At 39.0% G+C, this 72,089-nt stretch overlaps 1 protein-coding gene across 1 annotated transcript; it reads right to left on the bottom strand.

The window, feature by feature from the left end:
• Positions 1–17,474: 17,474 nt before the first annotated feature.
• On the bottom strand, positions 17,475–59,550 carry BCHE (butyrylcholinesterase). The gene is made up of 3 exons (XM_077826601.1): positions 58,028–59,550; positions 26,974–27,140; positions 17,475–17,599 (listed from the first exon to the last, which is right to left on the bottom strand). The coding sequence occupies exons 1-3, from the start codon at positions 59,548–59,550 to the stop codon at positions 17,475–17,477; spliced, it is 1,815 nt and encodes a 604-aa protein (XP_077682727.1).
• Positions 59,551–72,089: the final 12,539 nt, after the last annotated feature.

The raw sequence follows: 72,089 nt of genomic DNA, 5'->3' as shown, positions 1-72,089 counted from the left end.
AGGCTTCTGAATGTAATCTGCAGAGTTCCTTCATTTGCCCCTCCCACCCAACACACAAGTTTCTGTGTAAGTTTGTTTTTTCCCCTTAATACTGGTTATTTCCTATGTTTATCTACATAATGCAGTTTTGTTATTTCTTATAGATACCTGTAATGCAATTACACTGCTCTGCTTTCCAAATATATCCTTTGGCCGCAAAACATAGTGAATCTCTTCAATAGCGATCCTTTCATGATGAAGCAATATGTTAATTGCAGCACAGTACAAAACAAAATTTCAACATATAAATGCTAATGGAAATCCAGGTTTCAACTTTTCTTGGGCACTAGGAAAGACCTGGTGTCCTGCAAGGTATAAACAATTCCAAATCAGTATTAAGTATAGGTAAAATTTTCAAAAGTGACACAGTGACTTAAGAGCCTAAGCCCCATATTCAAAATGGACTTTGGCTTTAAAGAGCTGAAGTCCATTTTAAATTTGGGACTTAAGTGTCCAATTCATTTGCTTTGGAAAATTTCATCCCCTGGCTATAATTCTTGAGAACTCATTATTCCAAAACCATACTGATGACAGAGAACACATAGGTGGTTATGCAAAAAGAAAAGGAGTACTTGTGGCACCTTAGAGACTAACCAATTTATTTGAGCATGAGCTTTCGTGAGCTACGATGAAGTGAGCTGTAGCTCACGAAAGCTCATGCTCAAATAAATTGGTTAGTCTCTAAGGTGCCACAAGTACTCCTTTTCTTTTTGCGAATACAGACTAACACGGCTGTTACTCTGAAATAGGTGGTTATGGTCATTCCATGCCACACTGATGCACATCTAGATGTCCTAAAGAATCTTCACTGACTCTCCTGGTTTCTAACTCTTAGAAGTGTTTTTTCCTCCTTTCTAATATTCTGAGCAGATTTTAGGAATGTCATTAAAACAGAGAATGCTGAAAAATGGGAAATTATTTCAGGTTGGCCCAGTGAGTAGAGCAAGACACAGGAAGGGACTTTCCAAGCTACTTATTTTAAAATGAAAAGGAGTACTTGTGGCACCTTAGAGACTAACAAATTTATTTGAGCATAAGATTTCATAAGCTACAGCTCACTTCATTGGATGCATGCAGTGTTTTCCACTGCATGCCTCTGATGAAGTGAGCTGTAGCTCACAAAAACTTATGCTCAAATACATTTGTTAGTCTCTAGGGTGCCACAAGTACTCCTTTTCTTTTTGCGGATACAGACTAACACGGCTACTACTCTGAAACCTTATTTTAAAATATTCATTCAGAAATATTATTATGGAGAGCTGGATTCAAAAGTCATTTTGGGATTCTCAGTCCATATAGATTACAGAACAGAATTGTGGCTTCATAGGAATTTGTATAGCAAGACATAGGGCCAGCACTATATTCATGATTAGGTGTATTAGACCATTCTGAGAGATGAAGTTGCAGTGGGAAGACCTGGGGGGAAAGATAGCACAGAATTAAGGGATGCATAATAATTTAGCCTAGTTAAAATACTGATTCAGGCCCTGATTCAGCAAAATGCTTAAACTTAAATCCATCCCTGTTCTGCAAAGCTCTTAAGCGCATATCTAAATAAGTCAATTGGCTTTAATGGGATTTAAGCCTATGTTTAAGAGCTTTGCGGAATAGGAATGGTTTGCTGAATCCACACCTTGCTGCCCAAGGGGTCTGTCAGATAATTTAGAATACGCCCTGACAGCATTTCATGGAGCAAGATGGAGAAATGGTCATGCGACTAATTTCATGTACAGTCACGCACACATTCTCAGGAAAATCATCAGTAGAGACAACCTTTACTATTTAATTAGAAGGATTCCAAATGAAGATTTTACACTTCCCAGTCTGTAATTTATGAATGAACGCTAAGCAACTGCAGTGGCCCTTCAAGTCCAAGGAGCTGGTCCATATACATTTCTAGATCACAGTAATTCCTACTGAGTGTAACTTTCTCCCCAAAAGAATACCTCTTTATTTTAATCCTGTATAGTTACAGCTCTCTAATTTGTAATCTTAAACCTAACAATAAGTAAAGAATAAAGAAATTGTTAAAAAAACAGAATTTGTATAGGCTTCCCAGTTCATTTATAGGACTTTATCTAGTGTTAAACAGTGCTCTCTATTAAACAGAAAAGCTAATAAAGGGTTAAAATACCCAGGAATGTTGTCATCCATGCTTAGGCTTATTAAAGCATCACTATTTTTAGTAGAGATCTCACTTTAGTTGATGCTGTTGAGAACTCTTGTCTTGTCTGTGTTGTGCTCATGATTCCTTCATGTAACCATTAATCTTTTCTTAAAGGATATTAATAATATTTTCCTAATGGAGGGATTCATCATCTCTGATTATAAGAACGTGCTAGAAAACAAATGGAATCAATTAGCAGTAAAAAGAGTACTCTGAAGAAATGTTGAACAAGGACTATCCACGATGGATCGGGCATCGTGTCCAAAAGCGACTAATGGCAAACTCTTCACTCACCAACACACAATTTGCAAGTGTTTCTGAAACTCAGGTGGGATTTATCACCAAATTCCAAATAAAAGTATTAGCATAGATAAATTATATGTCTTTAAACAGGTGTAAAATACTTTGGCTGAGTCAGTAGTTACAGTATAACACTATTTACAAATTCTGGGCCAGATTACTATGTGCTGACTAGTACCTTTCTCCAGAAGCAGTGCCAATGAAAATCAATGGGTCAAATCCTTGCCCCATTGAATTAAATGGCAAATTTACCATTAACTTCAATAAAGCCAGAATTCCACGCAATGGGGTGTGGATATATAAGTACCTGTTGTAGGTGCTTGTTTTGTCATACACAAAGAGCAAACAAGTGTTTTCAATAAAGTTGGCTTTATTTCATATTTTAAAAAAACAAGAAAGAATAAAATTAAGTTCTCCTTGGGAGAGCAAAGAGGACTAAAATATTAAAAGGATCCATAAACTTGGGGGGTTTCAACTTTTGAGAGCCTAATATTATATGCCTGATTTTCAGAGGTGCTGGGCACCACAACTCCAGAATGGCCACAAGGATGCTAGTGGCGCTTACCAGCTGCAAAATTCAGTGATAATAAGTTGCGTGGAGTTCAGTTCACAAGGCGGAGGGTCAAAATACCAATAAAAATAATGTGGCGGGGCTAATCTAGTTCCCTTGGTTAATATAAAGTGGCTTGCTTAACTAATATGAGAAGAGACCAGAAAGGAAGGGTATTTACACTATTAAATCATTACCATCCAACCCCTGAGCATTGGTAATAAGAGATGCAATGCTAAATTTTACAGATAGTAATTTTACTTCATACTAAATTGGCGTCTCAGTCTTTATAAAGCCTTCCTGGTATCAAGGATAAAGAGACAGTCAACAAGCATAGCTGTTCTTAGGCACATGCCACATGTGCTGTTATATGAGATGCCCCACACATTCTTCCTCCTTGTCATAAATAAATTCCTTAATTATTGCTATACAGCCAACGAGGTGCCCAACTGCACAGTTAGGGCTTGATCCAAAGCCCACAGAAGTCAAATGAAAGGCTCTCCTTGACTTCAAAATCCTTTGGATTAGGCCCCTAATGGAGAGAATCGAACTTGATTGAAACAAATAATGCTAAGGAAAGCACAGATACTTAAATGATTCTCCTTTCATTTTCCTGGGACCTTAATAAACATCTTGGAATGTTAATTACCAATGGGAGCCATGAGGTCAAAAACTAGACTTTGGAAAAGCAAGAACAATAGGTATACTGTGTTAGCCTGAAGCTTTTATAAGTTTAAACAACTTGAGGGAGGGAGGGAAAGCAACATTTTTAAGAGACGGACTGCAGCTGAAATCCTGTATATGGAAATACAGAGATTGGCAACCACTATGGAAAATTACTTTGTTTTTTTTGTTTGATAAGTAGTGATGGAGCAAAAGGATTTAAAGAAGTACTGCCAATATCTTTAGGTAACATAATCACTGATTAACAGCATAGGAAATAGTGGCAAGGGAAAGCAAAGGAAAGCTACAGTAAGAGAGAGAGAGAGAGGGAAAAAACAACAACTCCTCCTCCTCCTATTCCAGTGCTTGGGGCATACATAATAAGACTGCTGAATGGGAGATACATATTTTCAAAAATTACTGTATTATCGGACTAACAGAGGTATGGCTGAACCATGAAAATGAACACGGGACTAAAATACCAGGTGCAATTTACTGGAGGGAGAGAGGGGGAAAAGGACAAAATGAGGTGGCTATTAGTGAGAGTTGATATTAATCTTCAGAGAGAAATCATATAAATGTTTTGGCTGAGGAAGTTTGGACAGAAATTTAAAGAGCATAAAAATGTTACAATCCTTAGATGTTGCTCTAGATCCGCCAGGGCAGTTGGAAATAGCAGCTTTGGAAATGGGTTCACATTAAGAGAGCCAACACTTGTCACTTGCTGGATTTTAATTATTAAAATATTCATTATGAATACTATTGTGTAAAAATTAAAGAAGGGAACATATTTCTGGAGGCAGTGTAAGTTCTCTTCCTTATACGGCTTGTTGATTAGCCAGTTCAGTCAGAGGGTCTTTTAGATCTCAATTTAGGCAGCAAGCCAAGTAGGATCAAACTGAAACTGGGAAGGAAAATTGGTGGTCACATTATCATTCACTTCAAAATACTTGCTGGTGTTGAGTGCTAGCAAAGCAAGCAACAAAAAGTTTTGCCCTTTAGTATAGCTGATACAGAAGAAAATCTACAGTCTCAGCATTTTTGATCATATTTCTGGATATGTTAGGAAAACCTCAGATCTACAATAAATGTATTGAGCTGCTCTGATATTATTGAATTATAGTGTGCCTCAGAAGCAGCTAAAATATCTGGCTAGGGGACTATAAGTGAAGTTGAGCAGATAAACCCTAATTCTCAAACAGTGAATGAGAAATCCTATAATTCACAAGGAAATACCCTTGGAGCAATGCATGTATTTATTACAGACCACAATTCATTCCTTTACATTTTATTTTACAAAGTCTCCATTACTTGCTTCAGTTACAGTGAAATGGCCCGTTGTATTTCAGAGACCATTCTCTTTCTGGAGGACCTCTCTGTTCACTTTTACATGGCAAGGAATCTTCAGCCAATTGAACAACCCGATTACTGAACAACTGTAAGTGCTTCATAGTGCAGGAAAATGTGAAATATTTAAGAACTAATGTGAAAGTCAGCAACTTAAATGCAGTCAAGTGAGTCTAAAAAGGGAAAGGTGAACATAGGCCAGTACAATTAAGTATGACTGTGCAAAGACTTTATTCAATAAACACAAGTTGCGTTTAAAATATTTTATGTAGTGAAAGAAAGGTAATTCATAAAAGATTTTTCAATTTTTTCTAGAGAACAGCATCTTTTTCACACAGCATGTTTTACTCCTTGCATTCTTCGTAGCTCACAGAAATAGTCTGATAATGGGGATTGGGAGTCAGACAAATGAGAAGCATGGCACATTAAAGGAGCTCAAATGATTCCTGCATGTTGAACACTGCAAGGATTATTTCAATTAACAAGGAAGGTTTACTCAAATATCTTTGCAGTAGAAAAAATGTTGAAGAAAAACATATTCCATAAACAATGGTAGCCATCTGATGGCTGTTCAGTGGGTTTTGGGAAATGAGTGGTTGTCTCATTCTATTTCTGAGTGGACACATCACAAATTTGGCTGGCAATCTCAACTGATGTACTGAATGGATATGTGAGCTGAAGTGTCATGTTATCCTCACAAAAATAGACCTTAACATTTAAGCTATGTAGTGCTTTACGGGTGAGATTTTCAAAAGTGCTAAGGATTGGTGTCACTCTGCTCCCACTCAAGTGAAGGGTGAAATCAGAGATTTTGAAATCCCATGCAAAAAAAATGCCCAAGAAATCTTCACTTATCCTCACTAGACAGTGCAACTGGGACTCAGTTAATTTAAATAGACCAGATTAGACCTCAAGGAGTTCCTAGATCCTACCTTATGCTTAAACCAGTAAATCAGCCCAGACTAAGCTCCAAATCCATGTCAGTCTTCTTGGGCAGACTGGTGGAACAGTATAAGGGTCTTGTATCGATCGCTGTTCTGTATGCTGAGCTGGAAGGATCCACTGCAAAATGGTGTAAATTAGATTAATCTTCAGGTGTAAAAATTCTGGTTAGATAAGAATGGAACTCCACAGTGAAACAGAAGCGCTATATATCTAACTGGCTTTGGCATTATATATGGGTATCATTATAGCAAGCATGGCCAGGTGGCACTGTTCCACACAGTCTTCAAGATTATCTTTCTTAGCATGTGAGCAAATGGGAAAAAATGCTATAATCTTGTTCATTTGGGGATCATGCAATGTTCTTTGTACAGGCAATTTCTGGAGAGAGGGATCTGTGTGAGCAGGAGAGTTTGCTGTGTGCCTTGGTCTCTGATTAAGGTTAATTCTGAAGGCAGTGTTGCTCCCTGGGAACAAAGCATTGGTGTTGGGCTGAGATTCCTGAAAAGAGATTGCCTGAATGCTCTCTGACCTCTTCTGTTCCAAGGCTAGTGTATAAATAAAATTAGTTACACTTAGAAATTAACCCAAACTCCTTGTAACTAATCTCTCCTCTACTGGCAAGCTGACCTGTTACCACTTGGCTGAGAGGTGGTGCTGATATCCGAAGAAAGGGCAACATTATTATTGCTATAGATCTAAGACCCAGCTATATGGTCCCCATTACTATAGTATCTGAGTATCTCACAATCCCTAATGCATTTATAAATTACAGCATTTCTGTGAAGCAGGGAAGTGCTACTATTCCCATGTTGCAGACTGGGAATGGAGACACAGAGAGGATAAATGATTTGCCCAAGTTCATGCAGAAAGTCTATGTCATAGCAGGGAATTGAATATTGGTCTCTTAAATCCCAGGCTACCGCCCCAACCACTGAGCCCTCCCTTTTCTCCATAAGTCCCATAAACACCAGAATTCCATCCTTGTACTTTAACTTCTGTACTGCACAAGTGAATGAGTGATTTTTAATTGCTCAAACTCTTCTACTTTAAAACATGCTTAGAATCCACTTAAACTATTAGACAGTGTCTGAGAGAAGATGGAAACTTCTACTTGTAAAATTTTGTTTTTCATGAGTTACACATGCGCACATATGAAAAAAAAATCATAGAAAATTTTTTATATAAGGAAATCCATTTTGTCCACATTACACAGCTCAAAGCACTTAAATGTATTTTTCTCAGATTCTCCAAAATGAAATAAAGCAAGCATGGAACCCCAACCCCAATAATGAACATCTGGGGAAGTTTCAGAAAGTTATGAAGCGGTGATAATGAAGGTGGGGATTTTCAAAAGAACTTGAGGGCATTAGGCATCCATATTTAATTGAAATTAAAGGAGAGTCAGGTCTTAACTCCACCAAGCCCCTTTGGAACTTCCAACCCAAAGGGTTATAAATGGAAGTCTGATTGTACCTTTAATTGTACAGTTCACCCCAAAGAATACTTACTATGTCAGATACACTGAATAGAAAGATTATAAATATTTTTATGATGGCTGGTCAGAAGAAATGTACATTCTGTAAAATGTATGGAGTTTGGATAATATAATTAATGGGTCAATTTGTATTCCAATGAATTACAAAGAGTATCAAAGGGTAAAAAGATAATTAGCAGATCAAAGGGTAAGAAGCCAAATGTTGAAATAAAGTGGTAGTAATATAGGCAGTTAAGGAGGAGTTATTGACCAATAGTTGTACCACTTTAGGTAATATCTGCTTTGTTAAATCCATTAACTACATTAACAAGGTCCTTAATGCATTTTACAAATCTAAACTTGTGTGTGTCTAGACAGCGGCAAATTCCTTGCAAAGCTATAGCCTCATGGTACACTATTTTTAGGATCTTTTGGATGAGGTGCAAGATAATATGGCCTTTGTTACTGATTATGCTGCATGGACAACTTTTCTTGGAAAAATATAGATAAAAGAGAGTGCAATATTAAATGGCTTGGCACAAAGCATGCTTTTATATTAATATAAATTGCACAGTTTATCTGCAAGAGGAGGTGATGACATCATAATTTAAATGTGTCTGTGCAAATTTACATCCCAGTGTTCTCACTGAATTATGGAAATCTCTCTGTTATTCAAAAGACTCCCAAAGATCTATCAGTGGTGGCTATCTATCATATATTCTGAGGCTGGGGGACACCCATACTCATCAGAGAGAAGGACTGGGTTTAATGGCAGACCACTCTGTCTTGTGGGGAATTATAAGGCACGTAGGAACTGCTAGACTGGATTAGACTCACAGTTCATCTAGCCTAGTTTCCTGCCTCTGACAGTGACCAGCACTAGAAACTTTAGAAAAAGAAACGAAACACCTTCAGTAGACATATGTGGGATTACCTCCTCCCCCACAATAAAGTCATATGGTGAGCTCTAGTAATTGAAGATTGGCTTTAGCCCTGGAGTAGGAGGTTTTATATCCCTTTCAAAACTCTTTTTAGCACTAACTTTTCGGTATCTCCTCACATGTGAGGCCTGCCAAGCCTCAATTGATTCTCATTGCCACCGCCCCCGACACACCCACTCCCCAAGGCTCAGTAAAACCCCAGTAAAGGCTGGATCACTGATTTATTTAATGATATTATAATATTTTCCATATTACTCTCCATCCCATTTCTTATGTAGCTTAACATCTTGTCTGCCTATTTGACCATAGCTGCACATTGAGTCATGGTATTCACTAAACTGTCCACATTGATGCCAGGTCCCTTTCCTGAATTGATACAGTTAAATTAGAAACCTGCAAGATTTATGAATAGTTCATATTTCCCCTCCACCATTCATTATTATGTATTTGTCAACACTGAAGCTTAGTTAGTTTCTGAAGTTTCTTGGACTAGATGAACCTAAATAATTTTGTGTCATCTACAGATGTTGCCACCTCACTATTCATCCCCTTTTCCAGATAATTAACAAATATATTAGAGAACGCCAGTCCCAGCACAGAGCTGTGAGGCATGACATGACATGACATGACACACTTGTGACATGATGAAAATTGATGATTTAGTCCTTCTTTTAGTTCCCTTTCTTATCCCCTTTTTTTTGAAAAAAATCTCCAAGAAGGTTGTGGCTAGTCAAATCTACTCAAAAGTACCACAGTCAGTCATCACTCCTCATCCATAACTTCCAATTCCCTCATAAGTTTAGGTTGATTCAAACCCAGAGAAAAAATCTGTGGCAACAGGCTCTTAAGAGCTTTGAAGAGCTGGGAGGAGAGTATAGCTAGGCAGAACTGAAGATACTTTATAGAATTGGCCAAGGATTCTGAGGGACTAGTTCTCCATATTTCTGTTTCCTTCTCTCATCTTTCTCTCCATACCTTGTCCCATTTCAGATCCTTCCCTCTTCATGGGAAGAATTGGACAGGAATTCAGAAAATGTAAAGCAGATGAATTTAATTTTTAACTTCCAAGGAATTTTCCCCTGAAAGGCAGCATGTGATCCAGTTAGTCCCCAGCTTTGCTCTCCCACTGACCTTGTCACTAAGAGAAAGTATGTTTTCCCATGAGCATAAGTGTGTGCAACAGGGGTTTTTCCGAATATGATATTAAATGTCTCTCACCTGAAGAATTGGGAGAGGAGGCTAGAGTAAAAAGATTTGTAAATATCAGTCAAAGATCTCTTCCTGCAATGGCAAAACTTTCATTAGTTCAATGGCAAAAGATCTGGGCCCCAGAATTTTTTGATTAAGGGAACAGACAACACAAGGTCATTCCCTAAGACAGGCTGACCGTTTCTATTATAAACTTGAATTTGAGCCTGTTGTTTTGGTTTCTAAGAACTCTTGCTGACTCCAAATTTGTGACTTCAGTGGGAGTTCTATCTGAATCAGAAGGAGAAGTTCTTTATTATGATATAATCACAGAAAGAAGAGATGGGGAAAAATAAAACTATTAATCCATCAACTTCTTCCCTCCCTGCAGGTCAGGATAGTTTCCTGAAGTATATTTTCACTTACATTACATTACATTACAGCACTACAGGTGAAATACGGAATGGAATGAATTCCTAGCTAGCAATCTAACCTGTTGAAACAGAAAAAAAAGTAATTTTTCCAGACAAATAAATCCTGCAAATATAAATTTACTTACAAATGAATAAATAAATAAATACATACATACATACATACAATCTTTCCACTATGCCTCATTTCTCCTGATTTCAAACAAATATCTTAACAGTCATGCACATCAGTATTATTTAGTGGCTCTGGGGTAACTCCAGCTAGCTATACCTATAAAATGTGCAGCTCTGTAATTAGTGAGTGGGAGAAAGTTTGAATATTTCAGAAATATTGTTTTGGATGTGTAATTCATACTAGCTCCCCTGTCCTAAATAAAATCGACATGAATTACTTTCTAAACAATTCTTGATGAATGATCAGTCAAATCTCTTGGGGCTGGTTCTGAGTTAACCCCCTTAATTCTCTCCTCACAGATGAGATAATAAAATAAGATCAGTCTAAAGACCTTCACTGAAATATACATATCTATTTTGCAAGAAATGGTGCTATCTAGCCTGTAATAGAGAGAAGATGATGAGGTGCCTGAAGTGATTAGACATGCAGCAAGAGTGAATTTAATTTGGAAGATTAAGAGGTGTGTAGATAACTGCTTTCTGCCTACACATTTTTACCACTGCTCAGTATAACTAAGACTTATAAATACTTTATAAATTAAAGAAATTAACCGCAGCACTCCAAACTGCAAGAACCACCTACACCATTTGTACATTATTCTATTAATAGTGGCTAAAGCATTAGCTGTTGAAGCTCTGGAATAAATTAAAATGGAAGCAGAACTTGAAGAGACAGGAGAATGTGTTCTCTTACTTGTATGTATGTTAATTGGGAGGTACCATACAAGAGATTAGTTGCTATTCAGATCTGAAATGAATATAACATCTGTTAAGGTCCAGGACTCTATCCTGTCTTTCAGTATTGTTAAGGAAAAGGTAATATGTTCAGCACAAGGATTTGACTGGAAAAGTATGACTGACCTCCAGAGGTATGTATTGCTACAATGAAGCCACTGGGTTAGTCATATATTTTGTGATGCTGCTGGGGAGCAGAACAAATATCAAACAACCTTTCTCCCTTTATTGAGATTGGCATAGCAACTACTGTATTACAATTAGACTATATTTTGGGCTCCAGAAGAAACAAAGTGATGCGAAGTATCCTCCTCTCCTGCCCTAATCTACCATCACCCATTTTTTCCTTTCATAATGTTTGTGAGCCTTATTTATAATCACCGGCAACCCAACTAAAACCCTGTTAAAGTGCACACCTGCATTGACTTTAGCATCACATCACTGCATTATAGTCATTAAGTCTATGCATCAAAGGTTTTCTGAATATTGTACATCTAATTTAGTCTATCAGAAACATGTGTAGGCTTGCATACAAAGACAGGGGTAATCAATATTCATGCAGCAAGATTTCAGCAGGGATCAGGAAGGAATTATCTCTCCTTATGAGCATTACTAAATTAGTTAATTACTTTAGGGCATAAGATTTGGTCCTAAATCAACTGAAGTCTGTGTAAATGCTTTTGGACTTTTAACTGGTTGAATGAGTAATTTGCCTGCTTTGTGCATTATATCAGAAAGTTCTGTGACCATATTTAAACCAATAGGATTTGGAAATAGAGTAATAGATGGTATATATGTGCTTTACACATCATGTTTTTAAAAGTAAGTTTTCATCAGACAAATCAATATTTCTTACAAAGGTTAAAATATATTTGTGGGATACAATGTACTAAGGAGATTATTCATAAGGATTGTGCATATGAACAACACACAGTAGTTTAGGAACTTAGCCATTGCCTAATCAAGCCCAGTGTTTTGTCTGTGGCAGTGGCCCTGAGGAAAAAGAAAAACCCTGTAACGTACCCTGCCAATTTTGCAGTGATGTATATACTGAGAAATTTCTTCCAATTCTTGCAGTAATCACCTTGGGTTTTGATTACTCCTTCCTTATTATGCACAACTGCAAAATGTTTTCTTGCTCAGAAAATTACCTGCTCTTTCAAAAAATCCAGCTATCTGATTGGCTGTTATGAGCTCCTATTAAAGGAACACTCTCTACAGTGTCTAAGAGAAAAAGAGTAAACTGGATTGGACTGTGAATGATATGTTTTTTAAAACTGCATCAGCCTTAAAAAAAAGAAATGATTAAATGGAAAAGTAAAATGCACTGTACTAAAATGGAAAGAGATGGAGGGATAAAGTGATTGAGGGATATATATATATATATATAGAGAGAGAGAGAGAGAGAAATATTCTCTAGAGCTTTCCATTGTTTTTATATATAAAATGGAAAGCTCTAGGGAATAAACATAGTCGAATTTAAAAGCTCCTAGAACTAGACTAGAAAAGCATGTGAGAGCTTCTGTCATTTGCTGGGGGAAGAATGAAAGCCCCAAAAGAAATTTTAAGACAAAAAAGAGGGTATAGGTCTATTGGATGGACACAGAACCTCTGAAGTTAACATCTGTTATCTCTACAGGCTGAATCAGTGCAGTGGCTGTCTTAGCTCACCAGGTTGAAGGACCTATGTTATTAGAGTCAAAGGCTATGATAAATTCTTCCCCCTAAGCCTTGCTAGCCATACATGTTAGCTGCTTTCAAATAGTCTCTATAGATCATTGGGATGTGGTATTCAAATGGTGAAAAACTTGTTGCCAAAAGGTTAGAGTAAATGTTTCCTGATTAGTATTTAGCAACAATTACAGAGAACCAGAAAACCACCTAGAAACGTAAGTTACTGAGGAGAGAGAAAAATGCTTGTTAAGGGATTTTCTCTAATGGATTCTTGCTTCCAATCCACCCAGAGTGAATCAACTGGCATGTGGCATGTACTACAGATGGATCAGCAATGGTAAACATATACAGCTGCACATATCTGTTACGCAGGTGCTTGGTTTTGTAATTGCTAGCTAGCCAAGAGCAGACAGATTTGTTGGCAAATCCCCATCGCTGCACAGAGAGTGAGAGAGAAAGACAAGCAAGAAAGTAGTCAGCTGGCACAAACACGTCTCCCCAGTAATCTGCACGCTTGGGCCAGAGCTGCTCCTCTCATTCCTCACCCATATTCTGAATCACTGTCAGATTCCTAACCTATTTCTTTAACTCAGTGGAACAAAGTTATAGCTGAAATTAGCAGAACAGAGATACCATAACGCTTAATGCATCCATATAAGCAAGCTCCTCCACGTCCTCTAATTCTTGCTAACCCTGGAAGATGTCTTGTTTTTTTAACAGTTAATTCACTGGAGGAGCAGGAAGAGCAAGGGGGCTGTGAGGTTTTCAGTGTGGTGGCTGGTACTGATGACACATGCTGTTTTTTAATAGTTGGACATATTGCAAGTGTAACAGCGGTACTATGATGGTTATTATGTCCATCTGAATCAGCTATTGCTGATGTCACAGAACCTGTGTAGAGCCAGTGGAAGTGTGACCCATAACAATGGCTGAGATGAAGACAACTTTCTGATATAAATATTTCCACTTTTAATATTATTTTTCAGACTAAGCTGAATGTTATCTGTCTGTGGCAATGGGCTAGATTGCTTTGATATTAAGTTACACAGTGGAGTTCAGACCCCAGAATATTTGATCAATTAAAAATTACAGCATTATGATGTAGTTTAAAAGATAATACGTCCATTGCATCCTATATAATAGGAATGGTACAGAGGCCTAAACGTATGGAATTCATATTGAGTCTGTACACTGTACAATGTAAAGGCAATGTTTTGGTTACTCCATCAATTTCTCCATAGTTTACATTTAAATTTCATTTTCCAAATATGAATTGACACAGTGTTGTTTTAAGTATCAGAGGGGTAGCTGTCTTAGTGTTGTTTTACTAAGCCTGTTGATAGATAGAAACAATGACCCAAATTCTATCCGTTTATGTGTTTACAGAGCAACAATCACTTTGGTACCTAGGCCTGTGGCAACACCATGATGAAGTTAACCCAATGTCTCTGAGCTAGGTGTCAGCTGACCCCACTCAAGTCAGTGTGATGTTAACTCATAATCACATTAATTTAGATGTCTGATGGCATTAATTTAAATGTCATCACTGTTAATTGCAGGGCTAACCATGTTTTCAGAAACTAAAAACCACTCAGGTATGGTAGTCTTTGGATCCTGAGAGGGTGTGTCAGTAGAGTAGCAGCATATCTTCCCCATCAACCCCTGGTTGCAAGCCCCCTTTGAGCCAATATAAATATCATTAACCATAATACATACACAGTGAGATCTATATTAAGGTATCTGCCCAATAGGCAATGACTGTCTTAAGCAACTACTTTAAAATATCCTTATGCAATTTCTAGTACAATTTTGTTCAACATTTAGCTATAAAACCACCTACAGTGGGTGACTGATTTTTTGCTGTTCCCTTCATTAGTCACTTATGACAGCTTTTATTGTATTTGCATAAGTGTAGGATAGAGACATATGACTAAATGAAATCAGCACAGCATAGGAACGATGTAGTAATGGTATTTTACAAAATCCTTTCCCAGGGCAAGAAAAATGAAAGCATACAATATATTCACACCAACAAAGTTAGCAAGCCAACAAATGAATGGGTTTAAGTTTCATTTTATTCAGTTTTTCTTCCCCTCCCTTTCTCCAACCTCTGTTAGGGTTTCATGTTACAATGTCCGGCTACAAATTGTAAAAAGAGTTTTATTCTTCAGATACACTCATCCAGCCCCACGCTGTACAAACAGATGAAAAATACTACATATCTTTTAAATGCTTAATTTAAAAAAAAATTATGCTTGTTAGCCCTGAATTTTTTTTTTAAAAAAGTGTTGTTGCTCGTCTCATTTTCAGAAACAAACTGAAAAGGTTTGAAATGATGACACCAAGAATTTGGGTTTGATTTTTCAGAAGTACTTAGGGTTGACCTTACTTTGCTTCCTTTGAGATTCACTATTGACACTTTTGACAGCGTTAAGCCCACACTGAGCCCTTTTGAAAATCATACCAATTAAGTCAATAAAAAAGGACTGCCTTCTGAACCAAAAGAACCAGCTGGGTGATGCACAGAGACTCATAACCTTTTGGTAAATTTTTCCAATGGTCTGAATAGCAGGGGATAGGCAGATAGCAGGTGCTAAACATTCAATACTCTGTACATCACCACAATCCTGCATGTTATAATATTATCATCAGTAACAATAGTAATTTATATAGTGCCATAAATGTGTATATACTATAAACATGATACACTATACACAGGGTTTTTGCAAAATCTAGGGCTTGTCTACAGCTGCACCTCTGTAGCTCTTCAATGTAGACACTACCTACTCTATTAGTTAAAATGGTCAGGAAGGCAACCCCAACTTCTGGCTGCTAGAAGCTGGGACTGGATGACAGGCAATGACTCACTCAATAAACTGTCCTCTTTTGCTCACTCCTTCTGAAGAATCTGGCACCAGTCACTGTGGGAAGACAGGATACTGGGCTAGATGGACCATTGGTCTGACCATTCTTATATTCTTACACTAATGCGAGGGGTTCTCCCATTGGTGTAGGTAAGTCACCTTCCCGAGATGTGATAGTTAGGTTGACGGAAGAATTCTTCAGTAGACCTAGCACTGTCTACATCAGCGATTAGCTCGGATTAATTACACCGCTCAAGGGAGTGGATATTTTAAAACCTGGAGTGCAATAGCTGAGTTGACCTAACTTTTTAGCGTAGACCAGGTCCTAGTTAAACATTTGCATTCCTTACTCTATGTATGGTAATTGCCTGGCCAAAAAACTGATGGCCTTTTGATTGTGCAGGTTGTAATCCAGGAAACTGGTCTTCCAAGAAATTGTGATAAAAGTTCTGGTACTGACTTCCAAGAATTTGTATAAGAAATTTATATTCCCTTTTCAAAAGGGTGAACATATTTTATCAGCTAAAGTGCTTGTTGCAAAGGAAGCTGTCAGACCTTTCTCTTGGCGTTTACATCTTTATTTTCATCTGCTTCTCCATCATCTCAGTGTTATCCAGATCTCTTTAGTCAGCCAAAATGGACTATAAATTTCACCAAAGCCTGCTGTCTCAGGAAAATTCTGATAATACTTCCTTCTAGATTGGACCAAGGATAGCATCTTACTGTATTTTGCTTCACATTCAAGCCAGAACCAAGAAGTACAGATTAATGGGGAAATAGTTATCTACATTTTTGTTTTGAAGCCACAAAAAAGATTCCTTTGGAGTTTGTGGAAAACATTAGGGGGGATTTATATGAACCAAATCTGGGGCTCAGTCCTACAAACCTAAGGGCCCACTTCTGCAAAATAGTGTTCTCCTTCAGCTCCCAATAACTTCACTGAGGGACTTGCCTGAATAATGACTACACACTACAGGATAGGGCCCATGATCTACAGATTGTAATTTTTCTACCTAATCAGGAAAACTGAGGTTATATTTCTGGTCTTTGGGAAATTGATTCGACTGACACTATGTCAAATCTAGTCACTTAGGAGTAAATCTGAATCCATCCTTCAATGTGCAGAGAGCTCCTCGCTACAGTGAATCTGGGCTGGTTCCATTGGGTGAAGAAGGACAGAATTATTCAAGGGTTGGGGTGCTCAGTGGGCATTTGCATCACCTATCCAGCTAGGTGCACAGGGTAAAGAGGGAGAGATGAGCAGGGAAAGGCTGGCACTGGCTGTGGATCCATTACTTTGAGCCATTGCTGCCTGATAAGCAGAGGTGCTACACAGCCTTTATCCTTTATCCTTGGCTCCTAGTAGGGAATATTAATGTGTGAGAATACATGAGCTGTGTGGTGATTCCCAGGGACTGGGCCTTAAAGAAGCAATTATTCAAGGTTTAATAACTCTCTTAAAAACCCCTTTGCTTTAACAAGCAGTTAACATTTGTTGTGTCCAGAAAAGTTATCGTTTGTTTATGTCAACTAAATTACAACTGAAGCAAGGTTCATAATGCTGTGACATAATGCTTTAGCATAATGCTGCTAAAGATCTACATCAGCTGTGCTTTCCAGACAATATTATAAAATACTGATATTTCTATTTAAAAAATTACACTTTCTGTAATAGATTACAATGTTTCCTTGAAGTGAGACTTTAAGCCGCTAGTGTTTATGATAACATGTACATCATTAATCTTCATACTTTAATCTCTATAGTCCTATTTGACATACACTGAAGGGTATGAGTGCCTTATATTGTTTATTGAGATACAAGAGAGAATATAAACTAAAAGATCTGGGGAATCAATATTATATTCATGACATTTTATTTAATTTACAAAATATGCTTTATTGCTAAACATGTTAGATAGTTCCTTGTATGTTTGCCTTGATCAATGGTAATATGGACATTCTCAAAAGGGTAAACCTATTAATTAGAGACCTGCACAGCTTTCCTTCTTGCTAGTGTAATCATTAAATTGATTTTTCCAGTCCATCATGTAATTGTTCCAGCGATGGAATCCTGCTTTCCATTCTCGTTCTGCTTCATCAATATTTCCTGTAAAACACATAATGGGTTGTATTAATCTAAATTTGAATCTTTTTTTACATTAATTGAAAAATAATGTTGATTACCAGTGCCATTTTCTCTAAATGGCACAACAGTTTCTCCTCCCTCTCTCTCATCCCTAACTATTGGAAATTTAGTGGCTAATATTTAGCACTGCATCAGAAGGTAGCGACTTAAAATGAAGAACTATCATTCTGGCATAATCTTAGGAGTTATACATTGATGAAGATGAATTTGTTCTCTTTACACTGTATATATGTTTATCAAATAAATGTGTATGGTTTATCTCAGCTTTTAAAAGCAACCTCTGTTTATTTTCATCAAAATAGAATTATTTAATACATAGTTTAGAGTACAGCCCAGAAGCCCCAATAAGGATCATATCTCCACTGTGCTAGGTGCTTGTGATGGAGTATATAAACCCTACAGTAGTATGGAAGGGGTTAAGGAGCTGCTTTGGGCTGGAGTGGCACAGCCCTCCTCACCTGTAAATCATTCCAAGACAGGAGGAGTTGTTAAAGGGAGGGAACTCCACTCAGATGGGGTAACACCCTGGGAAGGAAACAGACTGTTGAATTTCTCCAGCCCCAGGAGAGGTGACAGCCTGCAGAAAGAGGGTGCAGATCACCTGAGCTAAAAGGGAGAGGGGGGGACTGAGACTTGCAGTGGAGACCAGGGAACTCTGAAGTGGACAGTAATTCTCCCAGGGCCCTCTGAAGTAACAACAGCCCATGTCCTGGAGGGAACTGTTGACAGATTTTTTTTTTCCTTTCTTTTGTTTAACCTCATTTGCTATCTGAGGGCTGTTTTGTTGAGTCACCTGAGACCCTGAGAGGGGATGAAACAACCAAGAGGCCTTGGTCGAAGAGATGAGCTGTGGTCAGCTAGAAAGACACACCTTGCAGCACCTGTTGGGGTGGGGGCAATTTAACTCATGTCTGCACTCCCCACATAGCTCCTACAGGGGGCACTCTACCACCAACAGATTTATGGCAGTGCTGTACAAAAACTTATGGAGATATGTGGTGGAATCACGGATCCATTCAAGTTAAGGCTGTGGCAGAGAAGCTAAATGAAATATTTGCACCTGAGCCATTCTTTTTAGGTAACATATCAAAGGAACTGTCCCAGATTGAGGTGTCAGTAGAGGAAGTTTTGGAACAAATTGATAAATTAAACAGTAACAATTCTCCAGGACTGGATGATATTCATCTAAAGGTTCTGAATGAACTCAGATATTAAATTGAAGAACTATGAATTGTGGTATATTACCTATCACTTAAATCAGACTCTGTACCAGATGACTGGAGGATAGTTAATGTAATGCCAATTTTTAAAAAAGGCTCCAAAGGTGATGGCAATTACAGAGAATCATAGAATATCAGAGTTGGAAGGGACCTCAGGAGGTCATCTAGTACAACCTCCTGCTCAAAGCAGGACCAATCCCCAACTAAAGCATCCCAGCCAGGGCTTTGTCAAGCCTGACCTTAAAAACATCTAAAAAAGGAGATTCCACCACCTCCCTAGGTAACCCATTCCAGTGCTTCACCACCCTCTAGTGAAAAAGCTTCCTAATATCCAGCCTAAACCTCCCCCACTGCTATGTACAGGTTGGTAAGCCTAACTTCAGTACCAGGGAAATTGACTGAAGCTATACTAGAGAACAGAATTACCAGATACAGAGATGATCATGATAGGGTAGAGTCAAGATGGCTTTTGTAAAGGGAAATCATGCCTCATCAGTCTGTTAGAATTATTTGAAGGTGTCAACAAGCATGTGGACAAGAATGATCCTTGCAAGTTGATATAGTGTATCTGAACTTTCAGAAAGCCTTTGACATGGTCCCATACCAAAGGACCTTAATCAAAGTAACCAGTCCTGGGATAAGAGGAAAGGTCCTCTCATGGATCTGTAACTAGTTAAAAGTTAGGAAACAAAGGATAGGAACAATTGGTCAGTTTTCACAGTGGAGAGGGGTAAATAGTGGAGTCCCCCAAAGACCTGTGCTGGGATCTGCGCTGTTCAACATATTCATAATTTATCTGGGAAGTTTTCGGGCAATAATAAATTACTTAAGATAAATTCAAAGCTGACTGTGAAGAGTTACAGAGGGATCACACAAAAGTGGGTGACTGGGCAAAAAAATGAATTTTTTTTAAGAAGAAATTTAATGTTAAGAAGTGCAAAGTGATATACATGGGAAAACATAATCCCAACTATACATACCAAATGATAGGATCTAAATTAGCTGCTACCACTCAAAAAGATCTTGGAGTCATTGTCGATAGTTCTCTGAAAATATCTGCTTAATGTTTTAATTAATGTACAGAATGTTAGCAACTATTAGGACAGGGGTACATAATAAGACTGAAAATATCATAATGCTACTACATGATATGCCCATAGGTTGAATACTGAGTGCAGTTCTGGCCTCTCCATCTGAAAAAAAGAGATATATTAAAATGCAAGAGGTACAAACAAGGGAAACAAAAATAATTAGGATCATGGAACAGCTTCCATAAAAGGCAGATTAAAAAGACTGGGAGTGTTCATTTTAGAAATGAGATGACTAAGTGGGGATATGAGAGAGGTCTATAAAATCATGAATGGGGTGGAGAAAGTGAATAGGGAAGAGTTATTTACCCCTTAACACAAGAACCAGAAGTTACTCAATGAAATTAATAATTAGCAGGTTTAAAACAAACATAAGGAAGTACTTCACAGTCAACTGTGGAACACTTTGCAAAGGGATGTTATGAAGGCCAAAAGTATAACTGGGTTGAAAAAAGAATTAGATAAGTTCATGGAGGATTGGTCCATTAATGGCTATTAGCCAAGATGGTCAGGAATACAACCTCATGCTTTGACTGCTAGCAGCTGGGAGTGGATGATAGCAAAGGGATCATTTGATAATTGCCCTGCTGTGTTCATTCTCTTTTAAGCATCTGGCACTGGTTATTGTCAGAAGACAGGTTACAGGACTAGATGGACCAATGGTCTAGCCCAGTATGGCCATTCTTATGTCAGAAGGGATAAAGTTTATTTATTTGCAGGTCAGCTGAATTTTTCCAAGCCTGTTTGGTCTGGAAATCAGGTTGGTAATTTAATGATAAGAGACTTTTAAATAAGATTTTAATTCCTTCCTAGTTTCAATTATAGCAGAAGTAATTCAGTACCTTTGCTTCCGGAACATAGTGAAGGCAAGAAGAATGAAGATGTGCAAAAAATAAAAAAAATAGATGAACCAAACTTTTTGTTTTCAAAGCTCCAAAATAGTTAGGGCTTCACTAGATTTGAGTTTTGGGAAAAGTTCAGGTAATTTCTTATTTTCTCCTGGCCAGTTTTCTCATTATCAAACCCCCCAAAACTTGGGCTTTCCCAATATTGATAACATTAAAAACATTTTTTGGTCAATAAACTATGTAAATATGACTCATAAGACCTATAAGGAGCAGATATACTCAATACTAAATGTTCTACTTTTACAGTCACTTTTTTTTCACCATAAAGTGCTGCTCTCTGCTTATATATATATTTTTTACTTTAAATAAGAAATCAGACTCTTAGATAAAGCCAGATTATTTGCAACTATGTCAAATGGATGGGTAATTTAGCTTTGGACCATTACTAGTACTATTTTGAGAAAAACACCTGGATCTTATTGCTTTTCTTAGGCTTGATTATGATTATCCAGTCTCATTTATCCATGCAAAGTTGCCCAATTATTGATTCAGACAACTGTTACATTTCTTCCTGAATATTTCAGGTACAGAGGCTCAGATATTTGTGAAGTATTAATGACTGGAAAGTATTCATGCCCAAATTTTTTATAAAGTTGAATACATCTCCTGTCCATACATCTCTAATCAGAAATAATTTATCTGGATCATAAATTATGAGACACTTCAGTGCTACCTAACGACATTAATAAAAAGTGAGTGAGCTATAGAAAACGGAGAATGAGAAATTCAAACTAGCCACCATTATGAATCTAAAAAGGAAAGAGAGACACTAAAGCCCTGAAATAAGAACCTGGGTTCCCATTTGTTTGCTCTTTTTCAGTGATAAGATCAAAATTGAAGTCACAAGTCAATGCATCCCATTATCACCAACATCATCAATCTCTTTGAAGCAACCACCTGTGACTTAGATGGGCTGACAGAAAGAAGGCAAAAAGAGATTAGAGAATTCATCTTGACCAATAATTACAATTCAGAGCATGAGGTTACTTGAATTCACTACCATATAACAAAAGTCAACCAATGAAATAATTAATACATTTTAACAGATGCAACAGCATAAATGCAGTTTTATATGGCCAAATCTCCTTATATTTGCAAATCTCGAGAAGTTTTGTAGTTGATTATCCAAAAAAGATTTGCAGGACATGATTATAAATAAAAATTATAAATTATAAAAAATAACAATAAATAATAATAATGAACAATAGATACATAATAATTAATGCTAAAGAGAATCTTTTTTGGATCAGGCCTTTAATGCTCATGAAAGGGGCTGGTTTGACAAAGCAAGAAAGCAAAGTGTTCAAGATACCCACAGATCAAACAGTTGGCAGCACATCCCTTCCCACATGGCTTTGGTGATGTCACAGTACCCTAATTTCAGTGGAGTTACATCAGAGATAAATTTGGCTCCATGCCCTTATTTGCCCCTCTGTTAAATCTGCCAAAAAGGGCACCAGTTGTGAATGTATTTTTGTGTTATGGACACTAGGAGCTGGACAGAGGTCATGTAACAGTTATGATATAGTATAATTTACTAGGAAACATAAGGCAGGAGTAATATTTCCTTCCTACCCAGTTGCTATTAGGTACTGTACCTGCAAATATCTTCCTGACTCTTAGCTCTGATAAATATTAAGAACTGTCCAGGTACAAAGCTCTGGAGGGTTAGGTGTATTTTGAAATCTCTCTTGGATATTCTTTAGTCATCCATACAATTTCAGGAGATCTGTGCAGCTTTAACCAACAAAGCAGATTTTTTTATTTGCTTGTTTGTTTTTAAGGAAATCACCAGATTTTTATTTTCTTCTAACAGTAAGTAGAAATGTTTGGATGATACAATATCGTAATAAGTTTTACCTCCCTTACTAACTAGGGTGCAGGAGGGTGGGGTTAGACAAATAAAATGAATGGGCAGAGGACTTTAGGGGCCATATCCTACCACCCTTATATTAAGTATTGCCTTACTCTGAGACTAGTCCCACTGGCATCAATGGGACTACTCAACATGAGTTATGGTTGCTGAATCTAACCCAAAGTAATATGGAAACTGGTTCTGATATTGAACTTTCTGACTTGTGGCATAAGAACGTCTTCCTTTTGTTTGTTTTAAACTTGATGCCTATTAATTTTGTTTTGTGACCCCTAGTTCTTGTGTTATGAGAAGGCATTTTAATGATCTACATACAGCTGACTATTTGTCTAATGTATAATACTTTTGGATACTATTTTTGTACATGTAAGATGGTCAAGCTTAATTCTTAGTTTTCTTAGGATATTTTTCTTAGCACATTCACAAAATCCATTGATAGGACTATTCTGACATTTTATCTTTGTTTTGTTATTTCATAGGTAATATATAATGACACAATCTCACTATAAATTAAAAATATATATATTTTTAAAAAGACCAGAGGAACTAATGGAGTGGAAACTGAAAGTTGTTCTACCTATAGCCAGCTCAAGGGGAAACAGACACAGTGGTAGTTAGGGCTCTGGATGCATTACAGGTTGTTGGAGTATTGGAAGGAACATTCATTTGGATACACAATATTTTGATCATTAAGATCTTTTAGAACTGGAGGCTGCTAAAGAGTTAACAAACTTCTTTTGAGAAAATGAATCCATGATTCTAGTTCCTATTCCTTACAGTTAAGGACTAATGTCTTCTGGCTCTTAAACCTGATAACCCTTTTAGAATCTGTCATCAGGAGGACTGCTGTGAATTGTGCCAGTGCTAATACCCGCAGACTAATCTTTTTGCCTTTGTGCACGATAAATATTTAAGCCTGTTCCTCCCATGGTGTTGAGCGCCCTGAGTTTTTCTTAAGGCCAGTGAGAGTTGAGGGTTTTCAGTCCCCTGCTGGACACGTCAGCTCCCAGCAGGACTGCGACCTGAGGCAGCAAGAGTTCTGTCTTCTTCAGAATCAAGAGCACGCGCCCGACAATTCCAGGGCCCAATTTACCAGGCTACTTGTATTGTCAGAACAAAAATATATATATTGCCACTAAGGCCCTCAAAGATAGCGTGGTAATCCACCCCAAAGTAAAGACACTAGAAAACCCACAAAACTGTACCAACAGTAAATACTTTAGAAATATTCAGAGACTGGCATTTCCATTTGTGTCTCTTCCTGCTATCTGGATATATGAGATTTGTTTTTCTCTTATTAATTTTCTAAATCTGCAGCCATACTATAAGCTTTGCCAGCTCTGGGCATTTTACTTCTCTAGGAAACTGGAAAAGATCCACCCTTGCAGCCTGGAGTCACTAAACATTTTGCTGTCTCTTATATTTTACTTCTTTAGCCAACTGTCCGTCTTGCCTAGAGTGTGGTCGACCAAGCTTTGCTTACATGTTGAGCAGCACTGGTGCTGGTCATTATGTAGATAGGAGACCTCAAAGTAATAAACAGAATAGCAAAGGAAGATGAGTTAGTGGGTGGCTCAGTACCAAACTGATTCCCCAGCATCATGACAGAGGACACATCATAGCGGGAGGTGCCATTTTTCAGATAAAACTGAGGCTCTGACCACTTGAGGTAATTAAAATATTCAACTGCACTTTTTGCAAGAGTAGACATGTCAGTTTGGGTGTCCTCTTCAGATTCCAGTTAGAAACATTACACTCCTGTCTACCTAAATTCCAGCTGCACTTTCAACTGGATATGATATTTTTCTTCACTTCTGTCCTAATGTTGTGCAGTTTTGCTGTACATTAAAGCAGTTGTGACTTTCCACCTAAGAGGTGGCTGTGTTTCAGTGCTGGGTAAAGTGATCTGCAGATGTATCTCTGTCTATGGTATGTAAAGTGCTTTGAGTCCTTTGGGAACTAAAGAGATTTCAAAAATATTATTTTGTACTCAGTGGTTCATTGAAAGGAACCTTTGCAATGAAAGTGCAGCCTAGGAAGTTTATCAGTGGAAATTAAAATGATTTTTTTCTCACGGCTGGAATAGGTTATGTGTAGGAAACATAAATATACAAAGGTCTAACGTTTCTGTTCTAAAGACTGGCAGTGCCAAAACACCACCACCCACTAGCAACATTCAGTCTCCTTCCTTTACTTTTGTCAAGAGTATGTTATGGAATCTTTCAAAAAATATTTTAAGCATGCATATTAAATTAGGGGTTAAAAGAAATGATTTATGGTAGATCAAGAAACATACTTTCATTTTTCTAGGCAGATTGCGAGAGGTGGTTTGTAATCCTTCCCAGCCCAAGGCCATGCAAGGCAACTCTGCTGGCCTGCCAAGAGATGCTGAAGCATGTGTGTTGATATAAATCGTGTCACAGAACATTTGGTATACACAGTACATTCGTATATCAATAACATCATCCAAACAGATGGAGTATACAATTATCATTTTTATGAGTAATGCCTGATGATCAAAACATGGATTAAACCAACTTTGTGTACATCTGAAATACCCATGTCTCACCTGAAAATGACCCAAATTTGCACACAAAAAAATATACTTGCTATTTTGTAAAATCTCCCACGTAGTCGCCAAATGGCGGGGTGTCGTGATAAGAGACACAGCAAAGTGTCACCCAGTCAGCAAATAATACTTTGAATTGGTTACAAATGCTGCTTCCATTCCCTTTTTTATTTAATAAAATGAGGTCTGATGCTGAGAGCTACTGAGCATCACCTACAACATACTAATGAGCCCAACCTACTTCTATTGAAGTGAATGGGAACACTGCACTCCGATAATGTGGCATAGTTATAAGAACCTAAATAGATCAGAATAGATTAAAGCAAATGGTTTCAATAGACAATTTGAGACCATTCCCATGATCCAGTCCTATCCCTTTAGATTCTGTGATTTCAAGTCCAGTAAACTGCCGTGATATGATCTCAATCGAGTATAAAAATATTGATCTCATCACACTCCCTTTGAAGTAAATGGGAAAAGTAATAATGACTTCAGTAGGAGCACGATCAGAGCTGTAACAGACCAAAGGGCACAGAATGGGAATGAATTAACCGTTTCAGAAAAACAGAACAAAAACAAACTATTGCCGCCACGGACACTTACCCACTTCTAGAGCCAACCTTAAACTGAACCTTATGGAAGGGTGTGAAATTATGATTTAACCTTTCCAAACCCTGATTTGCTTTTCACACACTTCTTTCCTTCTAGGCTTAGATGAGGGTTGGAACTCTGACATTTTTTTTATAAAGACTGTTCCTGAAGAACATCCAGAGGCTCACAACCCTCATCTGTACCATTGTCTCATTAAAATGCAAGCTACCAGAACCCTGACAGGAAAATCAGTTTTCAAGAGATATCTAGCCAGGTATTGAAGTCTGAATGGATTTGGATCACAGAGCAAAGTTTCCAAAATCTTCAGTCTTCATAACTAAACCCAAACTCCAAACCTCCCTGAAACTATAACTCCAAACCTGGTGACAATTATCCATCACTAATAAAAAATTATGAAAAGTGATTTAGAAAAACACTCCTAAAGCACTATGCAGACAATCTTAATTAAAATCCAGTGGTATTTTGCATTGGCTAAACCCTGAGGTCTCTCCGTTCTTTTTACACAGTCTTTATATAACTACTGCATGGTTGTCACCAGAGATTGAGCCCTGGAACTCCAGAAATAAATCACAAGCTTCTACAGCGTGGTCCTAAAGAACCAAATCCCGCAGCTGGCAGCAGCAGCAGTAAACTCACATCCTCTGTGGATTAGGTACTAAGGGTAGAGAAAACCCAGTCTAAGCATCTGAACCCATGGCAGTTCAAATCCCAGACAAGCTCCCATTTTTGGCCATCATGGTCATCACTGAGGACCGAACTTGGTACTTCCAGCATTAACAGCCTGCTGCACTATAGCTTCACCAAAAGCCCCTCACATGGAAGCAGACAGACCTATTCTCTATCAGACACATTTGTGTTTGCATAACACACTGAAGAGTAACAAGGCAAACTCCTGCTGAAGTGAATGAGAGTTTGCTTGAGAAAAGACATCAGGATTTGATTCCATTGAAATAACCTTTTCAAATATAAGCTTGGAGATTCAAATTGAAATACAGTGCTACTATCAGGAAAGTGAGCTTGTATTGAGCAGCATACCCTATGTATGCATATTTACCAAAAGTTTACCTGTTATCTCCAGGACTTTGGGAAAAAATACATTCCAGAATCGACACTGCTGGGCACGTAATTTTGTATATATCTTTGAAGCATCAGTGTTTAATGTTAAGTATTTTTGTTCAGTGGTAGTGAAGATTGGCCATCTGGTTCCATTAATCTGAGTCCCATTTGGAGTTCTAAATGATTAAAGAGAAATATTTCATTTCTCATGGGAAATTACCTGTGCACATCAATAGAATAAAATTATACTATTGACAAGTTATTTTATTTCAGACATCAGCATGTTAGTTTGGAATTACTGGAGCACCTTTTGTACATGATAGAAATAAAGCCACTACCCAAAACAGTAAAACTTTAAATTTTACATATCACTAAGGTTAATTAACAAAGTAAAGCTAAATATATTCAGATTAGTTTTTGTTTTTTTCTTATCCTAATGGAAAAATGAAGTTAATAAAACCAACCTACATAAATTGCATATGTTGAACCCAGAAGGTCTGACAGAAGATACAATCTGTTACAGGTTACCCCAAAACAGTAAATTTAGGAGCTTGCATTACATATATTTTAATATAAATGCTAACATCTAATTCTAATGAGTCCATTGGATTGCATTGTTCAGGTAGATCTGAAAGGTCTACAAGTAAAGGTTTGCATCTATGTAAATGAAGTGACTGGAGTCCACCTTGGTTAAAGCAAGGTCGAAAAGAGGAAGATGATGTCTTTTGTATTAGAAGAAAAGGCCCTTAACTACAATGTGCTAAATACCCCCATTGTGTTATTGAGCACACTGAATCACAACTCATTCTGAACCCAAAGAGAATTAAAAGGTGCTCAGCATCTAGTATAGGGGCGAGCAAATTTTTTGGCCTGAGGGCCACATTGGGTTTCCGAAATTGTATGGAGGGCCGGTTAGGGGTGGTCTTGCCTCCCCAAACAGCCAGGCGTGGCCCGGCCCCCGACCCCTATCTGACCCCCCCTGCTTCTTGCCCCCTGATGGCCCTCCCCAGGACTCTTGCCCCATCCACCCCGTCCGTCCCCTGACTGCCCCCCTCACCCGATCCAACCCCTCCTGTCATTCCTGGCTGCCCCCCCTGGGACCCCTGCCCCATCCACCCCCCCGTCCCCTGACTGCCCCCGGAACCCCTGCCCCTGACTGCCCCCCGCCACCCCATCCAACCCCCCCTTCCTGACTGCCCCCCTGGGATCCCTGCCCCCATTCAACCCTCCTGTTCCCTGCCCTCTGACCGCCTCGACCCCTATCCACACCACCGCCCCCTGACCACCACCCTGAACTCCCTTGTCCTTTATCCAAGACCCCCTGCTCCCTGCCCCCTTACTGTGCTGCCTGGAGCACTGGTGGCTGGCGGCGCTACAGACGAGCCGCCCATAGTACCAGGACAGGCAGCTGTGCCGCGCAGCTGGAGCCAGCCACGCCACCGTGCAGCACAGAGCACCGGGTCAGGCGGCGGCTCTGTAACTGCGCTGCCCGGCAGGAGCTCGCAGCTCTGCCGCCCAGAGCATTGTGCTGGTGGCGCAGTGAGCTGAGGTTGCAGGGGAGGGGAAACAACAGGGGAAGAAGGGCCAGGGGCTAGTCTCCCAAGCCAAGATCTCAGGGGCCGGGCAGGCGAGTCCCGCGGGCTGGATGTGGCCCACGGGCCTTAGTTTGCCCACCTCTGATCTAGTAGGATGCGATTAACTTCCAACCGGAACAGGGCCATGATTATTATTAGTTGTAGTGGTGGTAAATATTATAATAGGACCAAGGGATAAACTGAATTTAAGATGGGGATGTGGTTTAAGGCCATAAAGATTTTTATTAATCTTTTTTCCAGAGAGGGGTGAGCTTTATTGTGTAGAAACAGATAGGACTTGATGAAAAAGAAGTTGGTTTAAGTTGTAGAAGAGAGGAAGTCTTAAAATCATTTATTGGTGCAGGAGGCCTTTGAGATAGAGAATGATTTACATAAAGATGGATGATTTGTGACTATTAAAAGGCATGGCTATGGCAGCTTAGGGCTTGGCTACACTTGCGAGTTAGAATGCATTAAAGGAGCCCCGGGCGCACTAGCTCACTACCCGTCCACACTGGCAAGGCACGTAGAGCGCTCTGACTCCATGGCTACAGCGCTGCTAGTACTCCACCTTGGTGAGTGGAATAACGTTTGCTGAGCCCCTGCTGGAGCGCCGCAGCTCCAGTGTGGACGCCCTGGTCCTATAGTGTGCTCTGATCGGCCTCCAGAAGTGTCCCACAATGCCAGTGCTAGCCACTCGGGTCATCACTTTGAACTCTACTGCCCTGCCCTCAGGTGACCAACCATCAGACCTGCCCTTTAAATTCGCTGGGAATTCTGAAAATCCCCTTCCTGTTTGCTCAGCCAGGCATGGAGTGCTCGCAGCGAATCTTTCCAGGTGACCATGCCTCCACGTGCCAGGCGATCCCCAGTACGGAGCAATGGTGAGGTGCTGGACTTCATCAGTGTTTGCGGGGAGGAAGCTGTCCAGTCCCAGCTGCGCTCCAGCCGTAGGAATTACGATACCTTCGGGCAGATATCAAGGGACATGATGGAAAGGGGCCGTGACTGGGACGCACTGCAGTGGAGGATTAAAGTGAAGGAGCTGCAGAATGCCTACCGCAAAGCCCGCGAGGCAAACAGCCATTCCGGTGCTGCCCCTGAGACCTGCCATTTCTACAAAGAGCTGGACGCGACATTTGGGGCCGACCGCACCTCCACTCCGAGTACCATCATGGACATCTCGGAAGCCAGTGCAACAAGGCGGGAGGAGGAGGAGCAAAATGGGAGCGAGGGTGCTGAGGTGGAGGAAGACACCCTGGAATCCCTAGATGCATGCAGCCAGGAGCTGTTCTCAAGCCCGGAGGAAGGTAGACAGTCGTGGTGGCTGGTGCTTGGGGAAGGACAAACACCAGAGGAGGTTCCCAGTAAGCAGCTTTTATTTTGGGAAGGAAGTTATTTGGTGTGGGCTCTTGGGGTGAGGAGGATTAGGGCTGCATGCATGCCTAGATGTGGAATAGGGCGTTGATGTGCTCTCTCACATCGCGTTAATCAGCCTCAGTGATCTCTTCAAAGGTCTCATCCAGAACATGGGCAATGTGCTTGCACAGGTTTCTCGGGAGAGCTACTGTGGTCCTTGTTCCAGTAGGAATAACTTGTCCACTCCACTGTGCTGTGAGGGGCAGGGGGACCATTGCTGCACATAGGCAAGCTGTATATGGGCCAGGGCGGAATCTGCATTGCAGTAGAAGACCCTCCCTTGCTTCCCAGGTAACCCTCAGCAGCGAGATATCTTCCATGATGAACCGCTGTGGAAAATGTGGGGACAGTGTTCAGTGTAGGGGCCTCCTGCCACTGTTGGCTCTCCCCAAGGCACAGAAACCCAGAGGACAGTACAGCTGTGAAACAGTCAGTCACGCTTGACCCTGTGCTTACTCACCATTTTGGGACTCCCGGGGGTTATGTGTGCTCGCTTTGGGACAGGCAAATTATGCTATTGTGCAGACTGTGTTTGCCCTTAAGTATGTGGGAATTATTGCTCTGTCTGGTGTGAACAATGCTGCCTCTGTTAAGTGTTGCATTTTGCCTTTACAGATGCAACCTTGAGATCTCAGCTGTACGTATTATCACCGGCCAAAAGACTCCAAAGAATCAGAAAGAGGCCACGTAGAAGCAAGGAAGACATGTTGCATGAAGTAATGCAGCATTCAAGTAATGAAAATCAAAAACTGCAGGAGCGGTGGGACCCTGAAAGGAGGATCCACCAGCAGAATGAGGAGCGCTGGCACAAAAGCGTGGTGCTCTGACAGCAAAGCATGGATCAGCTGATAAGCATAATGGAACACCAAGACTTGATCCAGGCGCTCGTAGCCATGCAGGCAGAACACTAATGTGCCCGACCCCCCCGCAGCCCTGGTCCCAAAACTCTTTCCCTTGTGCCCCCATGTCACCTCCAACCCATTTTCCCCAACATCTGGGTTCTTACCACCACCAGCTGCCTCCAACACCTGTAGCTTCACCACCCAGCCCTGAAAACTACGACCCTTACTCTCTGCACTCAACTCCCATCACCATGCAGTATAGCCATCGTGAAGGCTAGGTGGGCTGGTGCCAGAACTGGAATATGTGTGCCATCTATCGCCCCTCCACAGTTAGGGAAACTAATTTGTGCAAAGCCATCAACAATGTCATACATGTTACCCAGAGTCACAGTTCTTCTGAGCAGGATGCGATTAATGGCCCTGCCAACTTGCATCAATTCGATTCCAGTGGTCGACTTCCCCATTCTAAACTGGTTAATGACCGATCGGTAGCTGTCTGGAGTTGCCAGCTTCCAGATTGCAATAGCCACCTGCTTCTCCACCATCGGGCAGCTCTCAATCTCATGTCCTTGCACCGCAGGATGGGGGCGAGCTCCTCATACAGTCCCATGACAGTGGCTTTTCTCATCTGAAAGTTCTGCAGCCACTGCTCGTCATTCCAGACTTGCATGACTATGTGATCCCTCCACTCAGTGCTTGTTTCCTGAGCCCAAAAGCGGTGTTCCGTGGTGGTGAGCATGTCCGTGAATGCCACAAGCAAACTCGTGTCATATGTGTTACTCGAGTCGATATCATTGTTGGAGCCCTCACTGTCACTTTGGATCATAAGGAATAACTTGACTGCCAAACATGACATGCTGGCGAGACTCGTCAGCATACTCAGCAGTTTGGGCTCCATCCCCGCAGACCAAAAGGGAAGACAGAGCGCACAATACAAAAAGCGTTGAAAGATGGCGCCAAATGTGGACGGAAGCACAGGGATCGCTGGGATGTGAACCGATGAATCATGGGGGGTTGGGACAGGACCCAGAATGCTCCGCACTCCCCGCCCCATTCCCACAAGCCACAGTGCCAGAATAAGAAGAGGTGTTCTGTGGGATAGCTGCCCATAATGCACTGCTCCCAACACTGCTGCAAGTGCCGCAAATGTGGCCACGCCAGTGCGCTTGTTTCTGTCAGTGTGGGCAGACTGCAGCGCTTTCCCTACTGTGCTCTCTGAAGGCCAGTTTAACTCAAAGCACTCCACATCTGCAAGTGTAGCCATGCCCTTAGACAGGGTGGAAAAACAGGTAATTAAACATCCTACTTCAGTGCTTCAAGTAGGCAAACACTTTTGCTTTCCTTGCTGGAAACTGCTGCCTAGGAGTCTGGAGTGTCTTCACCTCAGATAGTCAGTACAATGGTGAAGCCCTGGACAGTAGCTTTCCTGCCTGGCTGATGCATTATGTACACAGGACAGTCCCCTGCCGCCACATCAGAAGTCTTTTTCATGGTATGAGGGCAATTCCAACCACATGCAGCTTCCTGAATAGCTGTTGAGGAGGAGGGGTGGCATTCAACATGGAAAAGTAAATAAGAGGAGTACATAGTTCAGGCCATAACTGACCTCTTTCAGAGGACAAAAATAAGTAGAGAATCCCAAAGGGTATGGAATTCAGATGGGTTCTACTTTCCAGTGATGCGGTTGGGGGTGGTTGGAGGATAAGTAATACTCATATTCAGTTATCTAAATATTTATAGAACACCAGGCCTATTCTCTGTATTCTGAATTAATCTAAAAAAAGAAAAGGAGGACTTGTGGCACCTTAGAGACTAACCAATTTATTTGAGCATGAGCTTTCGTGAGCTGTAGCTCACGAAAGCTCATGCTCAAATAAATTGGTTAGTCTCTAAGGTGCCACAAGTCCTCCTTTTCTTTTTGCGAATACAGACTAACACGGCTGTTACTCTGAAACCTGAATTAATCTAGTTATTGACCTATCTCTAGTGTTTTGCTTTATTTTAAAGCATTGGGTACTGGCCACTGGTGGAGACAGGATATTAGACTAAAAGATCCATTAATCTGATCTGGCATGACAATTTCTATGTTCCTAACTTGCTCACTTCTTTACTAATTCTGCTCTTATTAACTTATGGAACCCTTTTAACTGCACATTTATTTGTGGCTTCTGAAGACAGTGACTTAAATAGAGTTGACTTGTACTTCAGTTCAAAATCAGAGAACTAATAGTGCTGTCAGTATTCATTTAATAGCTTTCTGCTATAAAATAAATCATGACATTCCAAATTGTAATTTACAAATAATAAGGAGGTTTATACCTATGAATGCAGATACACTTTACTAAAAGTGATTGAAAACATGATCAGATTAATACAGCATATTGCCATACAAGAACATGCTGATTATAACATTCTCTCTACATTGCTAGAGCACTTACCATCTTAACAAGAAATGTACTGTAACTCCCTTCTTACTGAAAACTTCCAAAGATTAAAAAACAGTTCCCAGATTCAACAATACAAAAAGACCACAGGATTATAATATTTTCAATTTGAAACAATTATTTAGGGTTGTAATCTATCTGCACACATCACACCTATTTTTCATTCCTTCTTGTTAATAATGTTGCCATGATCATTGTTATTCCCAATATAATCTGGAAAATTCCATGGTTTATGGAGTTAATACAGTTTATACAAATTAACTGTATTAAGATAATGCTATGATTGCATGGGCAAGAAATCAAGTGCGAAGCAATGACAAAGATGAGGTTGTATGCACAGCCTGAACTCTGCCCCCTTGTGGAAGCAGAGTTCTATGTAACTGGTGGGAGCCTGGTCCTGCTGAAAATTTTCTGTGTAGGGCTCATCATGATCCATGGAAACCTGACTCCAGTTTCAGTGGCTGCCTATCTCCAAAGTCTCCTTTTCACCATCTCCCCAACACTCCTACTCCCTAGTCAACCCCAATTTCTGATGCCTCTTCCCCAGGAAACTCCACAGTTTGCCCACATACTAAAGAGCAAAGGAAGGGAGAAGCCACTCCTATGCTCAAGGGCGGCAGGTGAACCACTGCCTCAGGGAGGCTAGCCCCCCAGGCCCGCCCCTTCCATGCCCAGAACCCCCCCACTGCAGCCGCTGGCCCCCTCACCAGGCTAGTGCCCTCAGCCCCGGAGCACCTCCAGCCCCGGAGTGTCAGGAGGCCGGGCAGTGTGGCCCCAGCCCCCCTAACCCCAGAGTGCTGGGAGGCCAGGCAGCACAGTCCCAGCACCCCCAGCCCTAGAACGTGGCCCCAGCCTCCCCTCATCTCAGCCCCAGAGTGCCAGGAGGCCAAGCAGCATGGCCCCAGCCCCTTCTGGCTTCAGAGCGCTGGGAGGCTGGGCAGCATGGCCCCAGCCCACTCCAGCCTTGGAGAGCTGGGAGGCTGGCCAGTGTGGCCGCAGCCCTGGAGCACTGGGTGGCCGGGCAGCACGGCCCCAGTGCTGGCCCCAGCTGGGGACATAGCACAAGAGAAGAGCCACCCACAGAGTGGGAAACAGGACAGGACTGGGGGTGAAGTGTGGGCAGGGCCACACCTGGTTGTTTGGGGAGACTCAGCCTCCCCCAGCCTCTGATACTTGCCGCCCATGCCCTATGCTCCTTGCCAGGTCTACAGCTGGGGTAATGCTTGCAAGTAGAACTTAGATCTCCCCTGGAACATATCTTTTTAATAAGCTTTCTTCTTTTACAGTTGCTTCATCAGTGCTTGGGCATGTCCCTACACACTTGTCCCCAATATCTTCCTACAAGCTCTGGTCAGCCACAGCCTCCAACTTTATTTTGGATGGAGAAAAGAGATCTTTTGCACATCTTAGGAGGAGAGTAGCTCCCCTTCTGCACTCCCCTAATATCCACAGGAGCTTCTTTTGTGTACTTTAGGAAATGCAGTTATTTTGCATCATTTCCCTATGAAGGGCAATTTTTCAATGTCAAAACCCACCTCAAACTTTGGAAAGTAACCAAACTTTGATACATTTCATCTATGGGAACAAAAGGGGAACAAAGAGTACCTGTGGAATCATAAAGACCAGTCAGCCTAATTTGATACCTGGAAAGATACTGGAACAAATTATTAAACAATAAATTTGTAACCACCTTGAGGATAAGAGGGTTATACATGATAGCCAACACGGATTTGACCAGAACAAATCATGCGAGACCAACCAAATTTTTTTTTGGACAGGGTTACTGACTTTGTCGATAGGGGTGAAATTGTAAATTTGATAGATCTTGATTTTAGTCAGGCTTTTGACATGACATTCTCATAACAAAACTAGAGAAATATGACCTAGGTGAAAATGCTATAAGGTGTGTGCAAAACTGGTTTAAAGACCATACTCAAAGAGTAGTTATCAATGGTTTGTTGTCAGTCTAGGGGGCCATATCTAGTAGGGGCCTGCAGGGGTCAGTCCTGGGTCCGGTACTATAAAATATTTTCATTAATGAGTTGGATAATGGAATGGAGAGTATTCTTATAAAATGTGTGGATGACACCAAGCTGGGTGGGGTTGCCAGCCCTTTGGAGTACAGGATTAGAATGCAAACCAACCTTGAGAAATTGGAGAATTGGTTTGAATTCAACAAAATAACATTCAGTAAAGACAAGTGCAAAGTACAGCACTATGCTTAGGAAGAAAAAATCAAATGCACAACTACAAAATGGGGAATAACTGATTAGTCAGAAAAAGATATGGGGGGTGTAGTGAATCAGAGGTTCAATGTGAGTCAACAATGTGATGCACTGGCAAAAAAGGCTAAATCATTCTGGGGTGTATTAATAGCAGTGTTGTAGGTAAGACATGGTAGGTAATTGTCCCATTCTATTCAACACTGGTGAGGCATCAGCTGGGGTACTGTGTCCAGTTCTGGGCGCCACACTTTAAGAAAGATGTGGACTAACTGGAGAGAGTCCAGAGGACAGCAACAAAAATGAGAAAAGGTTTTACAACCTGACCTATGAGGAAAGGTTAAAAAAACTGGGCATATTTAGTCTTGAGAAGAAGATTGAGGGGAGACTTAGTAACAGTCTTCAAATATGTGTTATAAAGAGGAAGATGATCAATTGTTCTCCATGCCCACTTTAAATAGAAAAAAAAGTCATGGCCTTAATCTGCAGCAAGGGAGATTTAGGTTAGATATTAGGAAAAACTTTCTAACTATAAGGATATTTAAGCATGGAATAGGTGTCCAAAGGAGGTTGTGGAATCCCCATCACTGGAGGTTTTTAAGAACAGGTTAGACAAACACATGTCAGGGATGGTCTAGGTGTACTTGGTCCTACCTTAGCACAGAGGGCTGACTAAATGTCTTCTTGAGGTCCCTTCCAGCCCTACATTTTCTATGATTTGGGGGAGGGACAGCACAGTGGTTTGAGCATTGGCCTGCTAAATCCAGGGTTATGAGTTCAATCCTTGTAGGGGCCATTTAGGAATCTGGGGCAAAAGTTGGGGCTTGGTCCTACTTTGAGCAGGGGGTTGGACTAGATGCTTCCAACCCTCATATTCTATTTTCCATTATATCTTTTTGTCTAAGAAAATGCCCTGAAACCATGCAGAGCTTCTCTGGATTCTGACTGTGGCACAGCATGCTGTCATTCATAGACACTCATCTGTTTCATGATGATAAGTCCTTAAAAAACATGAGGCAGCCAAACTTATTTCCTGGTCTCCACAACACTACATTGATGAAAGGGAAACTATTCCTCTGATTTGATCTCCATCTTGAGTTGCATGACTGAAGCCAAGTAATTCAGGTATCTCATCCAACTTAGTAGGATCAGTTTCAGACAAAAATAGAGCCAAAATCTCATCAACATGTTGTATCCACCTCACACAATGTATGCGAACAACAGAGCAAAGCTAGATTGTATTAAAGTCACATTTCCATACTTCATATACAGGGTACACATACAGGCCCTATTCGATCTTTGAACATATACATGCTCCCACTGAAGTCTGTGGGCTTGATTTTAATCTCAGTCTCACTGGAGTAATAGAAGGATAGCTACATTGAAGTCACAGGAGCTAGACTAGAATTACATCAGTGTAACTGAGATCAGAATCTGACCCTTTGGACATTATTTATCCATTAACTGGTAGCAAAATTTGCCCCTCAGAGTTCATGCATCATAAAACATGGCAGATTTGGCTTACAGAGGGAACTTTTAGAAATCTATACAATTTTAACAGGGGTTGTTCATTGATAATTTCTGTATATTCCATGCTCATATATAGTAGTCCTAGACAAAGAATTCCTTTTTGCAACAAATTTTGAGATTTCAGAATTGGTTTTCATTCTACTTAAAACCAAACAGGACACCTTTCAGAATTTTTGGAGAGGAAGAACTATACCCCAGAATAGCCAATACCCCACGGTTAGGCCAATGCATGGGATGTGGGAGGTCAAGGTTTAAGTTCCTGGTCTTCCTGATTCAGGGCAGGAACTTGAACCTAAATCTCCCACATCTCAAGGGAGAGCTCTAACCACACTCTCTCTGTGATTTTGATCAGATATTCCATCCTGGACTTGAGAAATCTTCCCAATAAAAGTTGCACCAAAACATCCATGTTTCTGCAAAAAGTTTTGGTTGTGATGAATCAGCATTAAAAAAAAAAAGTTTTGGCAAAAATTCCCAACCAGTTTTAATATTAACAACTTCTTTAGTAGAACAAAATTAACTTAGTTAAAATGGAAATTGTGACATCCTTGTACACAGAGCTTTATTAATCATAATAAATATATTTCCATTACCTTATTTTTCCCAGTAATATGACTGATACTATTTGAGAACACAATATAAGCATTCATTACATTTTTATTGGTATCTCCTCAGCATTACTTTTATGGATGATTTATCAATCGCACACACAATTAGATACACCTTAATCTAAGATGTGATGAATAGGGTTTGGTCATCATTTTGCAACAACTCATTACATTTTTTTACTAGCATTCAAGAAATGAATTCTCCAAGACCTGTAAATTAGTGCACTTAATTTCAGTGAAAGAGCTTCAGTTGGCTTTCTGCTTTGCCCCTTTACCAATCCCCAACACAAATGTGCTGTTGGATGCTGAAATGCTCCAGAGGAAAGTTTTCTATGCTCAATTTTACAAATTTCTCAGGGGAAGATACAGCTGAAAATGGCTTAGAAGTGTTTAGTTATCCTTTAACTTAAGAACATAAGAACAGCCATGCTGGGTCAGACCAATGGTCCATCTACCCCAGCATCCTGTCTTCTGACAGTGACCAATGCCAGGTGCCTCAGAGGGAATGAACAGAACAGGTAATCATCAAGTGATCTACCCCTGGGGCCCATTGCCAGCTTCTGGCAAACAGAGGCTCGGGACTCTTCAGAGCATGGTTTTGCATCCCTGCCCATCCTGGCTAATAGCCATTGATGGACCTATCCTCCAAGAACTTATCTAGTTCTTTTTTGAACCCTGTTGCTGTCTTGGCCTTCACAACATCCTCTTGCGGAAAGTTCCACAGGTTAACTGTGTATTGCATGAATAAATACTTCCTTTTGTTTTTTGTAAACCCAATGCCTATTAATTTCATTTGGTGACCCCTAGTTCTTGTGTTATGAGAAGGAGTAAATAACACTTCCTTATTTACTTTTCTCCACACCAGTCATAATTTTATAGACCTCTATCATATCCTCCCCTTAATCATCTCTTTCCCAAGCTGGTAAGTCCCATTCTTATTAATCTCTCCTCATATGGAAGCTTTTTGCTCATATGCTTTCAGTACTGGTAGTAGCCACATAGTAAAATACATTTTCATAGCTTATACACACAGCTATTTGGATTTGTGTATGTGTTTACATGTGTATGGAATAAAATAGTAAGGAGAAACTTTTCCCTTCATATGCTGAACATGGGCAGAATATACAAGTATTTCTCTTTTAATAGGCTCATATGCTGAAACACTGCCCAATTCCTTATCTCTTCATCTATGCCCTGAATCAGTCACTGTCACATTTCTTACCATTCTGTGAAACTGGGGGGGTAATTATTCAAGGCTTCTGTGGTGCTATAATAATAATAACAGTGACCATGCTAGCACTAGGTTCCAATTTGACCCCAATCTTTAAACAGTTTCTTTAAGGGAGGAGAAGGTGAGTGTCAATTTCTATTTTATGTCTAGTTTTCATGATTTACTCAACACCAGGCTGTTGTTCAGTGGGTCCTATTCTGCTGTATGGTATCATGACAATGGGAAGCAAGAATGACTTCTGTCTCTTACATTCCCTATAGTTGATTTTACAAAGGCTGTAAGAACTATGAAAGTAGCTAGGAGCAATAGTAAGGTTTGCTCTGTTTAGGTTCAGCAGTGAGTAAGGGTTGATAAACAAATACTTCACCCCAGGGGCAAGTTGTGGGAAGAAACTGACTCAGTGTCACAAAAGTGATTGTGTGGCTCTTGAATTAATATAGCTTATTTCCCATCTCAAGTAAGGTCCCACTCTCTTCCATCCCACCGTTTCAGAAAGAGGGACTGCCCTTCAGATAAGACGCAGGTAGGATGAGCAAAAGGATGAGGGATCTTTCACCCCTGCTCAGCCAATCTAGCCTACTGATTTCAGTGGGAATATTAATAGAATAGTGAATTACTTAGTGAGAGTAAGGACAGCAGACTCTGGCTCTTTAGAAATAAACAGACACAAAGAGCCAGACTTTAACAACTGGTCACTCTGGGGGAGTAGTTCAATTAATTTCAGTGTAGACAGAGACTACTCGATGAGAGTCCTGCAGTTTGAGGAAGGAATTAAGGACCATGGGATTGGAACCCCCAGTGATACCTCTTAACACTCAGTTCTATGCTAATGATTAAGTTGCATTGCTGAGAGTTAACCATGCTGAGAGTTGAGCAAACTAGCCAAATAAAATATCTTTAATATCTTAACTAGGCTTTTGGGCAAGATGGATGAACAGTACATTTTATGGTCTGGAAGAGGTGGTTTTGCTGTTCTCTCTCTCTTCTATTTGGACAGAAGGGCACTCTTAATTAGCTGGAGAGCTGAAGAGGAGCACCAGGCATGTTTATGGTGTTCCAGCCCTTCAAAATGTAACTAGCTGTGTGGGGCACTAGATCATTTCAGAGAGTGGGAGGAAGTATTTGTTGCATTAGTCAGGCACATGTATCCAGATATCTCGCATAATTTCTAAAGGCCATGATGCATGATATTTATACCTATTTTCACTTTCTAGTCACAACATAACAACTGCTAGGCTAATAACAATTCAGGGCTGTGGTTTGATTCCCAGAGAGACTACAAACCTGTGACAGCTCACATTTGCGTCATGCATATGGTATAACACTTACAAGGGTTTTTTCTTAGACTGGAGGATGACACTGGGAGCTAAATGGATATTTACGTGCTGGATCTTATTGAAAGGAGTTGCAGATTTGGTGTTAAACCTTGGTTCAATCTCCCCAAACCCTGCTAAAACAATTTGGCCTATCTTCTGTTTTCCTCAAACTCAGATATCAGGTTCACACTATTTCTTGTCAAGTAGGCACTGGGGAGTACCACAAATTTGATAGCTCAAACCCTCTCAGCTTGAGGAGCAATACTATACAGTGTCAGAAAAAAATAGTTCTGGAAACTCTGCTTCATGGCAGCATAGACAGATGCTGAAGAATACTTCAAATGTTTGGAAAAATAAACACAAAATATCCCCAGAAGCTCTAATTATTGTGTAAACTTTTCATTCAAGAAGAGGGGTCTGCACAAATGTGAAAGGCTTTCACTGCATGAATAAATAGATTACATTTGATGCCAATATCACTACGAATTGGGGCCACCTATGTGTGATTCAGTATAATGAGTTGACTCTCCAGATTTTTTAAATTCAGACAGCTATTCAGCACATTTTCCCAAGTCAACTAATCATTTACCTTCTAATAAAATGATCTCATGGGCTTACTGGGTAAATACTTTCTACTGTGCCAAAATATTTTATACTAAAATGCCCTCTTCCATCCCGCTGTTTTTTCAGTAACTCTGAGAGAAAAGACAAGATGACAGAAGCATTTTGCTACTCGGTCTATTATCCAAAGTTTGTGAATGTGCCATTTAGAATAACAAGACTGTGGGAAACACCACTCCTGAATGAATAAAATGGTAACGTGACACACTATCACTTCACAAATACATAAACTACCTTTAATGTCAATATCATTACCAACTGGGGCTACCAGTATGTGAGTTGGCATAATGATGAAGTGAGCTGTAGCTCACGAAAGCTTATGCGCAAATAAATTGGTTAGTCTCTAAGGTGCCACAAGTACTCCTTTTCTTTTTGTGAATACAGACTAACATGGCTGTTACTCTGAAACCTGACATAATGAGTGTATTCTCCAGATTTTTAGAATTAACACACTTCTTCAGAATATTCCTCCACATCAGCTAACCAAATGATCTGATGGACTCCCTGTGAAAATGCATCATACTTAAAATTTTATTCAAAAATGGTCTCTTTGGGGCTTTGATTCTCACAAGGCTAAAATAAAAGACACGATGAAGTGAGCTGTAGCTCATGAAAGCTTATGCTCAAATAATTTGGTTAGTCTCTAAGGTGCCAAAAGTACTCCTTTTCTTTTTGCGAATACAGACTAACATGGCTGCTACTGTGATAACAGAAGTATTTCACTATTCTGTCTCTTATCCAAAGATTATGTGTGGTGCCATTTACAATAGTGAGACTAAAGTAAGTACCCATTTGAAAAGTGGTAACTCCATTGGTGTCATTATCACCATGTGGAATATTTAGTGTGGATCGGAAAAGATGCAGTAATATTATTCTTAAAAATCCAGTTCCCTTGCACTCTTTCCCACCTCAGCCACCTTTCAAACAGCAAGCCACAATCTGACCCCAGGTTCCTATAGCACTAGGTACATGTATAATGCAGGCAGTTTTTAAAGGTATTAATGTACTTGTTGAATCTAATTTAATTTGATCTTTGTAAGAAGGGATTTCTGAAATTCTGCATTGTTCCTTAAGTGGAAGATGACACAAAAACACCAACCCTCTTAGGTCTTGATTCTGCAGCCTTTACATTGAGTCTGACATAGGTGAGTATTCACATTGAACTGAGTAGAAAAAACATGTGAAATACTATTTAACTTGAGTAAGGGTTGCAGAATGAGGCTCTCGGTTACTTTCTATATTAAAAAGGTATTTATGGAAAGTTTGGCTTTTATTGCTGTACTCAGTCTTCCCCCCTCCCCCATCCCCAAACAAAATAGAGGTTGTAATCTAATGACCAGGAAGTGGCTCCATTGCCCTGTCGTAAGAAAACTGCAGTATAACTGAAAGAGGAATATCAAAAGCAAACATTATTTCTTCTGCTGATCCCTGGAGAAATCTGTGTGATCCAACTGGCTCTCATTTTAACTCCCAGAAACTGGAGAAGGACAGCTAGCTTTCTATCACTTATACATGCTAAATAAGGCTCAGGATATTCCTTCCAGATTCTTACTTGATGACAACAGTGGTGTGTATAAACATCTGAAGCCATAAATTATTGTGGTATGCAGCATTCCACAGAAGTAACATTCTGCACCTTCTGTTTTTGTCTGATTCTGTTCTACTCTAGAAAAGACTTAAAAAGTGCAACAAGCCACAAAAGTTGAGATGGTTCTTCTGGGTGAATTGCGTGGGCCTCATTTGTCAAATTTTCTCACACATTAAATGTCCTCAAGACTGGTCTTCAAAATATTGGGACTAAAACAAATAAATAATGTATAGCGAAGTCAGCGTGTGCTGCCAAGTGCAAAAGCCCCTTAATGGACAATTAATCACTTAAACAGCTTGAATCTCAGGGGTTATTTTGAATTAAACCAAACTCTGCTTTTTTTTTTTTTTTAAGGTTTGTACTGGTTTAGAAAAAGTAGGGTGACCAGATGTCCTGGTTTTATAGGGACAGTCACGATATTTGGGGCTTTGTCTTATATAGGTTCTTATCACCCCCCCCCCAACCCCTGTCCCAATTTTTCACACTTGCTGTCTGGTCACCCTATGAAAAAGAGTACTTCCTCCCAATATGCTCCAGGCCCTCTTATTTCTCAGCTGGCAGAACCTTTCTCTTCATGACCTCCTAACACATTCTCATACCTCCCAATCCCTCTATGCAACCCCTTACCACAGGCCCCTAACTCAGGGTCACTTTGGAGTGTCTTGGATAAGAAAGGCCTCGCATTGTGGAGGAGTAAGGAAAAGCAAGATTGACAGGAATGAATGAAATAATAATAATTTAAAAAAATAGATGGGACATTTGAGGGTGTGGGGAGAGACAACTTCAGTTTAGGTCAGCTTTAAGTAAACATTTGAACTTTGGGGTATTTATGCAAATTGAATTTCCAAACATTTTGAGGTTCACTCACCGCTCTTTTAACAGACACTGTTATTAATTCACAGTTATGCTGAGGTGCTCCAACGTAAAGGACAGTTAACACAGGCTGTCTAACACATATAAGAATAATCACATGTGTATCTCAGACTGTATTTGTGAATATCTGCAAATAAAGAAGCAGACAATTTTTCATTCTGTATCGTCTTCCTCCGTCTTAATCTAAATGGAGCTGATACTGTTGTTTGAGATGGCATTTGAGGCCTGATCCAATTCCCGATAAAGTCAAGGAGTATCTTAGAAGCTGATCTCAATCAGACTGCCCTGGACTTCATTGTGTTTTGGAGCAGGCCCTTAATGCATAAATGTATAGAGCTGTATAGAAAACTCTCTTCTTCACTTGCAGATAGAATTTACAGTACTGGCATAACAACTTCTTTGTGGGTCTAGTCTCCACTTGCTGTATGCATAAACTCTAGTCACATTTATGAAATGAGTGGCCATCAATGAGCCTTTGTGGTTTGTCGACCTGAAAGCCCTTTCATGTGGTGCCAATTAAAGCTTTCAAGGACTACCTTTCAAACTTACTCTTCACACTCTCTCTTAGTTGCCATTAGAAATAAGATTAAACTATAAATCAGGATTACTTTGTAGCGGTCAAAGGGGGAGAAAAAAGTGTTAACTACTGTAGAAGTACTAAGAGTCTTTTAAATCCCCAGTGGCTTTGGTAAAATGTATTGGTGCCATTGGTTGTGAAAGAAGAGTAATACGGTACTCATATGCATATAATTACTGTATTTGGCTATCTGCTTCTCCACCATTAGTGGAGTACATTCCCAGTCACTCACAGACTGTCAGATAAATGGTTTCAGTGCTTTCCTGATCTCCAAGGATCAAACTTTCAAAAACAGCCTCTGTGCAGCAAATATGGCAGGATGTGATATCTGATATTTGGTTTTATACTAATACCCTAATTATTATTTCTTCCTCGACTGGATACTCCATTCACAACTGAGTAAAATGGTTGAAATTTGTTGGTCCCCTGTGGCCTTGTCTACACGAGCATTTTTCTTGACATTTACCACTTTTGAAGTTCCACCAGTGGTAGGAATAGTGGGAGTGCGAGTGTGGCCCACCAGTGTCTAAATGCTGTGTAATCTAGACCTACTCTGAGCAGGGCTAGATATGCAGGATGACCAGTGGCAGGTTTAGCCTAGAACTTCTACCTTTACTCCCACATATGGAGTTGTACTGGTGGTAATGCAACAATGGGAAATTTCAAGAAAAAATGCTTGTGTACTCATAGCCCAGGAAAGCAGAGCTGAGTAAAATGCTGGAACAAGCCACTTCAACCAGAGTAAAGTGATATCTAAGTCTTTCATGATCTCAAGGCTAAACCCATTGTGGAGCAATGAAGTAAGATGTCCACAAGGAGGCAGAATACAAACATCCCCTTAGGAATTTAAATTACATCTGGCACCATAAAATACATTAGATTTGAAAAGCTGAAGGGGAATCTTACCAGAGAAAGCAAGGGGGGAGGGGCAAGTTTGTGAGGACTAACAGAGGGAATGTGACATGAAGTGATGGTTTCCTTTTCCCACAGTCCAGATGGTATGAGAGCTTAGAGAAGAATGGGTTGTTATCATCTGTATACATCTTTAGCTTTCTTTAGTAATGACAGCAGAAATGATATGCTATGAATCTATTAATTTCTGTATAATCCATGTAATGTTCTAATGTTTTCTATTATGTTTTGGCCTTGTAGAAATATCGTGTTATATCCACAATAACCTTCGAAGTACTGGGATTCCAGGAAGTTCATCCCTAGGCTGCCACCTTACCAAATCAGATCCATCACAGGCAGATTTGTTAGACTCTGGTAATCGAGACAACGATCAGAGTATTTGTATCGCAGCCTCAGCCCCAAAAGGATCTCTTTGTTGTAAACTGGAGACAACAGACCTTGGAATTTTGAACTGCTGTGGTGTAACCATAGACAGTGTTTAAATGGTTCAGGCTTTGTCCTAGGGGCAAATGCTGAACAAACATGAGGGCTGAAGCATCTGGGAGAGAAGACTAACAGCTTCTAATTTTATGCCTACACTAAAATACAGTTTTGTGAGTTCAATCAACTGTGAGCATGAAATGACTGAATTTAGACATCAAACTTCCAGATTTGTGAGCCCAAAAAACAACTGCTCACACAAATCATGCAGCTAGATTGCTAACTGCTACCATTTTCACCCTTAATTGACTGCACCTGTGGCTGATGGGAACAAAACTGCAGGCACAGAATTAGACACCAGATTGAGGCCCCTGTGACAATTTGGCCTTAGATTCATAGTTATCTCTCTATCATTCCTCATTGCCACTTCTCTAACACAGATTACTCTCCATGGAAACCATTCTCTTGTGTTTGTGAGTGAATTGAAATGTGCAGGTTTCTGTTCCTCATGTTTCTCATCAGGATTTCAGTTAAAAATGCTAGGATTATCCAGAAAAATAATGGTTTGCAAAAAATTTCCTCTGCAGTTTCAGTCTCTTATGAGCTAAACTCACATGGCATTGTCCAGTCATACAAAAATGGAAAGCAGAACATTTTTGAACTTAAGTTGTGTCTATGGCAGAAGACCAGGGTCTATAAAATTAGGATTTTACCCTCGATTAACACTGATTACAGGTAGATGTTCACACTAAAGAGCAACACAATTTGGTTCTTCTCTAAAAATGCTGTTGTAGAAAGTTATGGTCTAATGAAACTAAGTACTAATGTTGGACCCATGCTTTCTGCTCCCTGGTACATCTCCAAAAGTGTATGTGAAAAACTTAAGTGTGCACCATCTTAGACATGCACAGATCTTAATGTGGTCACAATTTGCACATACACATAAATATATATTTATGCAATTCCCATCCTTCACAAATACAAAGAGAAGTCAATCATGTGAAAAAGTGTGTCCCTCTGCCCCTGGGGCGTCCTTTACTTTGGGGCAAGTGAGGCAGTCACTCCCACCAACTTGATTCGCTCTTTGACTTTTCATGGGCCTATACTTTTTCCACATAGGCAAGATTGTGATGAATCCTGATGTCTTCCAAAGTGGTTCAGCATATTTACTATCTACTATCTACCTGTAAGTTTTATATAGCTCCCCTCATTTTGGTATCTGATCACCTGACAAACACTATTTTTTATGACAGGTTTCAAAGTAACAGCCGTGTTAGTCTGTATTCACAAAAAGAAAAGGAGTACTTGTGGCACCTTAGAGACTAACCAATTTATTTGAGCATAAGCTCACGAAATGTAGCTCACGAAATGTAGCTCACGGAAGCTTATGCTCAAATAAATTGGTTAGTCTCTAAGGTGCCACAAGTCCTCCTTTTCTTTTTACTATTTTTTATAATCTTAGAGATGGGGAACAGAGGCACAGAGAGACAAAGTGATGTGCACAAGGTCACACAAAGATCCCACAGCATAATCAAGAATGGAACCTACATCTCCTGAGTCTCAGTCCAATGCTTTAATCACAAGACCATCTTTGGCCTGTCTTCATTAGGGAGAGACTCTTTACTTACTGCAATGGGTTTTACATTTTGTTAGATGGGACCATCATATATACAGCACTGAGTGGCACAATTCAAGACAAAGTGTTATATTGTATTTTTAGTTGCTAGTCTGTTACTTCATTTGATTGTTCACTATGACGTTTACACCGTTTTTAAATGAAGCTCTGATTTACCATTTGGAAGTGTGCAAACGTTTTCAGCAATGATTTGACCCATCTCTTGTCAAGAACAAAACTTCTATTTTCTGAGTCTGATTTTCTGTACATAAGGGAAAAAATGTGTACCTTTTATTTATGTTGGAGATGTATTAAGCTAGTCTAAACATTTTGTAACCCTGTCCCATTTGAAATAAAATGACTAAGCCAAATATTCGTGTTTTCAGTTTTGAAATTCTATGACAGCTTGTCAGTTTGCAAGCCAGAACCTCAGATGACTGCCAAACGTGTGTCTCCAGTTATTGGCTTCATGCATGATGTACTAGAGCCCAACGTACCAAATAGGTAAACAGTGGTTCCCATTACTGCTTTTTAATATAACAATATGTGTGGACATCAGTACTGATGTTGAATGATGCCGAGTCATTTAAAAGACTCCTGAATAAAGTGGAACCAACTGTTTATAATAAACAGTGTATTTGTTAGGCGTAGTCCATAGTTTTGTTTATGAACTATCTGTGAAGAAAGCATGATTTCCACAGATTTGTTCGTGGCTCTAAAATGAGTCACATGGAAAAAGAGACTGTATTATGGATGTTCCATAGCCAGGATGTGATAGGGTGATCAGACAGCAAATGTTAAAAATCGGGATGGGGTGGGGGGTAATAGGAGTCTATATAAGAAAAAGACCCCAAAATTGGGACCATCTCTATAGGATATGGAGAGGAGAGGGTAGGAATAAATTAGATTTTCCTCTTTGTGCTTCAGTACCTAATAAACATATTTATAAGGGCTTCCTCCTCCCATTCTCTTTCTGGAATTATAAAATGGCTCCAGTATGCCTCACATTGCCAAGGATTCCTCTCCCCTAAATCATGTTCCCTTCCAATCTGGCTTCTGCCCTCTTGACTTGACCAAAGCCACCTGACTAAGGTGACTAGTGTCTTGCACTAGCTAAATGATAGGGGTGATTCTGTGTCCTTATTATCTTTAATCTGTCTGCTGCTTGCAACACCACTGATCACTCTCCTCTTCCAGCTCCTTTTCCCTTACACTTTGGTGATACTGTGCTATCCTAGTTCTTGTCCTTCCTTTACGATTTAATGTGTCTTCTCATCCTCTCTGTCTCTTGGTATCCCACAGGGTTCTTTCTTCTGTCTCCTCCTTGCTGAACAATCTCTCTTTAGATCATCTCATTGACACCAAGAGTTTCAACCATATTATGAAGATGGTTGAAATATTGCTCTCCATTTCTGTCCAATCTCACACATGCAGTCTGTCAGATAGCTCCTTCTGTATGTCCTTGTCTTTCCTTCTAACTCTTCTTCATTTCCTCTTTTCTCAACCCAGATGGACAGCTGTGCATCTCCCAAACTTATAGAGTCTCATCTTTTTAACTCTCACTCTCCTTCTGCTCCCACAATTTATATATAGATATAGATATGTATCTAATATTTCTTCTTGTATAATCTTGTCACAGTCTATCTTTTTGTCTCTCTTCCCATTACCAGAGTGGGTGAAATTTTTTCCTAATGGAATGTTTTTCTGATAGAAAATTCTTTTAGTTGAAACTGAAAATTTCCAAGGAAATGTGTCAATTTTAATGAAAATTTCCTTTAAAAACACATTGAAATTAAGATTTTTTGATAAGATTGAAATGAAACATTTCAAGTTTTTCATTTCAAAATGTTACTTTATATTATAATATAAAATAGTCAAACTCAGAACATTTCTACAGATCTGAAGCAAAATTAGTTTGGAAATTTCATTTCATGGGAAATTTTTATTTTTTTTTGTTTTCTTTCCAATTTGGAATGAAAACTTAATTTTGAAATGTCAGACTTTCTTGAGGAAATTGAGGAAAGGAAATTTCCTAGTTTTGAACAACTTTACCCATTGCTAAAAGTCTTGCCCATACCTTAGTCATCTTTTGTCTTAATTATTGTGGCCACATCCTTTCCAGCCTCCTTGCTTCCCTTCCTGCAGTAGTGTGTGGAGAGTTCAGTACCTCTCACATAAACGTTGATCATGCCACTGACTGTCCTGGTGGCAAAACACTTCTTGCTTGGACAAGTGCTGCCAATCCATTCTGCCTTTATGACCTCAAGCAGTCTCATACTTTCAGTCATCCCGCTGGGGTACTGAGTTATTGCCAGATCTTGTTTTCACCACTGTTGACACTCCATTTTCCATCTCTCAGCATACATTTGTTAACCTCCCACACTCTCAGCAATGTCCCATTTTAATGGTGGTAGCAGGGCTAAAGATTGCAGTGGCCAAATTAAAGAAATGGAAGAGATGGAACTTTTGGCATGCCATTTGAGACTGCTTCAGAGCAACCATATGAACCAAAAGATCCTTCTTCATTAAAACAGGATTCATTCTGGTCATGGGTGGTTTAACTTACATCTTTACCATTGCAGCTTCTTCATCTCCCTGTTCTGCCTCTGTGGAGCTCAAGAACAAACAGTATGCCATTTGGTTATGGACTGCTCTCTTTATCATCTTGATGATGGATGGATGTGATTTATGTCTCCGGGTGCTGCTGATCTGATGGAGTGGCTGCATCACTTACCCAATATTTAATTAATTCTTTGTGCCATCAGAAGCCATACACCAGAAGAAGCTTCCCTACTCGCCTGCTAAAGGCATCTTTCTCTTCCGTGGCTCCAACAATGTGTCTTCCCATACATCCCTAAACACATGTGAATTACTCCATTGTCTTCCTACCATATTTTGCATTTGGCTCAAACTCCTTGATCTCACCTACATTTTTCTGTCATCTATATGGCAGAAAAAAGGCTACATGAGGGCTCGATCTGCCAATATGGACCATGACATTTGGCTCTAGATCAGAAGGTGAAGGTTTCATGACAAGGCATGGGTTTCTTCTTTGAAAAGGGCTGAAATCATAAGCTCCAGTCCAACAATCTCTGGGCTATGTTTAAATATGCTTTGAATCCTGGGCCCATGCACCCCTGAATTTTGTGCAAATCCATATCTGAATCAGAGTTTTGTGGCTTGGGCCCAGTCATACGTCTATCTTTCTATGAATGTACGTAGCCCTCATTGTAGTAGTATCTATGGCCCATGCTTAGTTTGTTTCCACAAGCTAGTTTCCTACTCTTTGTCCAGAGTGTTGGGAAGGTAAAAACTGAGTTCCTAAATTTTCTGTTTTCTACGATATATGTTCCTTTCTACACAACAAAGTCTTGGATCTTTAGTTCAGTCTGCTGTCTAGACTCAAGATGAGGCTTCAGTTTTTGTTCTCACTGTTATGAAACTACTCCCTGTAAGTATAGTGTGATAAATTGGTAAGAAAAGCACTGACATTTGTCATATGTCCACCACAGGAACATCGGGGAAGACGATAATAACCATGTAAGATCCTTCAGAGCTTTAACAATCAAAGCCACACAGGTTCCCCTAAAACATAGGGGTGAATATTTCAAAGGCTTGTTTTTTTTGTTTTGTTTTTAAAAAGCTTCAAAAGATTTGTTTAACCATTTGTGAAAACAGTGAGACAAAGTTTGCAAGTTTCTTTTTATCGGAGACATTTTTCTCAAAGCCTTAAAATATTACATTTATATGTTCTACTACATTCTTACTTGAGCTTTTGTCTCATCTGATTTCTGTCTCCTTGTCAATTTTCCTTCACTCGTGTCTAGAAAAATACACTGAATAAACATAATGAATAAAAGAATGCAAAAGACATAACCTAGCAGCAACTGATTTGGGATGCCATATATTTTTTTCCATGATAAATAAAGCCTCATCTTACTAGAAAGTAGCAGAACATTCAGCTGACTATGATTAATAGTACTAGTTAGTGTCACTCATTTGCTTCCAAAAGCTTTCTGAAGAGCAGCAAAAGTGGCAAAGAAAAATGAGAATAACAAATGTGTCTGTCATCATGGACCTCACTTAAAATAAAACATACAGGAAAAACTCCCAGATAAAGCCCACCACAAACCTCAATCCATATTGACTATGTCTTCATGTCTGAACATAGATAGATATACAGAGCCTAATATCCAGATCCCAACTTTTTCAAGGAGTCTTATTCCACTGGTGACTTGACTGGGTCTTCATCAAGCACAACTTGGCTGAATCCATTCTGCTGAGCTCTGCTAGGTGCAGGCTTGAAAGGGGTACCCATTCAAGTCTCAGGCTGGCTGAGGCCTGGTTCAGACCCTGGTCTTAGGGCTGCTCTAAACTAGGTCCAGCTGCAAATGGTCCCAAGTAACAATAGAAACAATAGCAACTGAGTCAGGATAAGTGAAATATTATTTAAAACAAAAATAAATTAATTATGATTTTGTTCTGGAGCTACCATCTTCCCCCAATCCAGTTATTTTCTTATTTCTTTACAAAGAAGAAACAAAAGCTCTTTCTCTACTCCAGCCAGGAGAGTGGGCTTTTTTTTTTACGGAAACCAAAAACAATGTTGTCTCCTCCTTGCTCAAAGTTGTGGAGAAAGATATTCCCTAAAATTAAGTTTATGAAACTAGAAATGCTCTGAGTGAACTACAGCATTTGAAAAACATGGAAGAATCTGACCCAATGTTCCAGTTCAGCCTATTAAAAGCTGAAATGACTAATGCAATAGCAAAAAGCTGCAGGTGACAGTGAATGTAAGTAGAAAATAGGTAGGGCTTTGACTTCCATTCACTGGAATCTTATTGACAGTTTAGTAATATTTGCCTTTCTCTGCCCTTTAAAGAGCATTAGTTGTGAGCCTGGTGCTGATGACATATTGTTCAACAGAGGCTACTCCTAAGTATCTGCACTTTCTGCTTCAATAAAAAGAATTCAGTTTGAAAGCAAAAAGGTTGCTGGAAAATACAACTGTTTACCTGTCAATAAACTTCAGATGAAAAAACATCAGAGATACAATAAAAGGCATATAGTTATTGAAAGATAAAAGCACTCGAGTCACATCATAAAGGCCAATAACTCTGTGGCTTTTCCAAGGAAACAAAAATGCTGAATATTAGAATGTGGCTCCTGTAGACAGAGTGTATATCAGACCATGTTATCTTTATTCATCACCAACATTTTCTTGTGGACCCTTGCCCAATTCATACCCTAGTCAGTGTTTTCCAAGGATATTTATCTGGTCTCTTCTTGCTTTGGAGTGCTCAATGGGTTGGAGAGCCATAGCAGCCAGATAAAGGTGCTCTGATGTCATGTGCTTGCACAGACCAGAAGCAGGTAGAATAATTCAGGGAGTACTGAGGGAATGGATTATACAAAATAGCATTCCTTATCCCTGTTTTTTTCCCCCATAAGTATCATGCACTTGCCTCTCAGAGATCAGATGTTAGTAGGTATGCAATTGGTTGGTATCTTGTCCATGTTGCTAATGCAACTGGCCACATCCCAGGATGGTGTGGTCTCTGTGCTGCATACTAGCCTGCTCCATGATCTTATTGCTCAGGATTGTATACTGCCTGGATTGTCCAATTGGAGGAAAAGACCTTTTAAACCCTCATCCTACTCCTAGCATACTGCACAAAAGCAGTCATAATTTTGCCCTTAATCTTCATGCAAAGCACTTAGGAAAGATTTCTAGGGAAATGGTCACAACAACAGAACAATATTTGTATCAACAAAATGACAGAGAGCTATTGTTCTATTAAAAAAAATCCAGCTGTCAAAAGATTCTTTTCATCAGTAAAATTCAGTATCATCCTAGTATGAGAGGGTTAATCTCAAACTGTATCCTGCTCTCCAACTATTCACACAATCACCACTGATGTGGCTGAGTAGTAGGAAAAAGAAAATATAAAATGATACCTATTCTACCAACACAAGAGCAAAGACGCCACTTTATTATAAGATAGACTTTGGACTTAACTCTTTTTGGTAAAGAATGGTGGCTTCTGTCTGAACTACCATACTGAAGATATCAGAAGTTGTGAGAAATCTTTTTCATTATCATGTGAGATAATTTAGAAATGTACTCAGATTACATGGAATCTATTCAAAGATGGATTTATTCTGAATTTTTAGCAAGATAGCAAATAAATATTTTCAAAATAACTCTTATTTTTTAGCAAAATTGGGCTAAAGAGGAGGCATTTGGATTGGATCTGGATTAGGCTCAGGCTAGGATTTGAGTACCAGGCTGAAGGCCAAATCAAAGTGTAGGTTTGGATTGCATTTGCAGTCCTGGAAGTCTTGCAAGATTCCCTGGAGATTTTGTCCCAAAATGGAAGAAATCTAAGTAAATCAGCTGATAGCATGAGATTTCTATTCCCTTGAGTCAAGCAGCACTGGAAAATACAGATCCCTGGGTAATTATTAAAAATTATGCAAATCTATGGTCTTGATGCAATTTTCAATGGAGGAGAGTTCACAAAGAGCTCACCCTATTGGACATCAATTATTGCTCTTCTTGGCAGACTCATAAGAGAGACCATGGACTGAACTACTTTCTCACCCTTAGAGATGTCCTTTCAGATCAGGGTTGAGGTACACTGGCATACAGTGTAGAGAAGTCTGCACTACAGTGGCTCATATTGCATCTGTGGATAAATAGAGGAGTTCAGTCTCCCGGGCAATCAATCCTGTACCACTCAAAAGCATGAAAGGCAAAACTGGGTGCCTAAAGATCAGTACCTCAACATATAATTTGCATCCTAAAATCAGGCCATTTCCTTAGGGTCCTAAATAGGAATTTTGGTGTGTAACTTTAGACATCCAACTTTGAATATTTTGGCCAAAATTATCTAACCGGTTTGTTTCTGGCTCTTAATGTCTTTTCGTCGACAAGAGTACTATTTTCTGCATCCTGATTAAAAAAACAGAAAATCCTAATCCCTGAGAGTGGCCAGTCATGATTGACCCCTTTATTTTTAGTGAGGTTGCCAGATAAAAGTGCCTACAGACTTGGAAAATTGAAGCAACTGTCTTGTGTAAAACATTCATTGGTCTTGGAAAACGTCAGGCCAGTTGACAGCCCTATTTTATTTAGCAAACAAAAGAATCAAGGATTTATATATCACTAAGGTACGTTTTGAAGGAATCATTTGTCTTTTGTTGATAACTTTTTTTTTTCTGGTTTTACATGACATCAGGTATTTCTTGAGAATGGAAGACGGCTCCTTTAGGGTCACTGAACCTGCCTGTTTCATAATGAACACCCTTAATCCCAGCACTCATGTCTGGATGAAAAATATAGGGCCAAACTGCAAGCTCAAAGAGAACCCATGAGGAACATGCAGTTACAAGCCACAACACTGAAGGCTAAATGAAGCACTCTGTCCTTTCTGAGGTAAGTTGAGCCACCTCGAAATTACCTCCAAGTGTAAAGTCATTGAGACAAAAAAAAAAAAAAAAAAGCTTTCAGCTTTTGCTGAGTTTTTAATATCTCTTTTCATATGCAGGCTTCTGTTTCCTTCCTCATGCTTTGGTATTAGTGCACATTAGAATATTAGGTCAAACGCCTGCAGTAATAACTGTGCTGTATAATCGTTCTGATTTTCATCTTTTTGGCCCAGTTTTCTCCTCTGGTACTCAATGGCAAAAGCACTTTTGCCCCCTATATACTTACCCTTTTATTGCACTAGAATTTACTATGCACAATATGTCAAATGCAAGGAATATTTGTATTTTTTATGAATCTGTAGCATGTGTTCAGACATGTCAGGAAGAGGGGAGGCATACTCTATTCCTGATAATTTTTAGAATCAATTTGATCCACTTATTCTAAACTATGGGCAGTGTACATTGGTTAGAGCCATGTGTTTGTTTATAAAGTGAGTGACATCTAACAGATTAACTCAGTAGAAAACATACCAATGTGACTGTTTTGCTGGGGATTAGAATTGCATAGATGTATTATCTACCATAAATAGTCATGTTTTCAGTACTTGTGGTAGAAGCAGATACTGAGTATTTTCTGTTTGCTGTGGAAACCACTTGAAATACTATCTACCAGCTAATCTAATTATAGTCCAAATGATAATCAGACTAGATGACAAGACTATTGGCTGACAGTCTTTCACAAATTTAAACTTGCACACACACACACCTTAAGTTGCCTAATTTTAGCTTGCACTGTGCCCTTATCTCTGTAACTTCATCTTACCAAGCAGATATTGAGAAACAGGAAACTATGTATTATACCTCTGAAACTATGCTAATACCAAAAGCACACATCTAAATATTGCTCTGCAAAATCTCTATGAAAAGAGAAGCTCATTTTTAAAAGAAATAAATGTTTTGATTTAAATTGAAACTTCTACACTTTTAGATATCGTTGTGGTGGCTACAGCATTGTCATTATCTGCAATTTCCTGCAGGATAGGTTTGTAAAAGCTGTAGAATCTAGTAGAGATCCCTAATTCAGTGCATTTTCTTAATTCCTGTTGAAAGGTCTGATCTCCACTGGTTTCAGAGTGCTATGGATATTGGATCCACCCTTAACCCTTAAGCAGAAAGGATTACCAAGTTTTAGCTGACCTCACTGTATAGGCTCCATAGCAGCAATTTATTGCAAAAAATTAATGCATAAATGACAGTAAAGCATCAAATGCATTCCTTTTCTAAAATGCAGCCCAACGTTAAAAAATTACTCAATGCAAGCACATTTTATTGCCTAAAATGCATGTAGCGTACTGCCTCAATGCTAATGAAAAGAGTTCTTAGATTAAAATAATTTTTCAGTAATATAAAACTTAGATTAAAATACTATTCATTTGAAGAGTTTATTTATCTGTGGTGTATGCTAGACTTCAGAGAGATGGCAAATATGTAGTATCTTAATTCCTTTTATAATGCTCATCAAGTACCATCAAGAAAGCCCCCATTCAAGCCTGCTAAAGGAATAGACTGGCTAAATGAATTATTTTTTCCATCCATGTAGCCAAATAATTACACCTCTTAAATGGAAAATCTGTTAAAGGAATGATGCATTTAAACAGACTGTTAGTTCCCCTCAACGTATAATGTAAAATGAATACAAAACTTAGGCCTATTAAATACAGTTCACCAAATCAATTTTTACCATTCTTATCATTCATGAAATAATACTGCCCTCTTAAATACCTTATAAACGCATAATCAACTCAAAAGAATAGTTTGGGTCAGAAATGTTAGGCAACAGTTTCTGAACATGAATTTGTTTCTAAGTAAGCAATATGACCAAAGAGGAAAGGCCCTAACAGTTTGCAGAGGACAAAGATTGGGGGAGTGGTAAATAATGAAGAAGAAAGGTCCCAGATTCAATGTAAAGTCATACATACACCTTGGAACAAAGAATGCAGGCCTGTCTTGGGAAGCAGTGACTCTGAAAAGGACATGGGGTCATGGTGAATAATCAACTAAACATGAGCTCCCAATGTGATGTTATGGCCAAAAGAGCTAATGTAATTCTCGACTATATAAACAATTCACAAAGGATGTTGCTAAGTAGGAGAGAGTTCAGAGAAGGGTCATTAGCATGATTAAAGGATTGGGAAAATATGCTATATTGTGAAAGACTCCATGAGCACAGCCTGTTTAGTTTAACAAAGAGAAGGTTAAGGGGATCATAGTCTATAGGTATTTAAATGAAGAACAGAAAATAGATAGTAAAAGGCTCTTCAATTTAATAGATAAAGGTAAAACAAGACCCAATGGCTGGAAATTGAAACTAGACAAATTCAGACTAAAAATAAGGCAGACATTTTTAGAAGTGAGACTAATTTACCAATGGAACAACTTACCAAGGGCTGTGATGGGTTCTCCATCACTGACAATTTTAAAACAAGATTGGATAATTTTTCTAAATTATATGGTATAGTTCAAAGTGAAATTAATTCATGGAAGTACTATGGCATATGTTATGTATGAGATCAGACTAGATGACAACAGTGGTCTACTCTGGCTTGTAAGCTATGAATCTATGAATGAAAAATGGTTAGGACATGATCCAAAGTTGAAGTCAATGGGAATTTTTTTATTGACCTCAGTGTGTTTTGTATCGGGGCATAAATGAGTTTCATGTCAGAAGCCAGTTACTGTGAGGATAAAAAAATATAGATAAAGTGATTTCTTTTTAATGTGTGGATAAAGTTAAATACTGAAGTGTGCATTGCCATGGATACAGTTTTCTATTTACAAGATGTTTTTTTTTTTCCTTAGTAGATATGGATAAAGTAACCAGAACGCAGGTCAATTCTCAACATACCACTAAAGCAATGGTTTTCAAACTTTTTAGGCTGCATACCCCTTTTAAATAATGTAGTCTACCATATATACCCATCTGAGATAGGGTCATAATATACCTATGAAAACAGAAAAAAAGAAAGGTATGTAAGGCATGACGTGATCCATTGTCTGCCATTACAGAATTTTTCTCGCATACCCTTGATGAGAGCTCACATACCCCTAGGGGTATACATATCCAAGTTTGAAAACCACTGCACTAGAGTTATAACATTAAGACTAACTCTGTATGGATCTACTAATCGCTATCGTTAGTGTAAATGTCTTCAAACCTAAAGGATATTTCTATGGCGACTGTAGAAGTCTTACACAGATCCACTAATACAGATACCTTTCCCCACCATATGGGGACAATAGGTGTTGTAGCCACTATTCCAGTCTGTATGCTGGAACAGAAACTGGGTACACAGCTTGAGGGGGTTGGATTCCCTCCCCCAAGCCCCACTTAGTGCCGCACATAAAATTTTGTTCTTTGGGTTTTGTGGTAAATTTCAATCTCAAGGTGAGTCACACTTAAGTCAACCAGAGTTTTGCCATTGACCTCAATAAGGTCAGGATTTCACCCATAGCTTGTATGAGGTGTATGTATTATGTTTTTGAAGCTTGAAATGCTTGCCTTCATTTGCAACAGCTGCTGCCATAAGTGTGCAGCAGATGATTAACAACTTTGAAGGGTACACAACGTTTTCTTAAACTCATATGATATTGTCAGCTGCATTTCAACACTTTATTTGACTGAGATGCTATTTTTTATCAATAATAAAAGAGAAGTCCCAGCTAGCTAGACAATTAATCCTTCTTCACAGTCCTCACTAGCCTCCAGAACACAATCAATAGAATCAGTATTTTTAGCGTGTGCATCTGACATAAAAATCAACCAGCAAAAGTTAAACTTACCCAGTTTTCGCAAAACTTGCCCAGTATCTCAATATGGATCTACTCAAGATTTGTTCAGCTTTGGTATAATTAACTCTTCTCTCTAGAGGTAATCCAAATACAAACTCAATCTCATAACCATGCATTACTCCCATCCATTCTGGCCAAGCAAGTTTTGAGGACCGATGTTCAAAGAAGTAGAAGAATACATTATTTCCTAGTTGAGCAAAATAATTTGTGAACTCCATTACAGGACATATGATATTGTAATCCCCAATAATGTCATCCATAGCATCACGATAATTGTCAGGGTTCTGCTCATCTTCCCAGTCTGTGTAGTGAAAAATGATTGATTCCACCCCAAGTTCACTTGCTTCTGGAAAGGACAGACTTAAACCTACTTGAAATTCTGTTTTATTGATCAGGCTATCATTATCTTTGCTGAAACCAGGTGCCCCATACACTAGAAAAGCTGTCCCTTCATTTTTGTTAACTCCCACTAAGAGTTGGGTTTGTTTAAAGAGCCCATGCTGGATCAATGTTTGTGGCATTTCAGTGAGAAAGTCACCATCAACTATGGGACAGAAATACATTTTTAAAAGAGAGTTGTGTGTTAAAACAGAAACTTCATTCTCAAGGACATCATGGGGATCCTTGTTTCGGAGACAGAGAATTATGTCTGTCTCATTGCTACCAGAGCAGCTGAGTAATTTAGCTAAAGTCAAAGTTCTCTTCCTTGCCTCAGAATGTGTTAGTGTGGCCCAGGGAGCATTAGCAGAACCACTTTGCATGATGGCTCTTGTGAAAAGAGGATGGCTTTCAGAAGAAAGGATATGGTAGCTAACGGAAGCAGCCCCGGCACTCTCTCCAAATAAAGTCACACTTCTAGAATTGCCACCAAAGACAGCTATGTTCTCCTGGACCCACTGAAGTGCTAACCTTTGATCAAATAAACCTGCATTTCCTGGAGCTTCCTGGTTTCCTGGTAAAGCCAAGAATCCTAGTGCCCCTGTTCTATAGTTCACTGAAACTACAATGACTCTTTCAACACGTGCCAGAAATTTGCCATCATAGACAGGTAAAGAGGATGTCCCTGATTGAAATCCACCCCCATAAATCCATACCATGACAGTTGCATTTTTGGGTTTTGGAGAAGGAACCCATACATTGAGGTATAAGCAGTCTTCACTAAGGTTAGTGTTTGGATTCCACATCTCTGACCCGGAGAATCCAGGGAAAGTTTTATCTATATTCTGATAACAAGAGTTTGCATGTTTTGTGGCATCCCAAATCTCTGTCCACTTGTTGCGGGGCTCTGGTTTTTTGAATCGTAGTCTACCAAGTGGTGGCTCTCCATAAGGAATTCCCAGAAAGGCTGTCACAGTTCCCCCAAGTACAGGCAAGTGAATCCCTCTTACTTTTCCTTTCTTAGTGGTAACTATAATGTCGTCTTCAGGTAGCACCTTCCTGACAAACATATACAGTAGAAGAAACCACATCAGAAATCTTGTGCAGACACTTGTCCCATTGCTGCATGTCATCATTCCTGAAATAAAATAAAAATGAAGTTTAGGAGCATGCATTTTAATGTATCAGTACAAGGGCCAAACCTTGCTGCATGCAGAAGGAATGTGGAAGACCCCAAAGGCACTGAAACTGGGGTGGTTCTGCTGCACAGAGCAACAGAGCAGATTTTAGCCATGGCTTGTCCTTGGCTACACTTGCTGCTGAATCATATTCAGTAACGATCTCACTTCACCCCATTCTGACATGGTTTTCCAGCAATGGGTAAATTTTATAGTCTAGAGTCAGACAATGCTTTTGGATCATAATCCTGCTTTCTCTCCTCACATTGGCATAGATGTCCCTATATACAGGGGGGATAGACATGGAGAGGATCCACATGGACTTTGCTGCCCCTAAGTGCTCCACAAGAGTTCTGTCCACCACAGCATGGAAGGAGGTAGGAGGTTGAGGGCTAGGTAGGGGTGGGCGAAAGAGAGGAAAGTATATTGCCAGTGAGTTTGTGACTATATGAACCATTAGCCATATGCCCAATGCAGCAGGTGCCTTGTATGGCATCACAGTAAAAGTCACTAGAAGTAGCCATACATAGGTTGCTTTGCTAAGGAGTATCTGTTTTCGTCCCACACACAATCACTGAACAAACACTATTTCATTTGGTTTAGCACACAAAAATATGCTCTTCAGGCCTTTTCATAATATTTACCTTTTAAATTGGTGGTAGTACATGAGAAGAACATCATGCAAAACATAATGCATGATTAGAAATGATTCTGGCGGTGGTTAGTTTTCTAATTCATACTATCCCGTAAATAGAGAGAGCTAGTAACAATGTGCACAATCTTAAGGATATCGAGGAAACTCCTACTAGATCTATGGGACAAAATTCAGCCCATGTACCAATTTCTTCACAAATAAACAGACACATTATTAACCCCAAAAAAGCAGCTTCTCCCATTTGAATTAGAATTTTCTCCACTTGTGGGGGTGTTCAGATCTCTATTTTTGTTTCAGGGACCATGTGAAACTGTAGATATTGAACCATGTATTTATGATACAGAACCCAAGTGGGTTGAAATGCAATAGCAAAACATCAAAATAACTTCACTATAAACTGAACAGTACTGCCTGGGAATTGGAGGTGTTTTTCATAAGTCTGTACTTCAATTGATTTGTATGTCTGTAATACTCTATAACTTCAGTTCTTGTATGTATTCACATACATAGTTATGCCAAAATCATGAACAAATAAATGTTTGATAGACATTGTTCGCCATAACAATTAACATTATTGTTCTTGCTGAGATTGTATATTTATTTGGGCAGGGACTATATTTTTTCTTTATTTTTGCAGTGCTTGGTACAGTCCTTGATTGGGGCCTCTAGGTGCTGGTAATTCTAGGCATTTAGACCCTGATTAGGTAAAGTACTTAATCATGTGCTTATGCATGTGAGTAGCCCCATTGATCTTAGTCATTTAAAGTTGGACTTATTAACTCTGTTATAAAAACATTCTCTTCCTCTCAAAAGCCAAATGTCAAAAAAGAAGAAAACCCTCATTTGGCCCAATCCTATAGTCTGCTTCAGTGAATATATTCAACAAAGCTTGTCTTCTCTTTTTGTTCTTCCTACCCCCTCCCCCCCCCCCCCGCGCTTCTGTCCTGTTGTAAGTAGCGTATTCACCACTGCCACTTTAAATAGTTCATTCTTTGTTAATGAGCAGCGCTTCTCTCCTTACAAGGAGTGAGGCTAATTTCTGTGGAAAGTATAGCTGAATGCTTGAACTAAGAACACTTAATTTGTTTGTTTATTGTTGGAAAGTTGAGGGTGAATAGAAAAAATGGGGAAGTTTCTTGTTAAATGACAGGTTTCAGAGTAGCAGCCGTGTTAGTCTATAATCGCAAAAAGAAGAGGAGTACTTGTGGCACCTTAGAGACTAACCAATTTAGTTGAGCATGAGCTTTCGTGAGCTAAGTGAGCTGTAGCTCACGAAAGCTTATGCTCAACTAAATTGGTTAGTCTCTAAGGTGCCACAAGTACTCCTTTTCTTCTTTCTTGTTAAAGTGATTCCTAAATATGAGATAGAATCAAAGTAACTCAGAGAGATAAATTATCACAGACAATATTTCACACTTGCGTTCAACGCATGAGCAAATAAAAATCTATAGTACACAGATGATCTATTGTGGAAAAAGATGTAAAGCAATAGAATCTTTTATGTAGAAGCTTCTCAGTGTGATTCATAAAGATAAAGGGCTAAAGTGCCTTATCCAACAATAACCAAACCTTAAGATTTACTTACCTAGAATCCTGCAAACACACCCATGCTAAACTTTACTGGTGTGAGCAGCCTCAGACCAATAGAATTACTTCAAGTGTTTGCAGAATCAGGGATTTACCGCACCAAGCTGCAATCCTTAGGTAAAATAATATCACTTATTGCTTTGTACATCAGTTTACCCACCCATTCAAAGGTTACAGTGAGAGCTCCTATCTTTGTAAAGCACTTTAAAGAGCTACACATGAAAAATGTTCTATAGGGGTTAAGGATTATGCATGAGTCAAATCCTGGTTGTATTACTTTTAAGTTAATTCATGAATTAAGTGATCAGGAGATTGCATCGGTATTGGGCTAAGGACCTAGCAGCATAGGAGGTCAACAATTATTCAATATACAGTAAACTGGATAAGGAGGGTAATTTTTAAAACAATCCAATATGTCACACTGAAAGCAAGCATTTAATGTAGCATTTAAAGTGCTATCTGGAACTGTAAAAGATTCAAATAATCAATGGTAATATTATAGGCATAAGAAAAGTGAAATTATAATTATAAATCATAAAGGGGAGATGTGAACATCAGGAATATGGGGTTCATGCAGAACCTTTAGACTCCATATATATATATATACATATACACACACACACACACACAAAAACTAATAGAGACAAAAGTAAAAATCCGCAAATATAAAACAGACCCTGAATTTTTGATCCACAATCCTAAAATGTTTTAGCTATTAATACAAATGTTAAAGAAACAGTTAAAGTAAAAAATTCAACACTGTACTTGTTATAATTGGCTCTCCAATGAACTATCTGATCATTTTAATGAGCAAATGAAATAAGTCAAACTTTGGGAAAAGTACAAAAAAGTACAAAACAGTGCTAAATGAAAGCATGGTAGTTTCAAGTAATGTTTCCTGCTAATAGTGACAAAACTAGCAATTGAAAGGTATGCTACTGCACTTGGTGGTGAAATATTACATTTTGTAATAATTTTAATGTTGCATTAAAACAAAGTCAGCAACATAAAACACACTGAGCTAAATAAATATGACTTGATTATTACTACAAGCATAAAAGAGGTCAGAAGATTGCTTTAGCCTGCCACCCTTAACCAAGCAGAGATATGTCATTTACTATATTTGTATATTTTAAAAAGTTGCTTCTGTATTTGTTTTATCCAATAAAAATTAAAAAGAATATACTTTTGTATTCTTATTCAGTGAGGGAATATAATTTATTTCAAAGATTATTTTCTCTCCTTGCAAATCTTTACCCAACCAAGAAATCTATGCACAAGGCTACGTAATCTCTATTTAAATAGAAAAGATGGTTGAATTAATAAATGATTTATTGCTTAGTTCAATTTACTTAGCCCAGAATCCCTTGAATAATACCAAGGTCTGATACACATGCCTGCTCACTTGTTCCATCAGTTCCATTTGCAGAGCAGAGTGAGTATCTCCAACAGAGCAACAAATGGTCAGAGCATAACATTTTAAAAGATCAGAATCCCCATACAAATTGAGTTTAACTGGCATAGAAACATGCAAATAGAGAATCACTTACCCCAGTTTGTATAACAAAGACTACAAAGTTTTTAAAAGAGTCAAGATCTTTGTATACTTCAGTGAAAAGCAGTGTGCGGCTGCTACTTTAAGCCTGTAAATTGGACAGTACTGACATTATAATCAACTGTTTCTGTCAGAAAGCTCGCGAGAGTTGGCAACAGCAACTTGATCTGTAGGCAGCTGTTCTTTAGTATCTGACATCTGTTCAAAGGGTAATGGTATAGTTGTAGAAATGCTTCAGAATTATACCAGTTTTGATTAAATCAAGCATTAGATTGTATTGGAAAGAGAAAAATAAAATTATCCTTAATACAAGGCTACAACTTTATAACAAATCAGACTACAAAACACAACAGTAGAAGTATAAATCTTGCTTCTTTTTTGTTTTTCTTTCATGAAGAACTATTCCTACTTGTATTTTTTTCTCTTTTGCAAAAGTTCAAGATTTCTATAATGATCTGGCAAAATATTGAAAATATCTTTCCAGCCCAGGTCACTTGGCTATTTCCACTACAAATAGTGGAAGGAGAGAAAATGAGAACATTTTATACAGATATACTAGCAAGCAACAACAATCAATAGTATTAACTGAATTTGATTGTCTAATAGAGCTAGTCATAATTTTTTCTACAAAACAGTTTCCATCAGAAAATGCAGTTTAATCAAAACCAAAATATTTCACAAAATTGTGTTTATTTTGACAAAAATGGAGTTACACAAAATTGTTTCCATTCTGATTTGGAATACAAGCAAATTCTGAAATGCTGGAATTTCCTGTGAAATGGAAGTTCTGAGTTTTGATTGGCTCTGCTGTCAAATGCCCCTTGTACAATACTGTATCTTCTCATTCTAATTTTAGTTTTAAAAAAATGTATATTTGCCTGGCCTTATTCTACACAGTATCACTGTTTCAACTGGAGAAATAAGACATTAACAGGACTGGGAGGTATTTATGGTGGGGCCATCTGTCTTTTGCTTGTTTGTCACTTTTAAATTTATTATTATTTATATTATGGACGGCACCTAAAAACATCAACTGAGATCAGGAGTTTCAGGATCCTTTTGTGCTAGGCACTGTACAGACACAGAATAAGAGGCAGTCCCTATATCAGTCTAAATAAATAAGACAGACACGGCGTGGCGAGAAGGAAGGATTATACATTATTAACCCCATTTTACAGATGGGAAACAGAGGCACACAGCGATTAAGGGATTTACCTAAGGTCACACAGTGAACCTATGGCAGAGCCAAAAATTAAAGCCAGATCTCCTGAGTACCATTCAAGTGCCTTAACCATAACACCATCCTTTGGCTCTGTGTCCATGCTACTATCTCACCCAATTTTCTCTGGCACTGCTCTGAAGGAAGACCTCAGACTTTTACATGCCGTCAACTACTACAAAGACAGCCAGCTTCATCCTGGACAGCACAGAACTTTGTTGCCTTTGAGAGCTCAAGGCAATACATTTTCCTGCATATAATGATCAAACTAGAGTTCTATTTTGATTAGAAAAAAATACAATATTGGCAATTACAGAACAGATAGAAAGCACAAATAAAAAGTTAAAATATTAAGCTTATACTCTTTAATGTGAAGACAGAGAAAATTCTAGAAAAAAATCATGATAAATGGGATTTTTCATAGTGAGGATTTACCATGTATCGTTCAGGTTCACATGTCTGTTAGGCATACTCTTGGGACATGCCCTTGTGATAATGTATCATCAATCTGAACCCACATCTCTGTTATATATCCCTGGAACTTTAGTGTGAAAGTGTCAAAGATGAACACTCATTTTCGATTAAAGCTTCTCAACCTAGATTCTGAGCTCAGTTACACAAGTATAAATCACAAGTATTGCAATAGATTTACACTGGAGTAAGGGAGAGCGGATAGTAAACTTTTATTTTGAACATGCTGAAATAACAAGAAGATGGATTTATGCATTACTTCACATTCAGCTGCTTTGTAACTGATAGTTTTGAGGCCCAGCAAGATGGGTCACCACCATCCCGTAAACATCTGTCCCCTGGATCTGCCCTATCACTGGTTCTGACACAGAAAAACAGTAACATTTACACTTCATAAATAAAGTATACAACGCTAAGGTCAATCAAACACCCTTAATGTGCCCCAATGCGACCACCCTGAAAATAACTATAAATTCTGTCCAACACAGGGATTTATTAAACTCAAGGTATAAGGTCTTTGTGAACCTGTGTGACTGACAGATCAAGCTGTCTCAGACTCTCTTAGTAGGAGTCACTGTGTGTGCTATGAGTAAGTCCTCCAGGAACTGTAGAGATGTCACACCTACTGTAGACTCTAGATGCTGTGATTTGTTTTTTTGGTGAGACACTGTTTGATGGGTAATAGAAATAAAGAAGAAGCACAGCACAGCCTGCTGCTTGAGATCATTAGGAAGTTAGGAAATATTAGGAAGTGTTTTTTACCTTATTTCTGTGCAGTTTCCTTCCTAATAAGGAGATTACTTTAAGACCAGTCTTGTGTGTTGGTAAGTTACCTCAGGCACTATTAGGGCAGAATTACGGTTGTTTGAGTGATCTTACCTCTGTATCTAGATAGTCTCTAATGTAAATACCAAAATACTCAGAGGAACTACTTGAAGTATGCCAAGGACTTGGAGATCCTCAAAGGAAGATACTACAGGAGTGCAAAATATTATTATGTATTATTATTTCATAACTGAGGCCCCAGATCAGCAAATTACCTAAGCATATGTATAATTTTTAGCATGTGAGTAGCCTTAAATTATACATATGCTTGAATACCTGGATGAATCAGGGAGTAGCCCAGAGTGGCCAATATGCCAGTGGAAGTTATTACAAGTGATAGACTTGATTGTTTTACAACAGATATGACTATATCACACCAGTAAGAGTATTTCACTCACTAGGTGTTGCTCTGAACTTTAAGGATACTCTCTGACTTAAACACCCTCCTCCTTTCATCCCATCCCTGACTCAATCCTGCTTTTTGGCTGCTCTGATCTATAGAACAATGGGGGTCATATTTTTTCAAGTCGCACTCATAGCCACCACCATCATCAATGGAAATATCACACAGAAAGTGTTCGGGGGTGGAAGAGAGGAGGAAACACATTTTATCTGACTTACATGCCTCCATGTCAAGATATTTCCTTACTCATAGGGTGTAAACAGCACAGCTTTAAGCAAAAATTGTTCTACTTCAACCGTTTGCAGCTCTGTGGAAAATTACATGATGAAGGTAACAGGGTGGACAACATTTACTTAATTTTTTCAAAAGGCTTTTGATAAGGCCCTTCAAAAGAACTCTTAAAGAACCATACAGAAAGTGTTATTTTAATAAGTGCCTTATTTATGGAGAAATGTATACTTACATTTAAATGTAGTTAAAAAGTAGAAAACCTATATTCTCTCTCTTCATCTTACTTCATCAGTGAGGAACAAAAATGCACAGTAAATTATGACTGATTTGTATGAATTGTTGCCCTGGGTCTGAAGAAGTGAACGTTTTGTTTAAATTCTCTAGCTCTTCTATTGCCTCTTCTGCCATACATTTTTTGGAATTCTCAGCATGTTGAATTGCATTTAAGGACTCTCATATGTTTAATTTAACTCTTCCACACTGCAGTGAATGTAAACCAATATCACTGCAGATACAGTTTTCCTTTAATAGAGTTTAAGGCTATAAAGGTGATTGGTGGCCAGCGGTTGGACCAACACTGCGATAATTTTTCTCATTCCTTTTTCGTATTCCAAAGCTCTCCTAGTCCAATTCCAAAGCTATTCCTTTGATGGTGGTAATTCCAAGAATGATGAAATTTAAGAGGGCAGCCAGCAGTGTGAAAATGGATGGACTAGCCAACACACTCACAAAAGTGACACTCACCATAGTAACTTACTCAATTGTAAATCTAGGATTCAAAACCTACAGCTCAAAATGTTCTCTATAGAATTATTTCTATAAATGGATTTCAGTGAGGCTTGGTGAGGATGCAGAAAATCTCTCAGTGTGATGCAGAACTGAGGCCTTATACTGAAGAGGATGTGGTGTGTATTGGTGACATTGATCACGTGGCTGTGTCCACCACATAATGAAAAATTTCCAGAGACAAATACCATTCCACTCTTCAAATATTTTTGAATCTCAAATCAACCTAACAACATGTCTAGCACTTTTGGAATGTGACAACAATCTTAACACTGATCCTTCTTGCCCTGTCTACGTTATTTATTATTAGCTATTAATCAGTGAGAGCCGCTAAATAGAAATTCCCCAATAATATTTCCATTAATAAATGGTTTAAAAAGTCACATGGAGCCACATTATCCTTGGAGAAATTGGCTAATATTAGAAAAGATACCTATGGTGAGTATCTTGAAAATGGACGTCACTGCACTTTATAAAAACCATTGCGTTCTTATTCGTTCTCATTATTGGTACAATTATATGGTGCTATAATTTTCTCCCTATTACTCTAATTATAGGCTGCTATAATTTTCTCCTTGTTAGTACAATTATCGGTGGCTGTTTTACAAAAATTCTGGGGAAATCAGTGTAAATGAAAAAAAATATTGCTAATTGTAAGATACATTTTTTATTTTTATTCATTTTATTTGTTTATTTAGTCTTAGTTCCCGATGGTATCATTCAATAATCTAATCTTTTCTGTCTTTTTATGGGGACCTGTTTCAATAAACAGAATTTAAAACAAGATTAATATATACACAAAATGGCTTGCAAAACACTTTTACATTTCCTGTCTTTGGCTTATAAGAAAACAGACAAAATTAAGTGTCAGCACACAGTTGAAATGTTATAGTAATGTGTTGGGGCTAATTAAATTATAGTCTAGGTTCCAGAGAATTCTGCAAGAGATTCAGTCTTTGCATAGATGTTACAGCTGTGCTGTTTTCCACTTCTACTAGTTAAGTTTTTGTCCATCTGGGAAATAGATTTGTGTCCAACAGGTAGCAACCACTCCACTGGGTAGGTATCCAAGCTGTTCTGACTTGGCACAAAAGTAGATCCAGGTGTTTGTTCAAAGATCACTTGTGAAAATAATTGATGTCCCAAATTATTTCAATTTTCTGACAATTTATAAGTACTACAAGCAAACAGACTCTTGAACAGACTCTGTGGTCAATGATAAGACCCTGACTGGGATACAGACAAGTGAGTATGTTTGGATCTAGTAGAGTGAGCATGGGGCTGGAAGCCAGGAAGTCCTGAGACCTAATTCTGCTTCTCTCTGTGTGGTTTTAGCCAATTTGTGAACTAACCTCTCCATATTTCAGTTTCTCTAACAGTAAAAGAGATATAACAATTTTTAATGACCTATTTCATAGGGTTGTTGTAAGATTGAAGTAGTAAATTTTTGTACAGCACTTTGAAATATAAAGCACCATGTAAATAAGTCACCCCATCTACCTCAAATCAGTTGAATCCAATATTTTATCCACATTCTGAGTTACGTCTGACACTGGAACAGTGGAGAAACAGCAATTTTCAGATCTGGTTGGAAAGAGATGTGCAGCTAGATGACCTCAGAATTAAATGACATTGCATTTTTATAGCATTTTCCCGTCTCCCCCAAAGGTTTGACACAGGCTTTTAGAAGGAGGGGTGATAAGAGTAAATTTTTCAAAATAATTGAAATTTAAATGCTTGCAGAATAGAATCATGATCCTCTAGGATCTCTCTGGAGGAATAAGTAAAACCAGTTCAATCCAACTTAGTCCACTCTTGTAAGGTCCAGTGAACAGGGCAGCATTACCTTGTGATGATGCTGAAAATTACTAATAACATTAGTTCAGATGTTTGTTCCTAGTCATGAGGTCTATTATCAGATCAACCAATACCATCTTATTGGTACAACCAAGTCAGAAGCTTGAACAAGAGAAGGTCTTAGTGACTAGCTATCTTCAACAGCATCTTAGTTCTACTATTTCCTCAGTAACCTTGCTCAAGAGATAGGAGGCCACAATGACATTAAATTGTTAGCATCAAGTGCAGGTTTCTCAAGGCTTTTTCAAGTGCACTAGGACAAAACTAAAAACTGTTCTTCAATCCATAGTCTCTTTTTATTTAGTTCCAATCATTCAAAACTGATTTAGCTCTTCCCCTCCACCAAATTTTATTAAATTGATTTCATTTTGTAAAAACAAGATTACTCTGAGCTGATTTGTTCTTTGTCCAGTTTCTACAAATAGGGAAAAATTACATTCATGTTTTGAACCACTGACATCACTTATGTCGTCAAAAGCCTATCAGACCTCTGATGATAGAGGCTGTTATAATGTAGTCATAAAAGCATAAAGGCAGTAGGAGAGCCTTTCGTAACAGGAGGTAGCGTCATTCTGTGAATGGGCAAGCAGTGTGTGACCATGAACATCTCATTATAAGCATCTGTGCAAATTTCCCAGAAACATGCCATCATTCCTACATATTAGGTAATTCATCACAGTACCATCTGTTTGAAAAACTGAGCTGTCAGGACAGGTGGTTTATTGGTAAAGTACAGTAAACTCCTTCAGGTTATATAAAGTACATATATAAAGCGCAGAACATTAAAATAAAAAGGATGTTAAAATAATACAATGAGGGGAATACAAATTGTAATATACAGAAGGTCAGACTAGATGATCTGGTGGTCCCTTTTGGCCTTAAACTCTATGATTATAACCCTACAAAGGGCATTTTGAGTTGCTGTCTCACAAAGACCTTAAACCATGAATCATTCCTAAATATTCCAACCTATTTTGCGTAGGGATAAAGGGATTGGTTCAGTCACTTTCATTAATTTCTTAAGCATATAACTTGCTAATGATCATTTTCCTTATTAACTCACTCCATGAATGGTACACAGTTAGTTTTCTTTTTTTCCTCTCACTTTGACATGTGCTGATGAAATCATTCAAGCCTGAAATAACATTGCTATGGACGTGTTTTCCCCCTCCCTCTGTTTGCATTTTTCTGTCAATTAACTCTAAAAATCCCAAGTTAATTTACTTTTAAGAAGTAGCATTCTCAGAAAGATGGTTGCATCTTTCCAAAATATACTCAGTACATAGGTACAAGAATAAAAATTAAGGATGGAATGCAGGCACTTAGCTCAATATTTCTTTACCCCGCATCACCGGCTGCTTGTTATTGTTTTATGGTAACACCTAGAGACCCCATCTGTGATTGGGGGTTATCAGTGGTTAAAATAGATTGAACAAGGAGGGGGAGCTCTTGTTGCATCAGCCAAGGAGGAAGGGGAGCACTAGGGGAGCACTGCCTAGCCAGGGAGAAGAGAGTAGCTCTCCCTCTGTTTTCAGCAATGAAGGGAGGCACTCCACCCATTCCCTTACTTTTGCCCTTGGGCCCCATTGGGTGGGGGTCTTTACAAACACACAGTGAGGACAGTCCCTGCCTGGAAGAAATTAATGAGACAGACAAAGATTAGGGAAAGGGAGTGCTATTATCCCCATTTTACAGATGGAGAATTGAGGCACAGAGGTGAAGAGACTTGCCCAAGGTCACTCAAGAAGTTTGACTTGTATTCAGATCTCCAGAGCTTTAATCACAAGACCATTGCTTATTTTAATTCCCTCTTAGTTCTGTAAATATAATAAATAGGTTGCATTTTTAATATGCCACATTAAAATTTTTTTTTTGGATCTGCAGTTAATAGGCAATAGTGGTGTTTGCTCCTAACGACCACTGTCCATGGAGATCAAACTAGGGATATAGGGAATTGTGCTTGGTAAAAGTTTCCAAAAGCAGCAGCCAGGAGGAGCTATTATGCAATACATAATATTTATTAATAAGAGGTGTAGTGAGAGCATGGCCTGAAAAATGAGCCCCCAGACCAAAGGGCCAAATGAGAAATGTTTGCACAATAATTTGCACATGAGTATGCTTGTACTACACAAATGCTGCCCCAACTGGCTTGCATTGCAGCCAGAGACAAATAGGCAGTCATTTTGCACCATTTGTTGCCGACTTTGCACTTCAGCAGCTCAAGCCTTGTGTTTCCTGTGTGAAAATGTGGGGGTAAGAATATTCTCTAATGTCACTGGAGGCACAAATAGGAATGGTTAAGGATTGAATGATAATGAGAACATTAGAGTGCTTCTAATTTTCATGTGCGCACATAAAGCTGTGACACCAGCTGATGAAAGCGAACTAAGATTTTGACATGGACCACAAAGTAGTGCAAATGTAGTCTGAGTTTGTACTCTGGAGACACTTGTACTTCCAAACTGTCCTCCCCAATGAGAAAATATTTAACAGTGGTTAGCACTCAGCCATGTAAATCAGCAATTGCTTTGTGCTCACAGCCTCTTGCTCACCTTCTCCTCCCTTGCATGAGGCTAAAGAGGTTCTCGTATTTAGCAGACGGCTCTTGGCACTGTTGAAAGTAAAACCAGTGTACAAGTGCAGCCCTTGAATGCACACAAACCAGTGTGAAAAGGACAGGAGTACTTGTGGCACATTAGAGACTAACATATTTATTAGAGCGTAAGCTTTCATGGGCTACAGCTCACTTCATCAGATGCATAGAATGGAACATTCTAACCAGTGTGAGGAAGATAATTTTACCAGTAAATATTAACAAGAATAACAGTAGGAACAAGTATAAGAAAAACCACATAGTAAGAAAAACAATAAACAATACCTGAATAAATTTCTTACTAAGTAAATAGCA

This window comes from Eretmochelys imbricata, chromosome 9 (assembly GCF_965152235.1).
Source record: "Eretmochelys imbricata isolate rEreImb1 chromosome 9, rEreImb1.hap1, whole genome shotgun sequence".
NCBI classification, from domain to species: Eukaryota; Metazoa; Chordata; order Testudines; family Cheloniidae; genus Eretmochelys; species Eretmochelys imbricata.
Note: the sequence above shows the minus strand (reverse complement) of the source record. Positions and strands in the feature narration are given on the sequence as shown.

Coding starts and splice junctions, on each gene's coding strand:
- BCHE (XM_077826601.1), bottom strand. CDS start 59,550: ATGATGACATGCAGCAATGGGACAAGTGTCTGCACAAGATTTCTGATG. Junction 27,141..58,027: donor GCAAGTTTTGCGAAAACTGG/GTAAGTTTAACT, acceptor TTAATCATTTAG/AACTCCAAATGGGACTCAGA. Junction 17,600..26,973: donor CAAAGTCCTGGAGATAACAG/GTAAACTTTTGG, acceptor TGTGTTTTACAG/GAAATATTGATGAAGCAGAA.